Consider the following 72,089-nt stretch of genomic DNA (forward strand, 5'->3'; position numbering starts at 1 on the left):
TTATTTTCTTGTGTAACTCAAACTTCTGTCTTTCTTTTGGCTACTTGAACAGAGATTTACATAGGGCAATCTGTAATTTTACCACATTGATAGAATTTTGGTGCATTTAGTTCAGTTTACAAGGCTCAGATGTCAACAGGTGAGATAGTTGTCGTGAAAGTGCTTGCAACTGATTCTAAATAAGGGGATAAATAGTTCCTAACCGAGGTTAGTGACTCAATTACAGTTAAATTAAAAAGCTTTCCACTTGTATAGTAAGCTCACTACTTACAGGTGAGTTGGGAATTGAGAGTTCAAATAGCTCTAGATGTTGCAAGGAGCTTGGAGTATCTTCATGATGGAGTAAGTTTCTATTATTTTGGAAATTAAGAAGGGCATTTTAGCATTTGGGCCTTGTCTGATCTAGTTTATTGATAATTAGTTTATTTTGGGTTATTTGAGTAAAAGGACATGTGTGGTAAAAAAATATATAATGAAAGATGATTTGTTGTAAAAAATAATTGAATGTATTTTAGTTGATGGTTTAAATGATGTAATTATGAGTGATTTTTAATTGGATAATGGGTTATTTGAATTTCCTTTAGATAATTATGAGTTATAAGTTTTTGTTATTTATAAATGAGTGTATATGAAAGAACTCACGTGGATAATTTTTGTTCCCGTTGAGACATAAAATCTTCTAATATCTTGGACGAATCAATGAGAGCGAGGGTATGCCTATTTCCATTATAATATTACTTATGACAATGTTTCTAATGTTAATATTTTCGGTTGAATTTTTAATGGAAATAATGTCAACTTTATGTATATAGTTGAATGAAGGTGTCAAATTTATTATTAAAGTTGTAAAATTTTATTCATGTATACAAACTTGAAAAAAATTATCAAATTTGTTAACTTAATGGAACAAAACTAAACGAGTTAACTTTTTGCCATGTCAAATTGATGACTAGGATTTTATATTAGAAAAATGATAGAGAGCGCGACTTGAGACAGCGACTGGGAGAGCGATGCCTACGTGGGTTGACAGGTAGAATATTCTCTCTCCTATTATTAATTATTTTTTCTTTCTTCTATTATTAATTATTTTCACTCACTTCTTATTAAATAATTTCTATCATATAAAATAATAATAAAAAGAAAAAAGATCTCTCTCTTCTTATTAAATAATTTATATCATATAAAATAATAATAAAAAGAAAAAAGAGGCCATAAAAAATATTTGATAAATAAATGAATTAAAAAGTCATAAAAATAAAATAAAAATAAAAGATAAATTAATAATTCAACTAAGGCTTAGGGTTTAGGATTTAGGGTTTAGTATTTAGAGTTTAGGGTTTAGGATTTAGAGTATAGGGTTTAGAATTTATTTAAACATATTATTAAAATATTTAATGTGAGAATTTGTAGAGATAGAGAGAAATTATTTAATAAGAGGAGAGAGAAATTAATTAATAAGAGGAGAAAGAATATTTTACAATCGTGTTTTAATTATTATTATATTTTTATTTATTTATTAATTTCACCTGTCGGCCACGTAGATCATCGCGCTCCCAGTCGCTGTCTCAGAGTCGCGCTCTCTATCATTCCTCTTTATATTATTATTTTTTTTTATAAATTAAAGAAAAAATTATGACTTGTGTTAGTCTTTCTCTCTCTCATGAGAGCCACACACAGAGAAGAACTATGGATTCATATATTAGTGATTTCATCTATGGATTCCAATCAACTCAGTTCATCCCTTTTAAAAATAACTTTTCAATTTCAAAACCGTCAGCAAGATCAAACAAAACCTTAAAACAAAACCTTAAATCCCATAATTCTTACGATTTCCATGGATCCACAACTTCGAGGAAGCTTTTGCAACGAAACTCCTCGCTACCATTTCGTCGGTTAAATCCGCTTCCGCTAAACTTCAGGCGGCTAAATTTCCTTACAACTTCGAGGCGATTCGGTCCACCCATGAAGCTTTAGTAAAAGAACTCAATCAAATTTCTCAACTTAAACAGAGTTATCTCAATGAACATCTTGATTTTAATTCTACCCCACCTCAAATTACTATTTTGTTTTTGGGATTCAAGAGAAGCCTTGTGATTTTGGGGCCTATGCAAATTTAAATTTTTGGGCCCCTAAAATAGTAAAAATAATAATAATAATTTTAATTAATAAAATAAAATATAAATAATTAATATATTATAGTATGAGACTAAAAAGGAGATAAAAAAAGTTATTTTTATAATATATATTTAATATTAAAGGAGAAAAAAAAGGAAAAAATAATATTAATAATATAATATTATTAAATATAAAAAAATGGGGGCCCTATGCAAGTGCATTGGTTGCCTTACCAGGGCCGGCCCTGTTCAAGAGCAGAAGAACGTGATGGAGATATATGAACTCACTATGAAGAAATTACCGTCGGAGTTAACCTTAAAAATGATCAAATTTTATCTCTAAAGAAAGAAATTGCTAAAATTGTCTCTAGTATATGTTAAAATAATAACTAATGGTTTATTAAACCGTTAATTAGTTAGTAACTGATTAGTTAGTTTCGTTAATTAGTTAGTATTGAACTCTTATATAAGGGAGATATGTAATGATTTGAAAACAACTTTCATTAATACAATTTCAGTTTACACTTTTTTTCTTCAAGATTTTAGCATGGTATCAGAGCTCCAAGGTTAAGGATCTTGGTGGGTTTCCGCTGCCTCTACTAGTGGCCGGAGTAGCCATTAGTGGAGGGCTTTATTCTATATTTTATTATTCTAACTAATAGAAGAAGAAGATGTATAGAGAGATTGTTTGGGGTTCTCTTGATTATAGTGTTTGGATGGGCATATCAAATAGCAAGTCCTACTCCTCCCAAAATCTGTGGTTCCAATGGAGGTCCACCCATCACAACAATCAGACTCAAGCTTAGAGATGGAAGACATCTTGCTTATCAAGAACATTACCTCTCAAAATTAAGCAATCAATTTCTTCTTCTTCTGAAAATAAATGGAGGATGGTAGCAAGTCTAAGAGAAGTTTAAGAAAGGACGGTGAAAAGAAGAAATCAATTTCAAGGTCGATGAAGGCCGGTCTTCAGTTTCCGGTGGGTAGGATCGGGCGGTTCTTGAAGCAAGGTCGTTATGGTAAGCGTGTTGGAAGAGGAGCTCCTGTTTACCTAGAAGTTGTTCTCGAGTATCTTGCAGCTGAGGTTCTTGAGTTGGCTGGGAATGCGACAACAGATAACAAGAAGAGTAGGATAACGCCAAGATATCTTCAATTGGCAGTGAGAAATGATGAAGAGCTTGGGAAGCTTTTTGCAGGGGTAACATCTTTTCTTATGGTGGTATCAATAACAAGCATTTCTCTGATTTCAAGTGCCATGAACCTATCTTTATCACCATCTTCATCTTGAAGATTCAAATCACCAGGCATTTCTTCTATTTCTAAAGGAGGAGCTTCAACTGTTACAATACTTCACAGAAAGCTTTTTAGCAAAGAAGGAATCTGAATTATTATCAGTAAACAATGAATTGGGTAATGCGGAGAAAACTGTAAAAGGTCTTGAGATGATGAAGGAAGAGCTTAAAACATAAATATCGGCATCAAAGCTAATAGAATCGGAGGCAAAGCAGAAGTTATTGGAAGTTTCAAAGAAGGGTCGGAAGAAGAAGAACTCGGAGAAACAGAAAGAGAACAACCGAATTGGAGTAGCAGTGGGCAGTGACGGTTGCTTCTGCTGCTTTAGACCATTGGTCATCATTAAACCATCATACGATTTTCTGCTTTTCAGTGGAGATATCAATCTGTTTGCCAATCTTGAAGGTGAAATTGATCTCCTTATCTTTGCCATTGTGGTAGTAACAGCAGCAGATGAAAATTTAGATGATGATGATGATGGCTTGAGAGAATTCTTGCCCATGTTTATGGAAGGTCTCGTGGGGAGATAGAGAGTGGTGGGCTTCTTATCTTAGCCGTCTTCTTGATCAGATGAAAATGAATCAAACTTGTAATGTTTATCAACAGGAACTGAAACATCCCAAGTACAACTCAATCCCTTTGGTAGGATTACCAGATCGCCAGCGCCGAATTCCACCGCCTCTGTTTCCGGCGACCCTTTTGGACTGCGACCATATCCAGGGTATTCAATTTATTGTTGATCATGAAAATCAAGTTGAAACTATTGAGGATGATTCTCTTATAATCGTCGAAATAAAGGAGATTTGTCGATACGATTCGTCAATACCAAAAGAAATGCTAAATTGGCTTTCTTTAAAAAAAACGAAAGTTGCAAAGGTTGAAAGCTGGTGGCTAATAAAGAAAAGACAATTCATACTGATTGTTGTGGACTGGACTAACGAAAATTGAGCTATCTATATTGGGTAGCTGGAAAAAAATGGAGCTTGCTGAATTGGGCTTGCTCGGCTTTCTATGTTGGATAGCTGGAAAAAAAATGGAGCTTCCTGAATTGGGTTTGCTCGGCTGTCTAAATTTGATAGCTAAAAAAATTGAAGTTTGCTGAATTGGGCTTACTCAAGACGATGGTTGCATGATCGTAGATTAATGTTTCATCGACTTGTTTTGTCAAGGTGAAACTTTGTTTCTACTACGTTTCTCCTTGAGGGGAGGATGTTAAAATAATAACTAACGGTTTATTAAACCGTTAATTAGTTAGTAACTGATTAGTTAATTTCGTTAATTAGTTAGTACTGAACTCCTATATAAGGGAGATATGTAATGGTTTGAAAACAACTTTCATTAATACAATTTCAGTTTACACTTTTCCTTCTTCAAGATTTTAACAGTATAAAATTATCCAATTCAAATCCAAGCAATTTTGTTATAGTTTTGCAGTATACAGTGAGATATGTTAGGAGTTTTTCAAACAGATGGTGCGTGAAATAGAGTCTGCAAATTTGTGACGGATCTATAGATTCGACGATGATGATTGGTTTACTGTTGTAGATCGTCGGTTGACAATGATTCTCCTTGTTAGAATAAGGAAGGAGATGAACTCGTTCCATTCTGGTTTAGGCTTGTGATTGCTGTTAATCGGAGGGCGCGTTAAGATGTTTCTTGGCAGATTTACGGATCCATGACCAGAGATGAGAGATTTCGCTGCAGTCATTTTTAGATTTAGGGTTTTGAAATTTAGAAGAGAAAAGACTAATTTAAAAAAATTAACTCATAATTTTTACTTTAATTTATATACACATGTGTAGGCTGATTTGGATTTTAAAAAATAATAGAACATCTGAGTCATCAATTACACATGTAAAAACTAGCTCGTTAATATTTTTTTTAAGTTAACAAATTTGACAAATTTTATCAAGTTTGTATACATAAATAAAATTTTACAATTCTAATAACAAATTTAATACTTTCATTCAATTTGGTATATAAAATTAACATTCTTCCCAATTTTTAATAATAATAAAAATACCAACTCCAATAACATGTGGCTGATTTTGGGCTTTATAAAGAGGAAATGATTAATAAGAACGTAACCTATCACAGAACTTTTGGTTATCTTGATCGGAATATAATTGGTATATTTTATTGATGGATTGTTGTGTATTTTGTATATTATTTATGAATATTGTTGGTAATAGTCTATTTATGTATGAATTTTGTTTTTACAAAACATTTATTAATTATTGTTTACAAGGATAAATAATATTACGAAACAAAAAAAAACAAAAAAAATTATCATCAATAACGACTATGCCTTTGAAGAGTCGTTACTGATATTAATATTTGTAATAGCTATAGAATCGTTACTAATACTAGCATTTAGCCCGTGCATTTGCACGAGTAATAATATAAAACCGTGAAAAAAAATTACGGATAACATTTTTTATTTTAGTTAGTTAAAAAGTTGAACTTATATTAATATTAAAACGTTCCGCGTTTATCAAATTTGGTGTTGAATTTAAAATATAAAGTCTTTGTAGCCTAGTTGGTTAAAGAGTTGTACTTGTTTTGTTAGATTGCAAGTTCGAAACATACATCTAGCATTTTTAATTTTATTTTTAACCGTTTTAAATTTAAAAACGGGTCAACCCACAATCCGACTCAAGTATCCAAATTAACCACAGCTCTCGACCCGGCAATCCGGACACTTTAAAAATTAAGCATCATTATATATATAGATTAGTTAGTTAAAAAGTTAAACTTATATTAATATTAAAACGTACTGCGTTTATCAAATTTGGTGTTGAATTTAAAATATAAAGTCTTTGTAGCCTAGTTGGTTAAATAGTTGTACTTGTTTTGTTAGGTTGAAAGTTCGAAACATACTTCTAGCATTTTTTATTTTATTTTTAACCGTTTTAAATTTAAAAACGGGTCAACCCACAATCCGACCCAAGTATCCAAAATAACCACAGCTCTCGACTCGGCAATCCGGACACTTTAAAAATTAAGCATCATTATATATATATAGATTAGTACATGTAACGACTCTTTAATGTCGTTGCAGATACTATATTATATCGGTGACGAATGGTAACGTCGTCTAGGTTATTACTGAAATTCATCAATAACAACATTTTCTATTTTTAGTAATGTTTTGACATTTAATAATATCCATTTTTCAAGTAGTTATAGTCGGAAAAAATAAGTTGTTATCATTAAGGTGTCAATAGTTGACAAAGTTATTAATATATATTAACATTTAGGAGTTATGGAGACAATGTTTGATGACATAACAAATCATGAAAGACAAAAGGATATAACTTGTAAATTAAGGTGAAGTGTTAAGAATATAATATTTTAATTATGATATATTAATGATACACAGTCTTTGTACAAGGAAATACTATATTAATAAATAAATAAACACTATATCTTTTTGAAAAGATGTATAATATTAATATTAAAAAATTAAATATTTTGTTTTAGAAATACAATTAGGAAAATAATAATAAAAATATTTTAAAATCTCTATTAGAATTTTGGACAAGATATTTGTATTGACACAACAACGGATTAAGAAAAAACCACTAAATTAATTGTATTTTTTATTATTATTATTATTTATTTTAAATATAATAAGTTAGTATTATTCAACATTTTCACTATGTTTTTAAGGGAAATCAATCTCATTATTTAATTATATTTTATTTATTATAATCCATCTAGAAAAAAACATTTATATTATAATAAATTGATATTTAATATAATATTTGTCATAATATTAATTATTTATTTGTTTTCAATAAATAATATTTTTTTTTAAATGATTGTTTTTATTATATAATTTCTTTTTTATTTATTCTCTTATTTCATATAAAATTTAAAATTAATAAGATATAATTTATTGTTAATATTAAAATTTGATTATTGAATTATTGTTTTAATAATATTATTTTTTTATTTAAAAAATAAATTAAAATAATAATATTTATTTATGTTTCATAAATTTTACAATTATTATTAAGATTCAAAATATTTACTATTTTATAAAATAAATTAATAAATTAAAAGTATTTTAATGAGTAATTAAAAATTTTAAATTATTTTTGTATATTAAATTCAAATTAAAATAATTATTTTAATTTAATAATTATAAATATAAAATTTTATATAATGATACTCTAACAATTAAAAATATCACTAAAAAAATAACACTCTAACAATTAAAAATATAACCAAAAGTTAGATTAGTTAAATTATAAAATTTTTAAAAACACATATTTTATATTGTATACAAAATATATATAATTTATAAAAAAAAAAAATGAACATATAACATAATATATTTAAATTATGTTTTCTTATAATAATTCTTTTTAAATAATATGTTGTAAAATAATATCAAATTTCACTTATAATTTCTTATATTATTTTTTTTGTTTTTAAATAATATATAATTAATTATATTTTAAATAAAATAAAAAAAATATGAATAATAACACATATCAATTTTAATTTTTTATATTAAATATATTTATTTATGTAAATAATATATAATCTATATGATTATTTAAAAAATAATATATATAACTTATAATTTTTTATATTAATTTTAAATAATATATAATTTATTATATGCTAAATTAAATCAATATAATATATAAATAGTTTTATAATTTACTTATTTAAAAATATTATAATAATATATATATAATCAAATTTCTCATTATTATTAAATAATAAAAACTTATAATTTAATTTTATATTACTTAACTATTAAAAATATTAACAAATATTTATATTACTAAATTACATTTAATTATTTAATTGTAAATTTTGTTCACAATATTTTTAATGTATTTATAACTGAATTATAATCTTGAATATTATTTTATATTTAAGTAAGATTTATTATTTTTATATATATTCTAAATATTATTAATATAATTTTTTATATTATATCACATTTTTATATATTCAATAATATTATAATATAAACTTTTTAATCCTAAATTATTTTATATACTTATAAATTTATTTTATTAATTAATATTTTAAAAAATAAAATAAAATAAATTCATATTTTAAATAATAATATTTTTATTATTATGGAAATTATAAAATATTATTCTTATATGAAATTATAATATATTTTTTCTAATAATAATAATATTTTTTAAGTATTATTCAATGAAATTTTATAAATGTTTTATAGTTTAGTTGGTTGTTACATTCAGTTTTTTAATTTACCATAAAAAATTAATTAAACTTATATTTTATAAAAGTTTTTATTTATTTTTAATTTTTGTATTATAATTTATAAAAGAATAATATAATTAATATATTATATGTATAATATATTTTAATTTTATATTAATAAATGTAAAATATAATTAAATTTTCTTTTAATTTAAATTTTGTAAATTAAAATTTAAAATATAATCATATTTAATTATAAATAATAATTAAATTAAAAACTATTTTATAAAATATTATATATTATTTTAAAAAATTTAAAATTTTCTAGCAATAATATAATTTTTATATAATTAATTCTTTTTTATTATTATTTCATAAATAATAATAATATAATTTAGTAATTAAATATATTAATTTATATTAATAAAACTTACAATTAATTTTTGTTTAAATAAAATTTTCATTAATTTAAATATTTAAATATAAATATTAATTAGTCTAAAAATAAATATTTTATTAATTACATATATTTTTAATTATATTTATATTAATAAATTATTATTTTTAATAAAATTTGAATTAATTATATATAAAACTTTATATAATAATAATATTAAATAACATTAAAATAAATAATTATTTTATATAAAATAACATTTAAAAAATATTAATTGAACATTTTTAATAAAAATAATAGTTTATTCTTATATAATATATATTTATATATTTTTAAGATATATTTATTTATCCTTATTTTATTTTATTTTTATTTTAAGGATTACAACTTACATTATTTTTTCTTTATTATTGATATTTTATACTTATAATCATATTTAATATATATATACATATTTATACAATAGTTTTAATGTTATTTTATATATTTTTTTAATTTGTATTTATATAGTTAGATAATAATTTTATAAATATTATGATACTTATTTAAATATTTTAATATAATTAAAAATATTAATTTATTTTCAACTTTTTTTTTAAGTTTTCTTTTATTTATTAAAGTTTATATTTTTATATTTTACAATATAATTTATCTTTTTTTTTAATTATTAAAAATGTCAATTAATACTTATTATTTTATCCATCTTATATTTAATATATTTTATTTAAAATTTATAGTTATATATTTGTTTTTATATTGTTATATAAATTTTTATAATTAATATTATGAATTGTATTTTTAAATTAGTATTTTCTCGTTTTTATGGCTAGTTTTTTATTATTATATATTAAATATATTAAGGTGAGATATGTTTATTAATATTATTTTTTTTTATTTTGTAGATAAAAATGTTTATTAGCTATCATTCCATTTTTCTTCCTTGATTGTTTTTTTATAAATTTTAATTTGTTTGATTTCATATTTTATAGACATTTGTCTCAGTTTTATATTTTGACGGAGAATGCAAAAATTATGATCAAATTCTGTTAAAAATTAATTCAATACATATTATAATACAGAGAGTGAATGTTACAAGAAATTTAGAAAAAATAAGTAAAACTCAAAGTTAGAAAATCAACCTGAATTCATTTCATGGCAAAGTCAACCCAACAAATATGTTTATGGGATCATAATTTACGTAAATTAAATTTATGTGATCTTTTCAAACAATTACATCCCCTGACTAACAATTAATAAAACTAATTAACAACTATTGATATTAATTAATTAATTAATAGTTCTAATTACTAACTAATTAACACTTTACTAAATCGTTAATTATTATTTTTAGTTCATCCCTTTAGATAAAAACAATATTTCAACTTATATAACAAAATAAGTCGATAAAACATTAAACTACGATCATGCATTCATTATCTTCAACAAACCCAATTCAACAAACTTCATATTTTTAGCAATCCAATTTAGACAGTCGAACAAACTCAATTCAACAAGCTTTATTTTTTTCGAACTACCCGATATAAATAGTTTAATCTTCGTTAGTCAATCAACAACAATCATCATGAATTATCTTTTCTTCATTAGCTGTCAGCTTTCAATCTTTACAGCTTTAGTATTTTTTCTTTTAAAGAAAACCAATTTAGCATTCTTCTAGTCTCGACGAATCGTATCGACAAACCTTCATTTTTTTTGCAATTACAAAGGAATCTTACTTTATGGTTCGAAGACTATCAAGAATTCATTTTGATTCGATAAAACCGTTTTACATCGAGAAATAATTTTCAAAGAAGCCAATTTAACATTCTTTCATTGTAAACTAACTCCATTTAAACTACCCAAAAGTAGACAGCACAATCTTCGAACAATCTTCAACAATCGAATCCATCTTGAACATGCTAGCTCGTTTAAAATATTAAGAGAATTGTCCCTTTCGTCAAACAAGTTAAAAAGACGAGATTGGAGTTTCGTTCTCCATAAACATCTCCAGCATGCATATCATTTGCTTCCTTGGCGTACATCAACATTTTATTAAGTTCATCAAACCTAGTTGGCTATTCCTCATGACAATTTTCTATTGAAGTGTCTGGTGTGAATTCCTGAGCAGGCATTTGTGGCTCACCGATAGGAATTTTCAACTGATTGGAATCTGAATGTGAATTATCTAAATTATGTTCTTGGACATCCATCACCGACGGTTCAACAAAAATATTGCCTATAAATGCATTGATTACCGTTCTCATTTCCATCGTCACGAGAAGTCTTGCAGCCTTCGACATTGTTTTCATGAAACAAACTACAATTGACTACTGATGATTTAATGAAACAAACTACAATTGACTACTGATGATATATGTGTGTCAAAGCTTTCTTCTTGTGTTCCCGCTGAAACTGATTCTACATCTACATTTCTCACGGCCAATTGAAGATGTCTAGGAGTTTTCCGACTCTTCTTGTTATCTGTAGCCGCATTCCCAGTCAACAAAGCTTGACTGAAACTTCAAATATGTTCTTGAATTTTTTTTCAACAACAAAAGTAATAGAATATAGAATAAAGAATAAATAACAAAGTCATCTATCAATGGCGGCTCTGGACACCGATAGAGAAAACGAAATATAGAATTTGTCACCAAGATCAAAATTGTTTCTGATACCATGTTAAATTCTTGAAGAGAAAGATGTAAACCGTAAATTATATTATTCAAGTCGTTCTTCAAACAATTACATCCCTCTTTATATATGAGTTTCACAACTAACTAAGAATTAATAAAACTAACTATCAACTATATATTAGTTTTAAGTACTAGCTAATTAACAGTTTATTAAACAGTTAATTATTATTTTTACCACCTTGTTATACATTTTGTAAGCCTTTTTTTGTCCATTGACATTTACCTCTTGTTTAAACTATTTTGTCAAGTCTCTTAACTTTTCTTAAAAGTTTTAGATCCTCCCAACATTGTTCTCGATGTCTCATGGGCCGAAGGGGCCTTCTCTTTCTTTCTTGAATTGTGGAGATCATGATAAGTAGGTTGGATGATGGAGTTGTTTGATGTTGGTCTATTCTACGCATAATCAATTGAGAGACCAAAGATCTTGAGCAACTTTTTTTACGTAAAATCAATTGAGAGACCAAAGATCTTGAGCGGCCGATCTGGACGAACAACTCAAAAGATTAAGAAGTATCGCTCGTTCCAAGTTCATATTTTTGTACATCAAAAGAATACTTTTAGGTGTTTCACAATTCTTTGTTAAACATATAATTCAATCAATAGTGTATCATATTTGTCAAGGCAATAGGAGGTACCTATTAATTTTGAAGGTGCATCGACCTCACTATAAGCTCAGCGCTAGCATGATGAGTGTCAACCTCAACAATCGGGCATCAACCCTAATTCAATCGTGGATATTAGGACAAGTGGGTTGGGACCTACGACATATGAGACGTGGATGATGGAGTTGTTTGAAGTTGATTATTTCTACGTAGAATCAATTGAGAGACCAAAGATTTTGAGCGACTGATCTGGAAGAATAACTCAAAAGATAAAGAAGTATCGTTAATTTTTTCATGCTCATTCCAAGTTCGTATTTTGTACATCAAAAGAAGACTTTTTAGGTGTTTCACAATTCTTTATTAAACATATGATGTATGATTCAACCGTATCATGCTTGTCAAGGCAAGAGGAGGTTCCTATTAGTTTTGAAGGTGCATCAACCTCATTACAAGCTCAGTGTTAGCATGATGGGTGTCAACCTCAACAATCGGGCATCAACCTTAATTTCGTAATGAATGGGACATAGAATTTTAAGTATTATTAACCCATAAATTTTTAAACATCTTAATTTTTAGTACACTTAGAATTTCATCTCTATGTAAGATTTGGGGCAATAAGATGTGGATATCACTAGCCTTTTTGGGAGGTTTTGGGTTCGAGTCTGTCAAGCGACAAGTTCTGCGTTTAGTTAAATAGTTAAGTGTGTTTACAGACTATGTTCTTAACCCCCCCTTATGGACACATTTTTAACCCTCTTCTATCCTAGAAGCAACATGAGGTGGTTATTCTGAGCCTCCCTGAGGTCTTGGGTTTGAGCCCGTCAATAAGCAATATTTATGCCTGATTAAATGGTTATATAAGTGTGTTTGTGGGCTATGTGCTTAATCCATTGTCTTATTTTATCCCCTCTTCTAGCCTAGCGGCAAAAAGAGATGGATATTCTTAGTCTCTCTAATGTCTTGGGTTCAAACCCGTCAGACGACAAGTTCTGTGTCTAGTTAAATGGTTAAGTGTGTTTGCGGGCTATATGTTTAATCTGTTGTCTCATTTTATCGTCATCATTAAGACCAAGGGAAACAACTTTATATTTAATATCTTCACTAGTAAAAATGGGGGTTTTACCTACAGTTTATTATGTCGGTAAAGCGCCTATATTTGTCGGCAATACACCTTACTAAAAAGTGATAAACCTATTAGCATATATCAGTATAGCTCTTGTCGGTAAAGTTATTCGAGTCTTGGTCGACAGATGTATAAACCTTATTTGTCGAATATAACCTTTTCTGACATATATGATTAGATCTATCGACATAAACTATTTAATGACATTTTAGCATAGATCGTATTTCTTCTAATTTGGATGATAACAGTTTGGATATGTAAAAGTCGAATAGGCTATTTAATCTTTATTTATGATAAATACCGAAAGATTTTTTGAAATCTTTAGGCAAAGCCTGTACCGACAAATGTCAATAAATCTTTCGGCAAAGCCTATGTCGACAGATTTCATCAAATCATTCAGTAAAGCCTGTACCGACATATTTCAACAAATCTTTTAGCAAAGTGTAACTAGGGGAATGCCGATAGATTTCATCAAATCTTTCGGTATTTCCTCTAAATAGAAATTTAATAGTTATTCGTTTTTTACATAACCTAACATGTTATCAGACAAACCAAAAGAAATACAATACGATCTATAAGAAAAAATTTCATTACATTTCTAAAATTTTCAAACAATACGTATTACAATTGTCTCCAAGCAAGATAAAATAATCCAAAATGTACATAATGCATGAAAAAACATATACTAAAATGTACTAACTCGGGGGTGGTGATTAATTCTATAACTGTGCTAATATAAATTCAATATATTGTTGCATTCTCTCGTTGTTAATTTCAATCACCTCTTGGAGTTCATTGACATATGCTCGGTGTATGCCCGGTGTTGTTGGTTCTCCTCTATTAGTGACTTTCGTTGTGAATTGTTGTCCCTCTATCGATCCCCGTGAAAGCGCATTGGCTGCACGCTTGATCCCATACCCATCACCGTCCCGTATCATTGGGTCCCGAATACTCTCTCAGTCACATCGAAGTCAGAAATATTGGGTGTGTCATTAATCACTTACTCCATATCCACATGCATATTTTAAAGTTTCATTGTATAAGTTATATATATAGTTCTATTAAATTTTTAATTAAACTTATTTATTAACTTACGATCTTCTCTTGTGACATTTGGTTTGGTGTTGAGGTCGTATTGTCTTTGGTGGCTCTCAGGATTTGAGTCCTTCTGGACTTCTCTAAAATAGTCGATCGACGTCCAAGTTCAACCTCATATTCAAATAAATTGTTCATTAGTAAATTAGTTACATTATTTATAGTAGGTTTAATTGAATAATGTAGATACTAATTCTTCTTCTACTCGTGAAAATAGTTTACTACCCGTATTGTGCAGAAATTTCACTTGCTTTATGTTGCCAATATTGATAGTGCTCTTTTTCTGTATTTAAAATAAAATTAAGTTAGAACTAGTGTCGTCGATACATATTTCAATTCTGAAATTGTACGTACCTTGAAGTTCTTGGTGAAGTAGTAGTTTCTATAGAGGAATTCCCAATCTGCTAGATCATAGCATAGTATGGGACGCACAAATACAGCCTCATAATCTCCGTTATGAATCTGAACGTAATCTCGACTCAAATCAGAGTGCCACATATCCCATATTTGTCTGGCGTGTGCCATCCCGGTCTCTCTGAATGTATCTACAGGGATATCTATACTCTCGAATGAATCCTGAAAAATAAAAACTAGTAAATGTTATAAAATTCCATTTGAATGTTAATTAAGGTTTAATTTCTCACCGTTATAGCACGCCACAGTGAATCTAATTGTTCGGTACTCAAAGCTCTCCACTCTATCTGGCGATGCGAGATGAGTGTGGGGTCTCGTACCATCGACCTTACATGCCTAGACCACATACGTCTAGCATCACCATCTGGCCTCTCATCCACATCTCCGAAACTTAGTGGCACCCTCGATCCCTAGGGCCAGCTTGTAAGCTCGATATTCTTGTTGCGACCTCATCTCCGCTCGATATTAAGTAATTCTTTCAGTATTTCCTTTATATATTGTTTTTAAGTATATGATTGTACTTAGAAACTAAAACACCACTTAGGAAAGGGAAATGAATTAGTGAAGAAGGTAAAACCCAACACTTATAATTTTTTTTATGTTTTTCAAAAGGGGCCAAAACCGACAGATTTAGTATAAATCTTTTGGCATATCCCCTCTAAAAAAAGCCCATTACTTAGAAATTTTTTCTGTTTTTTGGAAGGGGCTAAAACCGACAGATTTAGTATAAATCTTTCGGTATATCCCCTCAAGAAAAAGCCCAACACTTAGAAAATTTTCAATTTTTGAAATGGGCCAAAACCAAAAGATTTAGTATAAATTATTTGGCATATCCCCTCCAAAAAAAGCCCAACACTTAGATTTTTTTTGTTTTTTTAGAAGGGCCAAAATCGATAGAATTAGTCCAAATTTTTCAGCATTTCCCCTCCAATTTTTATGCGGTTTTTGGAAGGAGCCAAAGCCGACAGTTTTAGTCTATATCTGTCGGCATTGCATGATAATACCGACATATTTTGTACACCTGTTGGTATATGTTCTTATTTACAACAAACATTTTCCTTTCGATATTTATACCGACAGATTTATATATCTGTCGGTAAAAAACTAATTTTTACTAGTGTCAATTGTTTCTTTGCCGACATTGTTTATCACATATGGATGAAGAGGAATGCTATAGCCTTTATAAGAGTCCGCAACGATGCGGATATGGTCTGAAACGATATTATCACCGACGACAACTCACTCATCCGAACGTGAAAGGGTATTCCCACATGCGAGAAAAATTGGTTAATCTACCAAAATTGGAACATCACCTTAAGAAAGTCACCCTCACCACTGATTTCATGGGGCTTTAATTGTCATTTGTTATTTTTCATTTGTTTTTGTTTGTTTCTCATTATTATCCTTCATTCAGTTTGTTTTATTTTCGCTTTCCCTTAAACTCATTTTACTCGTTTGTCCTTTTGTGACTTTTTATTTAATGACGCTACGTCGTTTTTCTAAAAAAAACATTTAGGGTAATAAATTTATCTTGCATAATAATGCACCCAAGGCACATGTTTAAAATTTATCTTAACCCGCGGGATTAACATCATTTCTAAAAATAATTGGAACTCATTATTCTAAACAAAATTAAATTCATATGATTTGGCTCATTGTTTTGAAGGGTCTCAGTGTCTATTCTTTTCACCCAAGGCACATGTTTAAAATTTATCTGAACCCGCGGGGATTAACAGATTTCAAAAAATAATCGAAACTCATTATTCTAAACAAAATTAAATTCACATGATTTGACTCATTGTTCTAAAGGGTCTAAAACCATCTCCAACCAAAAAACTCATTTTGGCGTAAATGTCGCATCAAACAGTAATTCATCTTCTGAAAAGCACATTCTCAAACCCAAAAGAATATTCTTATAATATTCTTCCTTACCTGAACTTTTATAACTTTTTAATATCACCCCATATATTTTACAATGTTATAAATTAAATAAAAATATTTTAATATTACTCTAATATTTTAAATTTGATTATAAATTATTTATAAAAAATTATTAAAAAATCAAAAATTAAAATACACAAACAACAAAATATTTTTTTTATCATTATTATAATTTTTTCTGAACATTATTATAATATTTTTTAACATTATTATCAATTTTGAATAATATTATAAATTTATGTTATATAAAAAATATTATATAAATAAATTATATTCTATAAATAAATTAAAATAATAAATTATATAAGTTTAATGTATAAAATATACCTAAATTAAGTTTAGGGGTTGAATTATAAAGAAAAAAAATTAGTTTATGAACCGTACAAACACATATATCGTTTGGAAGAGAGAAAATGATGAAAAATCTATTTTGAATTTGCGTTTGGATATCGGTTTGAGGAAAAAAGTGGTTTGGATTTGATTTCGAGTATATTTGGAGATGTTCTAAGTGTCTATTCTTTTAATAAAGAGTGCACTTCTACAAAAAGAGATTTTAGATGAAAACATTATTTTGAGAAATATTCAAATATTATGTTATGAATTGGATGTTCTAGTCAAGTGTAAACCTGAAAATTTCATGGATATTTTTATTATCATTTTAAAAGAATGTTTATACTGTTTTGAGCCCAATATATTTTATTTAGGCTCTATTATAGAACCTACATATGGGATTGTTAAAAAAGTTTTTTTAACGGTAAATTTCAATCAAACACATTAGCCATGTGTTTAATCAATAAGAAACCAATAAAAAGAGCTTATATATGCACCTTTCCTTCAATCCAAATTAACCATATAGGGTTTAAGGTTGGATTCAATCACTTTGGAATGAATTATGAGTTAGTACTCTCTACCCTCAACACCAAATCCGGCGTTGAACTTAATATTTTGGGTGTTTTGTTTCATGTAATAAACATATTGATATCGATTTATGATACTTTAAGAATTGCTAAAAAGTTAATCTCCATCAAATACATTCTCATTAAAGATCATAATTAATTCACAAAAAAGTCTATTTTCTATCATATTTTCCCTTCTCATATAAAATTATCTACCATTTTGGTTAGAGAACAAAATTAAGTTAATAATAAAAATATTTTTAGAGATTATTATGGAATTAGTTATTAATTATTAAGATTGGAATGATTAGAGATAACTTTGGGAATTTTATATTTATCTTTTTCTAATTTGTTTTTTATTCTTTCTTGCTCAAGACCATTTGTGGTGAACGAACATGATCATCAAACATCATGATCCAATCACTTAATGATTTTATTGCAAAAGATTTTAAGAAAAAAAATAAAAAGAGCAAAGATCGAAAATGGTCCCGACCATCGAGTTTGTTTCTCGCCCCCTTTGATGATGGAACTAGAACATAGAATGAAGAAGTTCATCCGTAGAATGCTGGGATCGAGAAACTTGTTGTTTATGGGGGGTTTTTCTCATTATACTACTCGGACACTTCAAAATGTATTTTGAGATAAAAAAAAAATGTAGTATAAAAGAAAAGCTTACAAAATTTGAGCCATGAACCTGGAGAGTGCTAGAAAGTGTATTTGGAAGCGATTGTTTATTTTTTTTTTTTGTACTTGTGTTCTTTTGATAACTTATTACATACTTGTATTATATATTATAATATATATATTTTTTTATCAGTTTCACTGTTTAGTTGCAATATTTACTTAGATGAATCAATAAAAAAATCTTTTAATTGTCCTCAATAAAAACAGCATTATAGTCCAGAATTATATATCAATAAAAAAATATGTGGAAGGAGTGAGATAACTAGAAATAATCAAAGATAAATAAATAATTTAGGTAAACAAAGTTTCAATAAATAATTAAATAAACATAATATAAGTAATAAAATATAAATTAAACACGAAGCACCCGTGGCCTAATGGATAAGGCGCTTGACTTCTAATCAAGCGATTGTGGGTTCGAGTCCCACCGGGTGTGCTTTAAAATTTTTTTTTTTTTTTCTTTAGTTCATTAAACTAAATTTACCCTAATAATGCATTATAAACCACATTCTCTTAATATTTAAATCACATTTTCTTGTTTTATTTGGATAGTTCAAATAAACCATAAATATCTAACTCCATCCAAAAACACAACCAAAGTAAAAAATGTCTTACCCATCTGATCAATTCAACTTGGGTTAAATTCATATTTTGCTCAATTTTATTTGATAATTCAGAATTTTTCTAAAAAAAAAATAAAACAACCTCCAATAGTTGTCTTTTTCATATCACAACTTATTTGACATTTTATATATTTGTCTCAATCTCAATTAAGTATTTATTAAAGGAATCAAAAAGTGAAATAAACAGAACCTGTCATTAGAAGAAAAAATACCTAAAGTCTCATTATTCATATCATTCTCAATGGACATTCAAAGGGACAAAGAAACCCATGGCAGGTTTGCTGAATGAAAAGCAAAATTTGAAACTAAACAACGTAATTTGGTGACAATATATGTACAAGGCACAAAATTAACGCAAAAACACTCGTCATTCATTAACGACTGTGAGCATGCGTTGAGATTGGCGATGATGACCGTCGCTGTAACTATATATAAATGTATCATGTTTTAACGAACATCATCTGCAACTTGGGAAGATCGAATTCCCCAAAATGACATGGGTTTCAAGTTCTTCTTCGTGGCTGTGAACAGCCACCCCATTTGGCTCTCACAAAAAGAACATTCCGCTATTGTCCATGAATAACTGCAAGAACACGTAGACAAATGGAAATAAGCAAAGCAATTGATCTTAAAAATGTACAAATGTAAAGAGAAGTTTGAAAAACATCATGCATGATCTCTTCTTCATCATATCATTGCCTGCTGTTATTGATGAAAAATCGATGTCTCTTGTAAAAGGATCAATTGGGCAATGGAAAATTTATAACTTTCAATTTTTGTTCTTATATCAGTTTTGTATCTGAATCTATATCCAAATCTAGATATCGCTAAGAAATAGTGATTTCTAGATATAGATCCAGCTACGTTTGATATGAAAGATGAGTAGTGTGATTCACCTAAAAATTTACACTTTTTCTAAAAATTTGTAAAATCACTTAAATGATTAGAACACACTTTCCATAACAATGCAAACAAAACTCATGGTAATTTTCAAAAGTGAATAACTGTGACAAATATTACTTTCCCCAAAGGACTCGGTATAGGAACCCAAATGTTACCATTTGTTTCATCTTCATCATGAACTGAAAATTCTATATGTACTATGTTTGTCAAAAATCAGACTAATGATGATCCAAAAATAAATGACCAATTTTCATCTTAGGCAATTTTCCAATGAGATGATGACTGTGACACATATTGTGAGAAATACTAGTAACCAAATAGCCAATATATGTAACAATAATAAAAATAACATAAATAAACACACAAAATATCATACCCAGGAAACCAGCTATCTTCTTCAACAGGACGACCAAAGAGAGCTAAGCCCCTAGCATGGTAGAAAGTCATTATTTCATGTACACAACCATGTGGATTTGCATAAGCCCCAACAAAACCTTCATTTGACATAGCTAGCATATCACTCCTCTTCCCTATCAAACTCTGTATCAGATCAGAGAAATTCCATTAAGCCACCAATGTATGGAGTAAGTCAATGCGTTAAAATTTATTATCATGTTACATTACCTGACACGTCTTGCAATGAATTTGATCAAAATTGTCCAGTAACTGGATTTCTCGACGTAATCTGTACGAAACCCCATCAATTTCTAAAAGCTCCTGTCGTGTGGATTCCGAGACAGGAAATTTACTAGCTATGTGAAACGAAAGGAGGTCTGGTTTGTTAACAAATGCCTCCATGTTTGGCAAACCAACAATCTGCTTCCATTTATCTGGAATTAAACAAGAACAAAATATAAGTCTAGAAAAAAAAATAACAAAGAAACTGCAAGCAAAAACTATTTAAATCGAGAAGACCCATAACATCAAGGTAATAGATAGTGGGACAACTATCCTGGCAAACTTAAAACCCAAAATTACACAGGGCCCTCAAAGCTGTGTTTGCAGCTATATTTGGGACTTGTTTGATGTGGGTTATTTGAGATTATTTCCAAATAACCCACAAATCACAATCTAATCTACCGTCACATCATTCAAATCATCAACTAAAATACATCTTTTCACTCAAATGACCCTAAATAACTTGATTTTTTATAACCTACATCAAACAAGGTTATTTGAAAAAACAATTAGGTCAACCAAGGCCGTAATGTTAATAAATGATAAGGTTATGCAAAATCAATTAAGAATGTTACCCTAAATAAAGGAAAGTACCTGCTGCTTTTTGAGCGAGACAATATGAGTCGTACATGCGGTAAGTCCAGTAAGGCCAAAATCCTCTTGGCACTTCGCGCAGCCTTCTTAAAGAATTGTTCCTCCCAAGATCACCTTTAAATAATCTCCTTGGCGAAATCAACTTTTTACATGTTCCAAACCCATCCTTGTCTTTTTTAATGGCATCAGAACCATAGAACATAGAACGACTTAAAGGAGATTCTAACTTTTCATCATCACTACTAGATTCACCAAATTTATAGCGAAAAGAGCCAATGGCAGATAGGTGCAATCTTCTCTCTTGTGCTGAAAGACCGCACTCATAACTCTCCTCAGATATTGCATCGGAGTCATCATTCTCATCTAGATAGCGTTTATTTGTTGGAGAAACGTCAGGAGGTGGTGCACGCAAGTTCTTTAGAGGTTCCAATTTACCAACTACTTCTCTTGGAGTCCTCAATGGTAAATCTTCTTGGATGATTTGCACCTCGCAAAATGGCTACAGAAAAAAGACACCAAATCTCACTGTGGGTACCAAAGATATAAACAAACAATTAGGTCATAGTTAAGTTAACCATACTTACTACTCCTTCCTCATCCATCCAGCGACGCCTTAGGTGAAACCTCTGTTTTCCACGGGTTATCACATTTACTGAACCATCTTCCAAACGTCTGTACTGCCTAATCTGATATGAAACATTTAGTAACCAAACCAATCAGGAAGGTTGAAATTAAAGGCAATAAACAGAATAGTGATATATTAAAGCAACATGCATCAGATTTAGTAGTGCTTTACATGCCTATATAACAGGACCTATATAACAGGACATAGAAAAATGTGTGTCATAGAAACAAGTGTAGTTAAGCCAATGGCCAGCATTTAATATAAGAAAGATATTTTGGCCGATCAGATTCATATCCATCTATTTACAATGGTCCAATGACTACAGGTATTCTAAAGTAACTCAGGGAATCTATTATACTGTCACCTGTAGGATGAGTTAATACCCATATATATATATACATTATATATATATGGTAAATAAGTCCCTCTCAAGAAACTATCAAAGCAAAGAAGCTCTTATGAACAAAAATGAGCAAATGAAAAACTTACTCCCTGAGAAACATCATGGTGTAGGGAATAATAATGATAGATGACGATGGATTACTTTATACTTCAGACAAGAGTAAACATAGTAACATTGACATGTCTCCTTAAAGAAACGTGACAAAGAAAATGCTGTATTTTTTTTTAAGACAAGGTTCTTTTCCTAGAAAGCTAGCATTCTACTGCCATGACTCTCCACTTCAACCAAGGTGCCCTTAGTGGGAATCGAAGATAAGACCTCAACCTCTTAGTTCAAAGCTCTTACAATTTTGAACTACCTGATACCTCAACAAATGCATGTTATCTAATACTTCCTATTGAGAGGATGATCACAGTCTTTGTTTTCTAGGAGCTGTATGAGGCCATTACAAAGCTTTCATGACAAGTGGGTCTCCATTCAGTATTCATGTTTGATGTTCATGGTTAAATGTAATTTCTTTCTTGATTTGGAAAATGTGAAGACGAAGACCTCTCAAGAATGATATTCTAAAAATGGATCAAAAGAAAGATTCTATGTAATTCAAGCAAGAACCTAGAATATTGCGTGATATAAATGCAATCTCATGAAACTGCATACACTACAAAAAAAAGTTCACCACCCAAGCATCCACAGTACAAGGTTCCAGAAGAGACAATAGTTATTTCCCATCAAGATTGTGTATTAAGGTTCAACTTAGCAACTACATAAAGAAGACCCTATACCGCAATAGTGTTATACATATAAAAAAATTAATTCCCATAAAGATTCATCAGGAATAGATGAGTTGCTCGGTCCATTGTCCACAATTTACAGTATATTAAGCTGATTATGTCGACTATCCACATTATATTTAGTAGATATTAAAACCAGCAACACTCACTCATACCTCTGCTGTAGTGCCAACAGTTGCATATTCAGTTGTTGAATTGGAGTTCCAATAAACACGTACCTGTAATGCAATAAATTAAATATATATATATATATATTAATATCATGTGAGCTTCAAAAATGGAGAAACTATGTGCAAACGAAAAGCAAGAAATAGTTGATTGCTTACAACTCCTACTGTACAAGGAACTTCAACTTGGTTCAATGCTTTTTCAATGGCACCTATGAAAGCTGGCTGTATCACTCGTAGAGGAAGAGTAGCTTCTGGAAAAAGAACTGCCCCTGGGATAGAGCAAAAGGAAGCCAATGAACTTTAAGCAAAAATCAAAGGGATGAAATTTATATAACAGCAATGATGTTGTAGAAAGCATGTTATTCTTCAGCTGTTTAGCTACATGAATATTAAAGTAGGCTGCTTTAAACAACATATACACACATGTTGGTACACATATGGTGTCATACACTCCAGCTCTACAGATAGGTGTTTGGTGTTTTTTTTTTGCTTTGTGAAAACAAGTTGCAATCATAAGATTAACAGCTGCTAGCAGAAAGAATAGAGAAACAAACAACAATCTCTATATGCATAAAAGTGCAACAATTTCCAAACTAAATACCAAGCAAATTGAGACTATAAAACTAACTTACTTGGTTTCTGGTAAAACTAACCAATAAAGGTTTTCTTCAATTGAGACTAAAGCATACTGCCTAAAATCAACTTGTACAAATATATGAATATGAAACAAAATGAAATCAGTTTACAGCAGAGTAATCAATATCCCAATAGCTTATCCTCTATCACAATAATCATACAAATTTTCACTTCATGTGATATGAAATGAAATAGTAATAAATCTGTCAATATCAGCAGAAGTTAAAATACCTTGAAGATAGAACAAAGGTAGGTTTATGATTTGACCACCCTCTAAAAACACCATTTTACGCTGAGTGTCTTCAACATCTAATCAATTAAAATTGACTTACACATTTAATATCATAAACTAAATCTTCAATAAACAAATACATTAGTAATCAATCATAATATGCCTACCACCAAGATATGTATGTTTGGATGCCAAATCCGGATCAAAGGTGATCTCACCACAATTCAAATCCCCGCCAAAGTGATGAGGAGGACTAACCACACGTAACATTGAAACACAGTTAGATCAATCTCCAGTCAATGTATATTAGTCCTAATAGATAAAATCATTTTGATTAAAACCCTAAAACTAAGTATTGTATAGGTGTGCGATCATATTCGCGCGAAGGAGATTAGGAATTGATGAAAGTAGAAGGAATTCGTATTACATGAGATCTTCGGCGTCAGATGAATCGTCATGGCTATCAACTTCTTCAATCTCAAGCTCCTCTGAATCAAGCTCCCGTATTTGCTCGATCTGATACCTTTCTCTTTCTAGAGCGTCATCCATGATCTCTTTCCTGAGAAATTACAGAATGATCGAGATCTAGAACACCTTGAGGAGAGAAGGATTGAGAGAGTGGAGAAGAAGACTCTCTATGGCAAACAATTGAAGGGTAAAAACTTGTATCATACTAAACTCTTATAAATAAATAAATTTATCCTTAAATTATTTACAACTAACATTATCCCTAAATTATTTATAAAGTAATTGAGTTGTCTTACGGCAATTTCTGCTCGGTTATATCGATTGGAACCATTTCCTGTCCTACCCACCTTTCAAACAATTTTTCCCAAACTACCCACCTTTTCATTCACATTCCCAAACTACCCACCTTTCTCTCTCTAAATCATTAATCAACCCATTAATTAACTCACTCTCTATCTTAACCCACTAATTAACTTCCCCTCTCTCTCTAAACTCATTAATTAACTCCTCTCTCTTTCAACTATTAATTAATATCCTCACTTTTAAACTATTAATTAATTCAATTGAAATATATTATATAAATATTAAAATAAAATAACACATATATTTTATTTTTATTTAAATCTATAAATATAATATATATAGTTCAAATTAAATACACTAAATTAAATAATTTAAATAGCTGTTATAAAATAAAATAAAATAGAATACATTACATAAACGGGAACTTGAAATAAAATATATTACATAAACATTAAAATAAAATACATTACATCACAATAAAATACATAACATAAACATTACAATAAAATAAAATACATAATAAATATTAATCACGTTCAATATACAATAAACTGCATATTTTATCTTTATAATTCAATTTTATGATATCTACTTCATTTTCCACTAGAGCAAAAACCTCTATATAAATCCACATTATGTTTGTTACCACCCTTCTAATATCCATTTATGGTTCTGTATTGTGCAGTAACGATTTCGAAGACTCCTCTTTGTTCATTGTATGAAATAACCTTGTGTGATGATGTTTTTTTCTCAACAATTTCAAATAATTCTCTTGACCTTTGACAATAAATTTGACCATTTTGAAGGTCATTAAACGTCACAGTTTCGAATATATAAAAAAATTGAATTATAAAGATAAAATATGCATTTTATTATTTTATTGTATATTGAACGTGATTAATATTTATTATGTATTTTATTTTATTGTAATGTTTATGTTATGTATTTTATTGTGATGTAATGTATTTTATTTTAATGTTTATGTAATATATTTTATTTCAAATTACCGTTTATGTAATGTATTCTATTTTATTTTAATTTATAATAGCTATTTAAATTATTTAATTTAGTGTATTTAATTTGAACTATATATATTATATTTATAGATTTAAATAAAAATAAAACATATGTGTTATTTTATTTTAATATTTATATGATATATTTCAATTGAATTAATTAATAGTTTAAAAGCGAGGATATTAATTAATAGTTGAAAAAGAGAGAGTAGCTAATTAATGGGTTTAGAGAGATTGTGAGTTAATTAGTGGGTTAAGATAGAGAGTGAGTTAATTAATAGGTTGATTAATGATTTAGAGAGAGAAAGGTGGGTAGTTTGGGAATGTGAATGAAAAGGTGGGTAGTTTGGGAAAAATTGTTTGAAAGGTGGGTAGGACAGGAAATGGTTCATATCGATTGAGTTTCGATTGAGTAGATTTGTAGGGTAACATGTTTAATCTGCAATAATTGTTACTAAAGAGATGATAAACACACCTCAAAAAAGTTCATAAACACACCTAAAAAAAAGTTCATAAACACAATCCAAAGATATTATTTGAATTAACACGAAAAAGATTTGTCGGTTAATATGTTTAACCCGCAAAAATTGTTACTAAAGAGATGATAAACACATCTTAAAAAAGTTTGTAAGTACAAATTAAATTGAAAGATATTATTTGAACTAGCATGTATCATGTGCATTTGTAAGAGTAATAATATAAAAAATCGTAAAAAAAATATTATGTAAAATTTTTATGGACGGTCAACCCACAATTCGACTCAAGTATCCATTTACTCTCACATATATTTAAATTAACCACAGATCTCGACCCGACAATCCGGACACTTTAAAAATTAGTTAGTTAAAAAGTTTATCAAATTAGTTAATTAGTTAGTTAAAAAGTTGAACTTATATGGTGAGATGACAATCCGGACACAATATATATAGATTAGTTAGTTAAAAAGTTGAACTGATATTGTTAAAATGTCACGCGTTTATCAAATTTTGGGTTGAATTTAAAATATAAAGTGTTATTAGTCTAGTTGGTTAAAATGTTGTACTTGTTTTGTTAGGTTGCAAGTTCGAATCATATTTATAATATTTTTAATTTTATTTTTAACCGTTTTAAGTTTATGGACAGGTCAACCCATAATCCGACCCAAGTATCCATTTACTCTCACATATATCCAAATTAACTACAGCTTTCGATCCGGCAATCCAAACACTTTAAAAATTAAGCATATATATATATATATTAAGACGAAAATTTTAATCTGACTAAATAATATGTCAAATTAAACAAAAATGCAATATCACTCAAATTTTAGTGATAAAAACAAAATAGGTGAAAAAACATTAAAACAGTCAATCAAATAATGACTTTTCAACCATTAATATACTTTTTTAAAAAGAGAAAACAAATAATAAAATTTAAATTTTGGACAATTATATATATATATATATATATATATATATATATATATATTTACCCTAAACAAAACAAAAAAAAATAAATATAAAAAATTAATAATTTATCTTAAATATTTTTACAAAACCTTAATTTTTCAAATAATCCTAACATAAAACCTCAGATCACCTTTCTCCTTCTCCACGACCGCCCTCCCCTTTCTCTCTCCTGTTTATCCCCATCACCAACAATATAACTCATCAACGTTCCGATTTCAGCGATTTTAACGATTTTCCCGAGTTAAATCGCGAGTCAACGCTGATTTAACTCCTCTCGTGAACTTGAATCGCTAGTTTTGACAGTACTGCGTGAAACCATATCCTAAGGATTTCTCTTCTTCTCGAAGTAAAAAAAGCGCGCAGATGGGTCGCCCAGTTCTCTCCCAGTTCCTCGCTCTCTCTACCCTCTCTCCACCCTTCTCCTCTTCCATGTAATCACTGCAAATTTCTAAAAGAATCATTGATTCATTCATGTGCAAGTAATGACATAATTTTTAATCCGTTTGACAGCTTTAGACCCAGAAGAGTTCGCAGTAGTTTACTTCCTGTTTGCCGCAATGTTTCCTACTTCCAATGCTATTGCAGCGCCTCAGTCACTCAATCAGCCGGCACTGATACAGAGAGTTCTTCCAGCTCAGTAAAGTATTCTTCTTCTTAATTGCTAAGAACAATCTTTCATCTTATTTCCTTGAAGTTCTTAATCTAGTTTTGATGGAGAAAGTTAATTTCTTATTGGGTTGTGTTTATTCGGATCTTCATTTTACATTCGGAATTGGGATTTCAGAGAATTGTGCTGATCAGCCTTCTACTCATTCATTGCTTTGCCTTGCAACCTTCAGAAGCTGAAATTCAGTTTACTAATAAATTAGAGATGAATAGAAGCAGTAGACTTTACTGTTATTGAACATTTGTAAATTTGTGTTTGTTTGACATGTATATGAATTCAAGGCTACACACAGTGACAACATCATATAGTAGAATATAACTTTGACATTTGGGAATTCTGGAGTTTTTATTCATACTCTATGTTTGTCATTGTCTTTCTTCTTTCTTTTATTTTCAGGAAACGGGTGGTATCTGGTGTTCAGCCTACAGGATCAATACACCTTGGTAATTATCTTGGTGCCATTAAAAATTGGATTTTACTGCAGGTTAGTAGTATTCTTTAGAAAATCTTTTGTATTTTCATGTTATTGTGACTGTTTAAATTTTTCTTTGACACTATGTCCAGATGTATTTTCAACTATTACTTGTTAATAGAACTATTATTATTACTTGTCAATAAAATTTTCCTTTCGGGGACATTCGATAGAATTGGAACGAAACAGAGAAGATTATGTTGACACGCAGAAATCAAGAAATTGTCCATTTTTTCATCTTCGGAATCGCGTGAGAACTGAAATGGTTTTACCTTAAGTTAGTCACAGATGTTACTAACTGTTGACTTTCTTCTCATGGAATTATTTGTTCTTACTAAGATTTTCAGAGGAGGCTGATGCCTAAAGGCAATTGTCAATTACACTGAATAAATGGGATGTTAGATAAAAGCTTATCTTTTTGAGAAACCAATTTGGTGAATTACCCTTCACAGTGTTTTGGCGCTAAATCAATCTAGCAGTTTCATATCACAGAGTTACTGTTGTTGGGTTCTTCATCATATCTCTTGCACACAAGTTTGTTATTGAAAATTCTAATTTTGTGGTAATTTTGTTTTATTTAACTAGATTTATTTTTTTCTTGCAGGATACATATGAAACCCTCTTTTTCATTGTTGATCTTCATGCGGTAATTGTTTCAAATTGTTGTTTGTTTTTCTGTTTCAAATTGTGTCGTGATTCTTGATTTAGCTTGTGCAAACATGTTTGTGCTGAAAAAGGATTGTCTAGCATGATCAGCCTCATATTTTTTTTATTTATATTTTATTCTGATTAGAATGGGATGAATGTGAGTATAGATTTTCTCTTAAACTGTTCTTTTTTCTTTTCTGAATATGATTAGAAAAATTAAATCCATTAAATTTGGAATATCTTTTTACAAATTGGTTGGGTGATCTGGAGGCAGATTCAAGGAAAGACAATAGAAATTAAGATTTTTAAGAAACGATTTATCTTTGCTGGATTTTCTATGTTTCCTGAGGCTAAGCAAACCATACTTTCAACAACAGATAACTCTACCATATGATACCCAACAGCTATCAAGATCAACCAAAGAAACTGCTGCCATTTATCTGGCATGTGGTGTTGACACTTCCAAGGTTTGTTTCTCCTATTCGTAGGCTACTTTTGTTTAGTGATTGTGTGACTTTGACTTTTGTTACTTTCTACAGTCTTCAGTTTTTGTGCAATCTCATGTCCGAGCTCATGTAGAATTGATGTGGCTGTTAAGTTCTGCCACACCAATTGGATGGCTGAATAAGATGATCCAGTTCAAGGAGAAATCACGTAAGGCGGTGGGTTGCTGTTCTGTGCAGATTTCTCTCCTAATTTTTTATTTCTTCGTTCCCCCCTTTTCAATTTCCTTTGAAGCACTTGGAACTATCTCTCTACAACACGACTCTTTGATTCCTGACCTTCTATGCAAGCAAATGCTAAATAATGACCAAATTAACTTTCCTGGTATTTACCACAAAAAAATAACTTAGCTTATTTTTTTAATCAACTGTATGGCACTAAAAGAAGATCCATGGTATAACCTGATTTATGTAGCCAATTCAAAGGCCCTAAAATAAGCCAATTTAGTTAATATGCATGGTAATTTTATCTTAACCAGATATACTCTCTTTTCTTTGAGAATATATATGTGTTCTTGTTATGTGATCATCTTCATTTACTTGCAGGGGGATGAGAATGTTGGGGTTGGCCTTCTAACATACCCTGTTTTGATGGCTTCTGATATTCTCTTATATCAGGTGGTTTTCTATCCACATTATTATTGCTCAGTAAAATGCATAAGATTTGAAATGACCAACAATATGTTTCTTGACATTCGCTAATTTGTGCCAGATATCGAAATGAATTTTCCGCTTTTTGTTTGAAAATTATTATCTATCTTGTATTATACCCTATAGATTTATCTTAGTTTAACAACTTTATTAAGATAAGATAGATAAGAATCCATTAGAGGAGATGAGACCTAGAAGAGGGGGTGAAACTAGAGAAGATGGGGATGGGAATACATACTCTTTCACTATTCATTTCATATAATCCATACCGCTATGCTAGGATTCCATTACTTTATATAGGGTTTATTAACCTAAAGAATAAAATCCTCTACCGTGACATAATCCTACATCAATTATCATCATCAACATACATTATTATTATTAGTTTTTTCTTTGATGAGAAAAGTCTGGGACCTTTTCTTTTTAATAAATGGAAAACATAGTTACACAAGCAAACACCAAACATGTTGAGTATCACCAAAAAAACAATAAACTTAACATTTGTGATTGAAAAATAGGCAAATAAGCAAGGAAACATAGATAGTAAAAGGCAACTCAAAGCCATTCTCTCATATTTTCCAAACAAAATTGTGATAAGGGATTATTTAGGGTTAACGAGTCTTGTATTGGTGTTCTTAAAGCCATTATCTCATTCTTTGCACAAAAGACAATTAAAATGATTATTCGTTATTTTTTTGCTTCTATTTTGAATGTCGCAACATGTCACAATCAATTTCTATATTTGATGTTTTGTTTTCTTAGCCTTTCAATACTCTTGCATTTCTTTCCGAACAAATTCCATAGATGATTAAGTCAAAAAAACATTTGAGAATACATGAGAATCAACTCATACCTTTATTATCATCACCCTGAATCATGCATGGTTGATGGTTCTTATACATTGCAGCATTACTCTGCAGTCTGACTTCGTCCCAGTTGGTGAAGACCAGAAGCAACATCTAGAATTGACCAGAGAGATGGCTGAGCGTGTTAATTATTTATATGGGGGAAGAAAATGGAAGAAGTTGGGAGGGTGAGATATAAATTTTAACATCCTTTTGATTGCTCTAAAATCTTTTATTTTGGTGAATATTTCTTTGAAGTTGACGAGCTTAATTTGTTTTGATGATAGGAGAGGTGGATCACTTTTCAAGGTTAAGTCTTTTACTCTGCTACCTATTTAGTATAAAATGTTCTTTCTCTTTTGTTTGTAGATTGGCTTCATTAGAAAACATTTTTTGTTTATGTTTCTAACCTTGATTCCGATGAGAAACCATTAAGTCCCACAAATTCAGTTTTCAAATTCTGACTGCAAAAGGTGTTTCAAAATGAAGCCAATATGCGGTAGTTCCTAAGTTTTATTAGTCTAAATTTATTTGTGTAGGTGCCTGAACCCCTCATTCCACCAGCTGGAGCCCGAGTTATGTCTCTGACAGATGGTCTGTCAAAGGTATTCAGTTATTTCTCCTTTCTTTCTGTATACTTTAATTTATTTTAAGTTTTAAGTTCTGGCATTTTCTCCCTTAACCTATTACAGTATTTCTAGCCTAGTGGCAACAAGAGGTGGATATCCCCAAGGCCTCCATGAGGTCTTGGGTTCGAGCCCGTCAGGCGGCAAGTTCTGCGCCTGGTTAATTGGTTAAGTATGTTTGCGGGCTATGTACTTAACCCGCGGGGATTAGTCGCACTCCATAGGAGTAGCGGAACCCAGCGTTCTCAAAAAAAAAAAAAAAAGTATTAAAATTTTGTATCAATAAATGAGTTGTTATGAATGTCATAATATCTCATTAACAAGTACAATAAAACCACAAAAGTTAACCAGTAAAAAATCAGAAGAAGAAAAAGAAAGAAGTCCTCTCTTCCCCATAATTACACAAATTGAAAGGAAGATAGAATTATCAACTGAACCACACATGAGACGATATCAAGAGAACATCACCCGACAATGATATCCACCAACAAAATTTACAAATAAATCTCTTTAGAGGTTTGATCTTGGATAATTTGGAAACAAAATTGTTTAATGTAGGTTTATTTGGATTATTTGATTAAAATATCCTTAGCATTTAATATTTTAAAATGTTATAAAAGATAAAAATAAGTGAATTTTAGTTGATGATTTGAATGATGGGATTGCAGTGATGTTTGATGTGGTAGTGGATTGTTTGGAAATAATCCACATCAAACAAGCTCTGAGTTTATTCCATGACATTCTCACCAGTGATCAATTCATATATTCTTATCATAGTTGATGTTGCTTTCAAGTTTTGTTCCAATTTGTTTTTAGCCTACAATAATAGCAACATAAATGGCCAATTCTCTCTAAGAACGCTCTGATATAAATTGGGTCGAGCAGTCGAGCTAGCCTCCCCGGGGAACAAAACCCTGGTCACAAAAACAAAATAGTAACAGAAAAGCAAGAATAATCAACCCCATGCAAGCATTGAATTGATACCATCCAGCCTAGAGGTCTTTGTCAAGATCACACACACTATACACATCAAGTTCTTGTTCAAATTTTACTAAACAAACTGTTGACATTATGTGTGATTATCTTCATATAGCTTCATCTTTTCTTTTGTTTCTACAGATGTCCAAATCTGCTCCTTCTGATCAATCTCGAATTAACCTACTTGACTCAAAGGATGTGAGTTGTACTATTTAATAACGTAATGCTTCACAAACATGGATAATTGAGCTAAATTTGCTGTTGCTTCCTTTTCCTTATAATCCGTTCTTATAATCTATTGTATGCGTTTGTAACCTTTGGTTATTTGACTTCTTTAGATGATAGCAAACAAGATTAAACGGTGCAAGACTGACGCATTTCCAGGGTTTGTATTTACAGCTTCAACTGTATCTCTTTTATTGCTATATCTGCCATCATATCTCATTTCCTTAGAGGGGGAAAACTTCAACATGTCAGATCCTTAGAGTTTATATCACATCTGAATTATGATCTTGAAAATCTCATTTGTTATGTTTTTTAAAAATCTCAATGATCCAAAAGATTATTTGATCTAGAAATTAATCTAAATGAATGATCTACAAAACAATCTTATACTAAACAAAAAAATGATCACTTTCAAATTTAAACTTTAGTGATTTTCCGATTGGATTATGATTGTGACAAAAATACTAGTTTCCAAATAGGCTCTATAGAAATGGAACCAAAATCTTGACATTTCAAGCTTCATTTATAGAAATGGAACCTTCTTCCGGTCAATTCCTCTGATTCAGCTTCAAGTCTCTTGATCCTGATCCGATTTCTCTTTGCTCTGATGATAGATGTCTTGGCCTGGAATCATGTTTAGCAGTTCACTTACCTTAATTGAATCCAAGCTCTTTTCCATTAATCTTATTTTCTGAATTTTATGCAGAATGGAATTTGACAATCCTGAAAGACCCGAGTGCAACAACCTTTTATCAATATATCAACTCGTTACTGGAAAGACAAAGCAGGTGATCTTATAAGCTTATAATGTTTGATAACTCCATAGTCCATTCAAATAGGTCGTTGTTTGATGTGTGTTATTTGAGATGAATTTCAAATAACCAACCACTAAACTACTCTCTATTGAAAAAGAAAATTATTTTTCATTACTCTAATGTCTTTTTACTCAAATAACCTGATTTCAATAACCTACATCAAACAAGATTATTTTGAAGTAATCAATTGGTTATTCAAACAAGTCTAGATCAAACAAGGCCTTAGTAAATATTATGTCTGGTTTTTGTCAACTTGAGCAAAATGCGATAAAATCTACATTTGGCATAAACTTCTTGGTACGATCCAGATATTTGCCTCAATCACACTTCTAAGACCAAACAAAAAGGTTCACATTTAAATTATTATTTTTTGGCGATTTTCCAATGTTATCGTGCCAAAATATTAGTTTCTAAGTATAATCCCTTACTTATTAAAGGAAGTTTGAGTGGTGGCAATAAAATCTATATTTGGCATAAACTTCTCATCACAATCCAGAAATTTGCCTCAATCACATTTATAAGACCAAACAAAAAGAGATTCACTTATAAGTTATGAATTTTTTACATTTTATAATGTAATCGTGACAAAATATTAGTTTCCAAATATGATCTTTTGTTACAGGAAGTTTTACTGGAATGCCAAGATTTGAACTGGGGTTTGTTCAAGAACCTTCTTACCGATGCTTTGGTAGATCATCTCCATCCTATTCAGGTTTAATCATCATCCATCCCTCCATCAGGAATAATACTACAATAATCCAATTTCATATTTTTTTATTTTGAATTGGAAATCTTGTTGTAATTTCTCAGAAACGCTATGGGGAAATCATGTCAGATGAAGCTTATCTCGATGGAATCTTGTCAGAAGGTGCTCGAAACGCCTCAGACATTGCGGACGCAACTGTCAATAATGTTTACCAGGCCATGGGATTCTTACGCAGATAAATCACTATGAAGAGGAAGGAAAAATGTGAAACCATATGTTTGTTTTAATGAGCTCACAACAATTTGGGATAATTTTTTGAAATCTTAGACTTCATTTTCATGTAATGTTCATGAGAGGGATATAATTTATTTATTTTATTTTTTCAATTTTTATATATGATTGTAATTCAAATCAATTTGAAATCATTTATTGATTGGATTATAATTTTTTAAGATTTTGATAGACAAATAAATTTTTGTTTGGTAGAAGGATGCAATTTAATTTACCCTAGTAGATGAGATAACAAGATGTTTGGATGAGGTGGGTCTCTCTTAAACTTTTATATATTGACTAATAATCAAATTTATAGAATTGAAACTTGGTTTATATATATATATATATATATATATATATATATATATATATATATATATATATATATATATATATATATATATATATATATATATATATATATATATATATATATATATATATATATATATATATATATATATATATATATATATATAGATAGATATATAGATAGATAGATGAATGGCTAACATTAAAATTGATGTGAAAACAAATAATAATAATTAGAGGATATAATTGAAAAATGGGATTTGTAATAGACTTGAGTTCTTTTATCTCGGGTTATTTGAGTTTTTTTTTTTTTTTTAATTCTATATCAAATCACTCCCATTGTAACCGTCAAATTATTTAATTTTTCAACAAAAATATCATAATATTTTTTTATTAAATTTGAATAATTTATTTTAAACAAATCTAAAATAATTCATTCTTTTATCAACAATTTTTTTTAGATAAAACTAAAAAAATCTAACATCAAACAATCTTTAGAGTTTTGATTTTGGGTTCTATTAATTTTTGTAAGCTATTTATTACATTACTATCATCCTAAATAGACTTGGATAATTACTAGTCTTCATATAAGTTTAAAAATAAATTATATGAATAAGAATGAGTGAGTCCCCTAATTATTCTCTACTTTATTTGACATTATTTTTTATTAATTAACTTATTTATTTTTAATTATTTAATTTGAATATATAAATTAAAATGAATACGCAATAATTTTATTCATAATATTAAATTTTAAAATTTTAAATTATTTTATAATTTCAATTATTATTAATATATTAAATAATAAATATATGATAATAATTTAACTTTGATAATATAATATTAATATATTTATAATTATTATAATATTAAATTTATTTAAATCTGAATTAATAATAAATAAATCTATTTTAAAAGTATTAAATTAATAAATATCATTAAAAAAAGTATATCAATAAAATTATATTAATTTAAAAAAAAAAATAAGATTTTACATTTAACATATTTAATTAATTGAAATATTAAAAACCCTAAAGTAATACATTTAATATATTAAATTAACTTAAAATATTTAATATTTTATTAAAATTTTAAAAAAAAAGTTAATTAATAACTATTAATGCTTAAACAATTTAATTTAGACTATATATATAACTAAATAATCTCAACAATTATTAAATAATATAAAAGTTTAAATATAAAATGCTATTTAACAACTAAAAATTAATTTAATTTAACTAAAATTATTTTAATATATATATATATATATATATAAATATATTACAAACATTATTAAATTTAAATATATTTTTAAAAGGTTAACAAAATATGATATAAAAGATATTTAAAATAACTATATTTTCTAACACTTTCAACCAATCTAATCTAATTTAAATATCTCAGTCTTTAACTAATATCTAGTATCACGATATAATCATTCTAAAATCTAATTAATATTTAATTAATAGACTTTTTCTATTTATTAACTAACTTTCTATTAATTTTCCTCTAATTTCTCCTCTCAATTTGTTTATAAAATTGAAATTATATTGCAAACATCACATTCCATCCCTCCTTCAAGAAAAGAAAAGAGTTAAGATCAAATCTTTCATATTTTTCTAATAGTTTGATATTCTTTTAATAATATATTTATTAGTTTTAGTAATCATATCTAATAAAAAAATTTGAATTTTCTATATGTTCAGATTACGTCCCTATTTCAAATCGGAAGATCAACCCCGTAGCGGCTACATAAAATTTATTTGCATAATTAGTTCTAAAAACTAAGGTATGAAATTATTTTAATTTTATTTAACTTGATTCAAAAGAAAAAATAAAGTGTTTAATATGCATATTCTAATTAAACATATTAAATTTTATGGCATTGATATGAATAAAACTGAATTATTAAATAAAATACAATTCTTAAAATATGATAGTAAATTAATATCTTTTATATATTAGAATATTCAAAATTTTACTGAATTATGAAATGTCGTGATATGATAAAATATACATACAATTAAAATTAAAAAATTTCTGAAAAATCAAATTAATAAATTTTATTTTAAATAATAAATATATTAATTAATGATATTTGAGAGTCCTGGAATTTTGTGATATTTTTGTTGTGTGTAACTCTATTTTTTATATTTATAGATGAAGATTGTAAAATTTGTAAATGGATTATTTATTTTTAATTATTTAATATAAAACATACATAAGCAAATCTTAAAAGAAAATTAAATTATGTTTTAAATATGGAATTATTTCATATTAATTGTATGTGTCATATAATTATAAAGACAATTCAATATTGTTTAAGATATTGTTCAGAAAATTTTATTCTACACTTAAGTTTAAGTTTATATGCAAATTTGAAATCAATTAAAATTTCAAATGATGTTAAAATAAAATGGAACTAAGTTATCTAATGTTATTAAAATCACTAATTTATGAATTATTATACAAAAGAAGATTATGTAATAGAAAGATTAAGAATTTGATAGAGCTGAAAAATTATGTAAAATTTTAAAATATTTATATGATATAGCCAACAATTTATCTGCTACTTATCAACCAAGTTGGATTTCTAATTATATTTAAAATGGAAATGCATTTTAAACATTGTAAAAATATCCTAATTTTTTTACATTTTTTTTATTTGAGAATGGAAATAAAATTTATAAAATATTGGGAATACCATTATTATTTTGTATATCCACTTTTTTAATTATGTCAAAGTTATGACTTAGTATAAAATTTTAACTAATGATCATTTACAAAAATATTTAAACCCAATAACTTGTTCACAAAATAAAATAAATGATTTGAATGAAAGTATAAATAAATTATATATAAAATATGAAAAATAAAATTTATCTAAAATTAATCAATCAACACAAAATAGTCAAAATCAAATTTTAGATTTAATTTCATCCAAAAAAATCATCTTATCATATATTAGTAGTCCAATTGATTAGTCTAAAATTTGATAATTTTTTATATTTTATATATAATTTATTTAAATTTCATTAAATCAATTTTTTTTTTAAAAAAATATTTGTTATAATGATCCAAATTTTACTATTAAAAACTATTTATATATACATAATTATAAAGTAATGGAACGCGATTAGGGACCGCGAAAGTCGCGAAAATAGAATATTTTATTTAAACACGGAATATTCTTTCTCCTTTTATTAATTACTCTTCTACGAATTAATTAATTTATCTCTCTTTCTCTCCCACTAATCAATTAATTTATCTCACTAATTAATTTATTTAAACCCTAAATCCTAAATCTTAAACCCTAAACAAGATATTAATTAGGATTTAGGGTTTAGAGTTTAAGAAACCCTAAACTCTAAACCCGAGTTTAAAATTTAGGGTTTATAGTTTAAGATTTAGGGTTTAGAGTTTAAGATTTAGAGATTAGGGTTTAAGGTTTAGTGAAAAAAGAAATTAATTAATAAATTCAACCCATTATGTTTTATTTAAATATTGTAAAGTATTGAATTATTTTACCAAGTTAAATGCGAGATAATAAATATCAAAAAAATTAATGAAATAATTAATCGTGATAATAGAGATAAATTAATCGGTAGAAATAGAAAAAAATAATTAGTAAGAGGAGAGAGAATATTCGGTGTTTAAAAGGGAATATTCTATTTTCGTAAACTTTCGCGGCCCCAGATTCGCCTTCCCTATCATTGTTCATAATTATAATTTGTATCTAAACGTTATAATATAACAACGTTGGACATTTTTAATTTAGGATAAAAAAGAGTGGCTATACAAAATAATAGTGGTATATCGGTCCAATATTTTATAAATTTTATTTCCATGTTCGAAACAAAAGTAGAAAAAAAATATGATCATTTAAAAAAAATTGAAATGCATTTTCATTCCAAATATATAGTTAAAAATGCAGTTTGAATTGTAGCTATGTTCATAAATAACAGATAAATTTTTAGTTATATCATAAAAATTCTTTAAAAATTCACAGAATTTTTCAGCTATATGAAATTCTTCATCTTCTATTACATAATCTTCGTTTATGTAATGATTAATAAATTCAATAGCTTTTGATAGCATTAGATATATTGAGTTTCAACTTATTTTAATACCATTTGAAATTTTAATTGGTTTCAAATTTGAATGTAAACATAATTTTTAAATTTAACTGATTATATCATAAATATCGATTTTTAACAATACGATTAATTATATGGCACATTCATTTAATATGAAATAATTCCACATTTAAAACACAATCTAATTTTCGTTTTAGCCTAATAATAGCATTAATATTATTACTTACATTATTATTAAAACTAGCATTTAACCCGTGCATTTGCACGATTAATAATATAAAAAATTGTAAAAAAAAATTACGGATAACATTTTTAATTTTATTTTTAACCATTTTAAGTTTATGAGTGGGTCAACCCACAATCCGACCCAAATATCCATTTACTCAACATCATTATATATATATATATATATATATATATATATATATATATATATATATATATATATATATATATATATATATATATATTAGTTAGTTAAAAAATTGAATTTATATTAATGTTAAAACGTCCCGCGTTTATCAAATTTGGTGTTGAATTTAAAATATAAAGTCTTTGTAGCCTAGTTGGTTAAAGAGTTGTACTTGTTTTGTTAGGTTGCAAGTTCGAAACATACCTCTAGTATTTTTAATTTTATTTTTAACCGTTTTAAATTTAAAAACGGGTCAACCCACAATCCGACCCAAGTATCCAATTTAACCACATCTCTCGACCCGGCAATCCGGACACTTTAAAAATTAAGCATCATTATATATATATAGATTAGTTAGTTAAAAAGTTGAACTTATATTAATATTAAAACGTCCCGCGTTTATCAAATTTGGTATTGAATTTAAAATATAAAGTCTTTGTAGCCTAGTTGGTTAAAGAGTTGTACTTATTTTGTTAGGTTGCAAGTTCGAAACATACCTCTAGCATTTTTAATTTTATTTTTAACCGTTTTAAATTTAAAGTCGGGTCAACCCACAATCCGACCCAAGTATCCAAATTAACCACAGCTCTCGACCCGGCAATCCGGACACTTTAAAAATTAAGCATCATTATATATATATATATATATATATATATATATATATATATATATATTAGTTAATTAAAAAGTTGAGCTTATATTAATATTAAAACGTCCCGCGTTTATCAAATTTGGTGTTGAATTTAAAATATAAAGTCTTTGTAACCTAGTTGGTTAAAGAGTTGTACTTGTTTTTGTTAGGTTGCAAGTTCGAAACATACCTCTAGCATTTTTAATTTTATTTTTAACCATTTTAAATTTAAATGCGAGTTAACCCACAATCCGACCCAAATATCCAAATTAACCACAGCTCTCGACCCGGCAATCCGGAAACTTTAAAAATTAAACATTATTATATATATATATAGATTAGTCATTTTCAAATATTATATCAACATAAAAATTCTTCAATTAATACTTATATATGTTTTATATTGAATAATTGAAAGCAAAAAATGATTTGTTTACAAATTTTCCAATCTTCATCTATAAAATAATATCTTTATTTTAAAATATTTTTATTAATTTTAAATTTTGCTTATCATAAATTTTTAATTATACTTGTATTTTATCGTATGACAATTATTTTATAATTTTATTAAATTTTGAAGATTCTAATATAGAAAAATGATATTCATATACTACTATTATAAGTTTTGTCATTCTAGTTTAACAGAATTAATATCATATGTAAATAATTTTATTGTATTTAATAATTCAGTTTCATTCATATCTATACCATTAATTTTTTTTTAATATTAGTAAATAATTGTTGTTTATCCATCTTTAGCTCTTCTCTCAAAAGATGTGATAGAAAGGGTGCGATATTACGATGTAATTTCAATCTTACTTGTAAACAAATTGAAGAGAGATTAGAGGGAAATTAGTCTTAACTAAACAAGAGTTTATTAATTAAATTTGTTGAGAGATATTTTTGAATGATTTTATCTATTATTATTAGTGGATTAGATTAGTTTATTAATTAAATTTGCAGCCCTTATAAATGAACATGACAACGACAAAAGCGGTTTGACATTCCCTAAACAGTTGGGAACGATGAAACAGGCAGACCCCATTTTCTTCTTTTTTTTCTTATTCTTATTTTCTTCTAATAATAATAATAATAATAATTATTATTATCTTGGAAAATTAAGAACAATGGGAATACAATCACAAGACAGGTCGGTGAATGCTGAAAATTGCGTCCGAGGTATCTCTCTCTTCTACTCATTAAATCAATTGTTAATTTTCTAGGGTTTCACTTTTCAAATAAATTATCATCTTTTACTCATCAATCAATTGTTATTAATTTCTAGGGTTTCACTTTTCAAATAAATTACAATTGTTTGTTTGTTTGGTTGTTGAAATTTGCAGAAGGTGTTAGGGAAGGGGTGAAGGCCGCCGCGATCACTTGCGTTCTCACTGCGATCCCAACGGTAATAACTAAATATCATACATAGAATTGTCATTAATCATTCATTCAATAAGAAGGATTGTGGTTTTCTGAAAAACAAGCCTCCATTATTGAACATTTTTTTAAAATAATATCGAGATATATAATATTTTGACGTTTAAAATTAAAAATAACTTAGAATAGTTGATTGGTCGACTTTATTTGAAAAGCATATAATATAAATGACCAAAACCATATAAATGACTTATCTTATTATATTAAATACGAAATCAGTGTTTACAAAAACACGATTAATCATGAACTAAGAAAGAATCTTGTAGATTTGATCATGTTCCTGGTTTGTACCAGCTGGTTGCGGTTAGGAAGTGTCGATGGGCAAAGGCTAACATCAATTACACAGGACAGGCACTCATAATATCCTCTAGTAAGTCAAGTCTACCATGAAAAATGTGTTATTATTCGGTTGAATTTTTTAAAATAATTTCAAATGAATCGTTATTTCATACATTTTCTCATCAAATATCGGTATATCTTTATATATACCCTTTCTAAAAAAAATAGTTATTTTTTCAAATAAATCTATATATACCGAGCAAGTTCTAAATGTTTATCGTTAACTTATGTTAATATTTGTTGTGTGGTGGTTTATATGATCAGCATCTATTGCTGCATACTTCATACAAGCGGATAAACATCTGATGAAAGCTGCAAAGAGAAATGCAAAGTATCAACAACGTCCTAATTAATTAAAAGAAAATGTACGTATTTGTTATATTTGAAAATTATGTTTCTCAATCCACAATGAGCTAGGTTAGATTTTTTGTACTTAGGGCTTGATCGGTATAAATTTATTTAATAAACTTTGAATTATTCAAAAATTCTTGATTTGTGTTAATTTTAAGAGATTGAGTTTTTGTTTAATTTGATAAAAAAAAAAAAAATCTTAAGCTTAATTGATCTTGGGTTTTATTTAGAATTTTTATAAGTTGTAAAGAATTGCCTAGTACAATAAATGAAGATTTTTGAATAAAAAATGAAATAAAAAAAATGATACAATAATGATCTACTCCTAAGAATTCCAAAAAAAATGCACTAACACAACATAATGAATAACACATTAAGAATTCTAAATTCAATTTTAATTATCATATGTTTAACAAATCTATATATATATATATATTATGATACTAATTAAAGTCTCTGAATTGTCGGGTCGAGAGCTGCTGTGATTAATTTGGATTTATATGTGAGAGTAAATGGATACTTAGGTCGAATTTTGGGTTGACCTACCCATAAACTTAAAATGGTTAAAAATAAAATTAAAAATGCTATATGTATGTTTCGAACTTTCAACATAACAAAAAAAGTACAATCCTTTAACCAATATATAATGATCCTTAATTTTTAAAGTGCCCGGATTGCCGGGTCGAGAGCTGTGGTTAATTCGGATATATATGTGAGAGTAAATGGATACTTGGGTTGGATTGTGGGTTGACCCGTCGATAAACTTAAAACGGTTAAAAATAAAAAAAAAATTTATATGTATGTTTCGAACTTGCAACCTAACAAAACAAGTACAACTTTTTAACTAAGTGTGATTCGAATGTGGTTTACCGAGGGGATAATAAGTCGTTATCAATTTAAAGTAGTCAAAAAAATATGAATTAAATATTTGATTGACCAAAGTGTAAGGTCACGATGTTAAATATTAAAAAATATGAATCAAATATTTGATTAACCAAAGTGAAAGTATAAAGTTACAAGATGAGAGGTCCATTCGAAAAAAATATGTGATGGAATATGTAGTTTTATGAAAGTGAATAAAATTAAAATACATTTTGTAAGACAGTAATTAGTATATACATATTAAAAAATATTATTCAAATATTATCAATTAATTTAAAAAAATATGAAAGGGTCTTAGTTTAATATTATTGTAATTTTCAAGATAAAAATAATATAATATTTTTAGGCAATTAAATTTTTAGATAAGTGGATTTAATTAAAATTAATTAGTTGTTTAAATAATTAATTTTTTTATTAAAATCATATAATATTAATTAATTATTTAATATTTAAAAAAATTTAATGAATAAAAATAAGATTCATATTTTTCTTTTTCCTTTTTGATTTTTGAGCATAAACTATATTTATATATATATATATATATATATATATATATATATATATATATATATATATATATAAAAGAGTAGGAAAAAATACCGATATTAAAGGTATATTGAAAATATCGATTTTTAAATTATACCAAAAAACAAGTAAGGTATGATATCGATACCAAAATTATTGATAGATTTTTAAAATTTTGGTATATATACCCGAAATAGTAGTATAAGTTAATATATATAATTAAATAAGTTTGATATTAATTTAATTATAGAAATATAATATTTTTGAATAATATCACAATACTGAAATATTATTCTATATATGTCTCTCTACCTTACCGATGAGATTGATTTTTTTGAAGTTAATATGTTTTTAATGTATCAAAGGTATAGTACCGATATCGTACCAAAATTAAGGTATGCCAAAATCAAGGTAAAGTAAATGTATGAATTTTTTGTATACCAAAATTAAGGTATATCGAAATCAAGGTATACGGTATACCGAAATTAAGGTAAGGTAAATGTATGCATTTTTTGCATACAAAATTTTTAGGTAAGGTATAATGTATGAATAAAACATTAAAGTATACCGTACCGACCCACCCATATATAACATATCTCATCACATATTTTTTTCGAATGAACATCTCATCTCGTGACCTTATACTTTCACTTTGGTTAATCAAATATTTGATTCATATTTTTTAATATTTAACATCGTGACCTCACACTTTGGTCAATTAAATATTTGATTCATATTTTTTTGACCACTTTCAATTGATAACGACTTATTATCCCTCGATAAACCACATCCAAATCACACTTAGTTAAAAAGTTGTACTTGTTTTATTAGGTTGCAAGTTCGAAACATACATATAAAATTTTTATTTTTTATTTAACCGTTTTAAGTTTATGGGAGGGTCAATCCACAATCCGACCCAAGTATTCATTTATTCTCACATATATATCCAAATTAGCCATAACTCTCGACCCGACAATCCATACACTTTAAAAATTAAACATCATTATATATATTTAATTAATCCGTTGTGCAGTTGTGTAGAAAGTTCGATTGCGAGAATTGACTAGAAGCTCGAGAGATTTTGAACTGGCTGAAAAAGAAAAGAATAGGTTAAGATATACAAACTGTATTTCCAAGTTGGCATTAACCCCTAATCCATTTTCTTAAATCTTATCAATTTAATTTAGTATAGAACTAATTAGGAATATTATTTATTTAATTAAATAAAATATCAATAATAATAATAAATAATTAACCGCCTTTTAATTTAAAATCATTATTGAATAGACTTGAATAGTTGGGCCTTCTTAATGGGCCGACCCAATTCTCTTTGTTAGAGTTTCTGTATTAGGGTTTCAGGGGACCGAGTGTTATATAAACTCGTGTTATAACCCTAGTTTGTTATATCATCTCTGTAAGCAATCTTCTCAATAATAATCTCTCTATTCTAAGTGGATGTATCAAGTTCTATCTTGGTGAAGCACGTTAAATTTTTGTCTGTTTATTGTTTACGTCATTCTCACGCGTTTCTTTATAACAAACTGGTATCAGAGCTTCACGTTATTCGATTGTGTGTTCTTCAGCTGAAATGACAGTAGTGAACATTAAAATCGACAAGTTCACAGGGAGAAATAGTTTTAGCATATGGCAGATCAAGATGCGGGCTTTGCTGAAACAACAGGGCCTATGGGGGCACTGAAAGTGTTATAAGGAGCAAATATAACCGCTGAGATGGCCATTCTGGTGGAGAAGGCACATTCAACAATAATGATGTGTCTTGCAGATGATGTTATCATTGAGGTCTCAAAGGAGGAGAAGACCACTGGGTTATGGTTGAAGTTAGAGAGTCTTTATATGACGAAGTCACTCACCAACAAGTTGCTTCTGAAGTAACGTTTGTTCACTCTACGAATGCAGGAAGGTATGTAAATCAGAGAACACCTAGATCAATTAAATTCTATTATGTTAGAATTAAGAAATATTGATGTTAAGGTTGATGATGAAGATGCTACATTAATCTTGTTAGTATCTTTGCCTCCATCATATGAAAATTTTGTCCAGTCTTTCATTGTTGGGAAATATATAGTGAGTCTGGAAGATGTCAGGTCTGCCCTTCATTCAAGGGATCTACGTCATATGGCGGCTGGTACAATTACAGATAGTCAAGCTTCAATGTTGTTTACTAGCGGAAGTAATGGGCGAGGGAAAAAGAAGAAACGCGACAAGTCGTTTACTTCAAAGGGTCCTAAGCCGATTGATATCTGCAATTACTGTAAAGAAAGGACATTGGAATAATGAATGCCCTTTGAAGAAAAATTCACAGAAATTTGATTCTGGTTCTACAACTGTTGCAGAAGATAATATATTATCTGATGATGACATTGCTCTAGTGGTAGATGGTCATACCTATCAAACTAATGCATGTGTTCTTGATTCTAGAACTTCGTATCATATTTGTTCTCGAAGAGAGTGGTTTGAATCTTACAAACAGGTAGATGGTGGCAGTATTTCTATGACCAATAGTTCTGTTTGTAAGACAGTTGGGATTAACTCAATCAAGATCAGAACACATGATGGTAGACTTTGTACACTAAATGAGGTTTGACATGTTCCACTTATTACTAAGAACTTGATATCTCTAAGTAGGTTAGATAGTAAAGGATTTTGGTTCAACGATGAAAGTGGAGTTCTGAATGTAAGGGTTCTGATGTTATTCTGAAAGGTGTCAAGAATGGCACTCTATATTTCTTGTAAGGTTCTACTGTCTCATGTTCTGTTTCTGTTGTATCCTTAGAGATTCACAAGGATGATATGACTAAACTTTGGCATATGAGGCTTGGTCATATGAGTGAAAGGGGGATGCAGATTCTAGCAAAGGAGGATCTTCTTGGAGGTCACAAGATCACGAGTCTTGACTTTTGTGAGCATTGTGTTTTTGAGAAACTACATTGCAACAAGTTTCCAAAGGCTATTCACACGATAAAAGACACACTTGATTATATCCATTCAAATTGTTGGGGTCCAACTAGCGTTGAATCTATTGGAGGTCAGAGATACTTCTTGACAATTATTGATAATTTCTCAAGGATGAATTTATTGTTTGTCATGAGAAATAAAGGAGAAGCCTTTAGATACTTTAAATAATGGAAAATGTTGGTGGAAAATCAATCTGGAAAAAAATCAAAAGGTTACAAACTGACAATGGTCTGGAGTTTTGTTCATTTGATTTCAATCAGTTCTGCAAAGATGCAGGGATTGCTCGACATCACACGGTAAGGCATACACCACAATAGAACAGTATAACTGAAAGAATGAATCAGACATTATTGGAAAAAGTAAGGTGCATGCTTTCTAATGCAAAGCTTGATAAAAGTTTTTAGGCAGCAGCGATGACTACATCATGTTATTTAATCAATCGTGGGCCTCACACCGAGATTAACTACAAAACACCTTACGAGGTATGGTCTAGAAAATCTGATGATTACTCAGGTCTAAATGTCTTTGTTTGCATAGTTTATTATCATGTCAGTGACGGTAAACTAGAGCCAAGAGCGGAGAAAGGAGTATTTGTGGGCTATAGAGATGAGGTAAAGGGATACAAAATATGGTCTCCATCTGAAAAAAGAGTTATTCTGAGTAGAAACATCATCTTTGATGAGAACTCTATACTTAACTTTATTGAGAAATCTGCAGCAGAAAGCAGTAGTGCTAACAAATAGGTGGAGTTAGTCAACTACTTTACAAAAAGAAAAAGAACCCCATGTTAAGGGTCAGCTGCTAGAGTCTGAACAATTAAATTCTCAACCGTCTGAAGTTATTCATGAGAGAGTAGTTGAAGGTCAGTTAAGGAGGATTGAAGTTAGACCACCTCAGAGATACAATTATGAAGATATGGTTGGTTATGCACTACAGGTTGCTAAGGAGGAAGTGAATACGTCTGTACCATCCACTTATAAAGAAGTTGTATCCGGGTTTAAAGTTGCGCAGTGGTTCACAACAATGAGAGATGAGATGGAATCACTTCACAAAAATCATACTTGGGAGTTAGTCTCTTTGCCTACAGGAAGAAAGGTTATTACCTGCAAATGAGTTTTCAAGAAAAAGGAAGGTATAACAGATGTTGAAGGAGTCAAGTTTAAAGCTCGAGTTGTTGCAAAGGGTCTCAATCAGAAGGAGGGAGTAGACTATAACGAAATTTTCTCACTAGTAGTCAAACATACTTCTATCAAGGTGTTACTAGCAATAGTGACACATCAGGATTTAGAGCTCGAACAACTTGATGTGAAAACAACCTTTCTACATGAAGAGCTAGAGGAAGAAATATACATGACTCAACCAGAAGGTTTCCAAGTTCTAGGAAAGGAAAAATATGTTTGCAAGTTGAAGAAGTCTTTATACGGACATAAACAGTATCCAAGGCAGTGGTATAAGAGGTTTGACAACTTTATGATGTCTCTTAACTACAAGAGGAGTGCATCTGACTATTGTATGTACTACAACAAGTTGAAAGATGACTCATTCATCTACCTAGTCCTATATGTAGATGACATGTTGGTAGCAGCAAAGAGCAAAATAAATGTTCAGAATCTAAAAGATCTTCTAAATGCTGAGTTTGAGATGAAAGATTTAGGAGCAGCTCGGAAAATTCTAGGAATGGAGATTCTTAGAGATAGAGGGCAAAATAAACTTTTCTTATCACAAAAAGGTTACATTGAGAAGGTGTTGTCAAGGTTTGGGATGTCATCAGTTAAACCTATAGATACACCTTGTGTTGCTAATATTCATCTTACTACTTTGTTTGCTCCTCAGACACATGAAGAGAAAAAGTATATGACTCGAGTTCCTTATTCTAGTGCAGTAGGGAGTTTGATGTATGCTGTAGTTTGTACAAGACCAGATCTGGCACAGGAAGTTAGTGTTGTGAGCAGATTTATGGTACAACTAGGGAAGGAGCATTGGCAAGCTGTGAAGAGGATATTCAAGTATCTACGGGGAACTTTTGATGTTGGTCTCATATATGGAGGTGATACACAATGTCTGATTACTGGATATTCAGAATATAATTATGCTGGAGACGTTGATAGTAGGAGATCTATGTCTGGTTATGTATTTATACTTGGGGGCTTAGTTGTTAGTTGGAAAGCGACTCTACAACCTATTGTGACTTTGTTTACAACAGAAGAAGAGTACATGGCATTAACATAAGCTGCTAAAGAGGAAATATGGCTGAAAGGACTAATTAGTGATCTGGGCCTACATTAGGATCAAGCAACTGTCTTCTATGACAGTTTAAGTGCTATATGCTTAGTCAAAGATCAAGTTCATCATGAACGAACTAAGCATATTGACGTGCGATATCATTTCCTAAGGACTAAGAAGAGGATAAAGGTAAAAAAGGTAGGAACTGTTGACAATCCTGCTAACATGTTAACCAAACCAGTTCCTCATAGCAAGTTCTAACATTGTCTGGACTTGCTTAACGTTAGAAACTGTTAGTTGTCCTAGGGGCAACTTTAGAAGATAGAGAAGATTGAACATCTAAGCATTGACTAATGTATCTGGACCATCTGGGCATTGACTAATGCATCTGGGTCATTTGGGCATTAATTAATGTATCCGGGCCATCTGGTATTGACAAATGCATATAGGTCATCTAGTATTGATTAATACATCTGGGCCATCTGGCACTGGCGAGTGCATCTGGGCCATCCGGCACCGACGAGTGCATTTGGGTCATCTGACATTGACGAATGTATTTGGGAGATCCGAGCATTGACTAATGCACCTGGGACATCTGAGAGAATTCAAGTCAAGGTGGAGATTTGTTGAATAGACTTGAATAGTTGAGTCTTCTTAATGGGCCAGTCCAATTCTCTATTTGTTAGGGTTTATGTATTAGGGTTTCAGGGGACCGAGTGTTATATAAACTCGTGTTATAACCCTAGTTTGTTATATCATCTCTGTAAACAATCTTCTCTATAATAATCTCTCTTCTGGGTGGACGTAGCCAAATTCTATCTTGATGAACCACGTTAAATCTCTGTCTGTTTATTGTTTACGTCATTCTCACGCGTTTCGTTATAACAATCATTATATAATATACAAATTACAATCAATTATAATATATGATTGATAAGTTTTATTTAATTAATTAATTGTGATAATTATACACTAAATCAATTAGTACATTATTAACAATTCAAAAATTAAGCTATTATGCACTCACCAGTCCAAAGACTCCAAACAAACAAACAAACAAAAAAAAAGGTGAGATTTGTTATTTAAGATTAAATATATTTTATTATCGTTTTCTTTAGATTCAGTTTAAAATTAGTCGTAATCTTTAATCTTTATATTATCAATTTTAAAATTAAATTGCGTACCAGGTTTGAATTGAGTTCACTTCCTTAAGAGACATGTTTAATAACATATAATTTACTAATCATGATTCAATGGCTGATTCAAGCAATTTGAAGAATGTCTGAGTATCAAAAGTCCTTAAAATGGGGAAATTTGAGGAAATGACCATAATTTCACTTATTTGACTTTTTGACCAACGTTGGTGATCCCTTTTTTTTGGGACGATTTTGTCCCTGTCGCGAGAGGTCCTCAATCACGCGAGACGCAACCGGCATTCGCGAGATGATTTTTTTTTTCCAAAAAAAAAAATTCACACGGCATCCGGTTGCGTCTCGCAAAGGGGACATTTTCGTCCAAAAAAAATGTGTCACCAGTGCATTTATTTTATGCGCTGGCCAAAAAGTCAAATAAGTTGATATTTAGGGTCATTTCATCAAATTTCTCCTTAAAACCGTCCCTCATTAAGTTGCTTTTATCCATATGAAAAGTTAATTGTGTAAAATGGAATCTCTTTTTGTTCTTTGAGATCTTAGTTTAGTGAGGCCAGGAGTGACTCTTAGGAGCTCGGGTGGGCCGAAGCTTACATATACCTCAATATTTTTTTTATGGTACAAATGGGAAATTACCCATAATTTCTTAATTTTTTTTTTTAATTTAATACACTATTTTTTATCTAATATAAAAAAAACTTATTTTTATCCAATATCGTTTTATCCATAATTTTATCGTTAATTTTATAAGTCCACAAGCCCACACTAACTTTAGTTGTGCCAATAATCAATCGTTCAAAATCCCGTTATCGTGTCTCGGGATGATCATGTCGAGTGCACAATGACCGAGACTCCTATAGTACTATTCGTGACATAAAAAAGAGTTTGACTTCAAGGAGGATATCTTCTCACTTGATTATGAGTATTGTGCCTCGTGTCCTTGGAAATTAGAGTTTGATGCCCCAGTTAGAATAAAGAGAAATTGTATTATATAGGTTATGTTTATTATATAGACATTAAATTAAGCTTATAAGGAAACTAATATAATATAGTATAATAATGATATAATATACTAATGATATTATCACAATTTATATAATATTGTGATAATATTTTACATATATATTATCTTATATTCTAATAGTCCCGGTTGTTAAAAGGTTGACACCCATCATATCATGCCAGTGCTGACTGAGCTTGTCGCGAGGTCGATGCACCTTCGAACTAGTATGGACCTCCTATTGCCTTGACAAGCATGAGAGACGATTGGCTGAATCATATGTTTAGAAAAGGATTGTGAAACATCTAGTCTCGTTTTGATGTAAAAAAAATGAGAACCCAAAGAATTAATGAAAAGTTAAGATCCTTTACAAAATAGCTGAAAAAATGGACAAGTAAAACATTTGATCCATGTTTGCCATGAGATTAAATTGTGTTGTTTTTCATAATTTGATGCAATTGTTGAGTTTTGTTTTTAATTTTGTTGTAAATTTTAACTCTTTCTATTATAATTTTTGTACTAAATTAATTTTTTGACAAAATTTAACCATAATTTTTATATTTTAGGCAACAATATGAATTAATGAAATAGTGAATAAAGTTAATGTATCATTAATTAATTATATGAGGTCATTCCAATGGGATGAATAAGAAAGTTTGTGATGTATTGATGGAAGACTTTTTCTCTTAAAAATAAAATCATTTTTCATTAATCCAAGTAAAATCGAAATTGCACATATCTTAGAAAAACATAGATATTATTAAATAAATAATAATATATTTTGTTATAAGTTAATAAAATAAATTAAATGGACAAATCAAAATTGAATAAAGATACACAAACTTTATAAGGTCATAAACTACTAAAGATAAGAAATAATCAATCCAGATCATTCTAGTTAATTCTATCGTGTTGGCGTGTTCTACATCGATTTAAAGTTTTGAATTTTTATTTAAAAAAAGTTAAAAACGAAAAAGACAAAAAAAAAGTTCAAAGCTTTAAATCAAAATAGAATAGATCAACTAGATACTTAACTAGCATGCCCGGGCTTGATTGTCTCTTGTCTTTCGTAGTTTACGACGTTATAGAGTTTGTGTATCTCTTTATTCAATTTTGATTTACCTGTTTAATTTTTTTTCTCTATTCTTAAACAATATTGTTAATTACTCTTTTTTTTTTGTGATTGTCCTTATTTAGTTAAAAAAAAAACTTATTACATCTCTTAAACCACTTGACAAACCTTGAGAAGGAAGGATGATAAAAGGACAAAAGTAGTTTTTATGAACTATTGTCATGGACCTAAGGAACCATTTTTATTGAGATTTGTTCATTTGTTTCCTATGATTCCTCCAAAGTCCAATGTTTTATGTTTATTTTAGTTTAGTTGAAACTATAATAGTCAATCAATAAATATTAACAAAGACTAGCATCCTTTCTTTCTTAATAATTAAACAACTCACTTCTATCTTATCCCATCATATGACTTACTTTCTCATTCAAATTAATTACCTTATTTTATCAAACTTAAATATTAGATAAAAGACTATTTTCACAGTTAACCTAAATAATCCACTTTTTCATACATGAAACAAGGTTTTAATTTTATAATTGTTATTTTTTCCCCATATAATATAACCCCATATGATCAAACAAACTCTTATTAATTTTTTAATAAAGAAAAAGAGATAAGAGTTGAATACTATAGCAATAGCATGCAAATTGTCAAGGCAGTTTTAATCCAAAAGATGTGTGGGGCCTAGATATGGTTGCTCCCATGCAAGTTTCATGACATTAATATATTCCTTCTTCAAGGACAAATATAAGCTTGTTTGATGTTGGTTATATAGAGTTTTTATTAAAAAAAAAAGTAAATTATTTTAAATTTTAATTAGTTGAATTACTTTAATATCATTTTGTATTTAAAATATAAACTTTTTAAAATAAAATATAAATATTTTAATTGATAAATTGAATAATTTGAAAATCAAAACAAAATATGATGGAGGATTGAATGTTGAGTAAAAATCTCAAATCAAACAAACTCCAAGAACTGATCCACTTTGCTGATCATGTGGACACAAGTACATGTCAGAAACATGGTAAAAATGAAACCGTGTTAATTTGGGGCCACCATCATCTTCAGTTTCAATTAAACCAATTTTTTATTATTTAAAATAATAATTATTATTATTATGAACTTGTATTAATAAATTTAATGTAGCAAGAAAACATATTTGAAAACTTTTATATATTATATGGTCATTCTCATTTTAACAAGTTTATTGTACTTATTTTATATTGATTAATTTCAATTATCATAGATTTAAAAAAAAAAAGACTAAATAAAATTCGATTCCATGAACATGATTTTGTAGTGCTAATCACACTTAAATAAATGCGGTTCACAATGTCTTGCTACGATTTGATAAATACTTAGTTCGGTCGTATTCTTCAATTTACCCCCACTTGTTATTTTGTTACTATTTTCAACCGTTAAAAAATCGTCAAATTTAACATAATTTAAGATTTAACTTTTTAAATTATCCATTTAATTTATTTGAGAAGAACAAGTCCAAGATGAACTTAACAAGCAATCCAAAATTATTTAATTTTATTGGGACACAGTTCTTTATTTGGTGCCATGAAATATGACCAATTCCCCAAACTCCAATTTAGTTATTATTTATTAGAACATATTTGAAAACTATTATATTATCATAATTTTAATAAAAAGTCGGTTAAACTAAAATTGAAAATACTGTAATATTTTTTTTGTTTGGTACAAAATTAATTATCTTATGAATAAAATTATAAATTATTTTTTTATACCCAAATTAAGTAGGTAAGCCGATTGAATGAGTCATTTTTCACCCAATAAATCATCTCATTATGTTAGAATCAATCTTCATTAATCGGTAGAACAAAGAACAAATAATTAAAAAGTATAAAAAATAAAGTTATTGCGAAATTAGATTTTTTTTCCATTAGTTCACCATAAACACAAAATAGCATTTACCTTAGAAAGGAAACAATTACAAAAAAAGAGAGTTAATCCAATAATATATTGATAAAAAAATTCCTAAATTAAAGAAACCGAATCAAAGTAACTTATGTAACCTTAGGTTGTGGTAGTCTAGTTGTTTGTTGGAGGGAGGATAACCATACTAACGTTTGGGGGCATCACATATGTTATTAGAGCCGACCGTCGATAAAAATAAACTGTCACGACATTTTAAATCATGTGAAAATAAAGTGTCGCCTGAATTTTTTCTAGCATCCTAGCTAGAGTTGAGATCAAAATTATGATTGAAATATGGCGAAAATATCGCGGTACTAAATTGGGGAGATTATAATGTTTAACGTCGAAAAATTATATAAAATATAAATTATTTATAAGGGTGGGCTAATTGACAAAATACTTCATTAAAATCTTGTAGGCTTTTATTGTGTGGGCGATACTATTTATAAAATTATTTTCTTTTTAAAGATAATTGTAATCAAGTTTCACGCTACAAACTATTTTCATTTATTTTCACTTTGCATAACAAACGATTATTTAAGTAATTGTCAAATGTTTCCCTTCATGAAGGTTGAGATTCACCAACTTATGCCGAGTCTTCCTTTAGAGGTTCGGGCTCGGTTGGGTCTAGTAACTCAATGCACATATACCTTCACCCTTGTTCCATGAATGTCCACGCCAATATCAAGGATGTGTTTTGGTTTAGTCGTTTATTACTGAAAATTAAATTCAACCCATCTATTGACATATTTTTTTTTTCAAATCCTGGTTGAACAACATTTCGATTTTGTCATTAATTTAGTTTAAATGGTTTAAAGTTTAAACTCACCTAAAATTATATTATCTTTGATATTTGACTATATATATTTGTATAAAGATCATTTAAATAAAAATTGAATAATAAAACGTGATAAAAATATATAGAATATATTTTTATTTTTTTGCATAAACAAACATATCATTATATATTCTCGATATATAACTAATTAATTGCTAATGTTAATAATTAAATGCCCAATATTTTACAATAACATAAATTAATTAATCCCATAGTCAACAATGTTTTTTTTTCATACATACATACACTAGCCAGCTAAATTAAGCTTCTACCAAACCCTTTCCAAGTTGTTATTTTTAGCTAAGCTTATAATTTGCACTAATAATTCTTATTTTGAATGAGTCCTCCTGGAAATGTACCAAAATCAGCTGATATAGAGTTAAAATAATAAGATGACGACATCAACGAAGACGAAACTATTGATTCGTAGCCCATCAAAATCTCGTCCGACCAAACATCCGTACTTTCATTGACAATATTATCAATAATAGGAACTTCCATGGCACCAAATCCCCCAATAAACGATGTATTCCCTTCCATTCCCAAATTTTCAGTCCAAGGAAAGTACTCCAATGTGTTTGGAGAATGCTCAATTGGTGCGCTTGTATAGGTGTATTGTTCATAACGATCATTTGGAGCCACTAAGAGTTCATTGATATCATTCATGATTAGGTTTAAGGCATTTTTCTTATCATCATCTTCCGAGAAGTTAAGGGCACTCATTGATATCGATGAGCCATCGAGTACATTCGGGGAGTTAATGATACTTGGGGTGTTATTGTTGGTGGTGGCGTTGTCTTCGATGTTGATGATGAAATTAGGGTTTTGCTCGGAGGTGTAAGAACTCGGTTTGACTTCGTTGTTTTGCATTGAAATGTACTTCTTTTTCAGTTTGGTATTCCAATAGTTTTTTACGTCGTTATCTGTTCTTCCGGATAATTGAGAAGCTATGATAGACCACCTAAATGTAAATAAATTAAATTTAACATTAATTAGATAGACACTAATTAAATATATATATATGAGGAGAGTATCTTAAAAAAGTCAATATGTTAGTTTTAATTGAAATTATTTTATACTAGTAGTTGTAGAAAAAATATTAATTTATTTGAAAGGATCAATTGAGGATTTTTGTTTTATTCTTGTTGTGTCTTGTTTGGTTTAACCATTAACTTGCCTGCTACCAAGTTTAGTGTAGAGGCTGCATATTATGTTGTCTTCTTCTTCATTGAAGCCGCCATGTTTGATATCGGGCCTTAGATAGTTCAGCCATCTCAGTCTGCAACTCTTACCGCAACGCTTAAGTCCTTTATAGAAATGAAGAGAATTGTTTAGTAACATATAATTTCGATGGATTAACATAATAATAAAAGGAAAAGTACCCGATTTGTGAGGTAATGTAATCCAATTTCCACCAGTGCCATAATTGTGAATATAGTTCTTAAGAGTTGCATCTTCTTCAGGAGACCATGGACCTTTCTTCACTTTAGTTTTGTCACAACAAGGAGCTCTTCCCATGGTGGATTTTTGTTGTGTTATTAGGTTGCCATAAAATGATCATTTATATAGCCTTTTGAACTCCACTTTCCTTCCTTCTTCTTCTTCTGCCTGTCATTTTCTTATTATTATTTTACTTTCTTTACTTTCTATTTTCACCCATTTATCATTTCTTTACAAGAGACTTAGTCTTCTCTTACGTTACTCCTATAGAAAGGGGAAAAGGAAAATTGGGTAATGTGGAACCAAGTCAAATGTAGTAGAATGTATTTTATTTAAATTTTTGGAAAGAAAATAACAAAAAAAATATTTAATAAAATTTTGAAAGTTGAGGCCAATTTTGTTTTTTACTTTTAGAAAACTAGCCTAATTTTTACTTAGATATCTCTATTTTAACTTTTATTTTATTTTATTGGTTTAACATAATATTAAAAAGTTATTCGACAAGTTTAAAAGAAATCGATCCTCTTGAAATTGTAATGACATTTTCATTCGAAGATGAAGTATGCGATTTTTATAAATCTTATGCGCAGAATATTGATTTCGGTATTTATAAATTAAATGGTAAAAATGAAGATGATGAAAACAAAAATACTTTTCTATTAGATACGTTAAAAGTCGTAACAAAGTATATATGTCAAGAAATATACTACACCGTATACCTCCAACTAAAACAAATTGTAAAGATAAGATTAATTAATATCGTTTTTCAGGATGATAAGAGTTTTGTAATAAGTTGTGTAATTCTTGAACATAATCATGTATTGAGCCAAAAAAATCATAATATTTTAGATATAATATAGTATTGGATTTAGCTAAAAATACAAGATTAAAACTAAATGATGAAACTAGAATCACATTAAAATAAAAGTTTTCAATCATTTGTAACTGAGGCTGAAGAATGAGATAATTTTTCATTCGATAAGAAAAGTTGTAGAAATTATATTTCAGAGTCTAGAAGGTTGAGATTAGAGGATGGAGATGTTGAAATCTTAAGTGTTTATTTTTGTTGCATGCAAAGTAGGAACTCAAACTTTTACTACGCGCTTAATTTAAATGGTGAATCTCGGATTAGAAATATGTTTTTTTGGCAAATGTAAGATCAAGAGGGGCATATGATTATTTTTCTGATGTCGTTACTTTTGATACAACTTACTTGACTAATAGTTATGACACGCCTTTCGCTCCATTTGTTGGAATGAATTATCATGGTCAATCTATTTTACTTGGATACATGCTATTATCTAGTGTAGATATAAAAGTATTTATATGGTTGTTCAAAACTTTATTGATATGTATGTTTGGACGTGCTCCAAAGAGAATAGTCATAGACCATACCAAAGCTTGACTAACATGATAGTATCTCGGTGTGGAAGAGCTGGTCCTCGATATGGAAAGGTGGGCCGATTCTTTAATATCGCTCAATGACAAATGTAATTGTAGAGGTATTTCTAAATTCTAATAACCGCTTGTCTTTGACATATCATCAAAAACATTCCAATTAAATTATGTGGTTTTGCACAATATAAAATGAAAAGAAAAAAAATGAAAAACAATGTAAATAACTCACTTACGGTTACGGTTGATGAGTGTGATGAGAATTGACAGAGTGTGATTGAAGGGTTTAACTTGGAGAACAATGTCTAGTTGAAGTCTTTGAATGAAGAACGTAATAAATGGATGCCTCTATATGTTAAAGATAAATTTTTGGCATGTATGTCTACATCTCAGAGAAGTGAAAGTATGAATGTTTTTTTATGGCTACGTGCATTCTAAAACATCATTGTAAAATTTTTTCGAGCAGTATGATCATGCTTTAAAAAGGAAGATTTAAAATGATTTTTTTAAAACTTTGCTTCTTTCAATTTTGTCATCCCCGTAATAGCTGGTTATCCTATTGAGAAACAATTTGAAGATATTTACACTAAAAAAATATTTAAGTTGTTCTAAGATTAATTATAATGTTTGATTTTTTGTAATGCCTCATCAGTAAAGGAAGAAGAGACAACTATGAAATTTGAAGTAGTGAAAACTATTTGGCAACAAATAAAGAGTCGTTACAAAAGGTTTGCTTTGCGATGTTCTATACTATGTTAAATTGTCAAGCTAGTTGTGTTTGTCGATTGTTTGAGTTTTGGGATATTTTATGTAGGCATGTGATATATGTGTTGATAATAAATGGGGTGATTGAAGTTCCGAAAAACTATATTATTGACTGATGGTGGAAAAATGTGAAATGTGGGTATCAAAATATCACTAACAGTTATGATGATCATACTTCTGCCGAGGGAAGTCATCGACACAAAACCATCACTCCGTTGATAAATGAGGTTCAAGAACTTGGAAAAAATCTGACGAAAGTTGTTCTCTATTGGTTGACGTTTTGAAAGACGAACTAATTGTTATTAATCTTGAGAATTTAATGACTAAAAATAATTACAATTTGCCACTAATACCTCAGAATGAAGAGAAGTTAAAAAAATATGTCTATGTCGGGTACAAAAACGACACACTTTCTATTAAAGGTACAAGCGTGAAGACGTCACCCATAAAGAGGAATCAATCTATGGTTTAAAATATTTTGAGAAAAATTGTTGAGAGTTGAAAAAGAGTGATTTATCCTATTTTACTCTTCTAAAACAATAATATTACTTTTACATAATATACTAAATTTGCTTTCAAATATATTTATCTCAAATTTAACTTATTTATATATATGTTTTACTTGATCATTGTAGGTATTAGCACTCTTTGGTGGTCAATGTTATGAAACACATTTTCTTTGAAGAAATAGACGACGATTCATCATACTTTGCCTACTTTATTATTGTTACACATTTGTGTAGATTTTGTTATGCTTCTATTAGACTGTGAGAATATTTTATTATTGCAAAACATTGTTTTTTATTCAAAATTTTAATTTATGAAACTAAATATTGTTATGATATTTTATGAGACTTTGTTCACAATTTTTGAGCTATTTTTATTTATTTTAATGAGATGAGAGAAGAGAATGTCCACTTTTTTCTAACTTAGATTTAGGATTTTAGAAAATAAAAATATTAATAAGTAAAAATATATAGTTTTGAAACTCGGCCCAGTCATCAACTCGGTGAAGGGACTGGGTCATTGGGTTACTGGTTCAACCAGTGGATCAACTAGTGGGTTCATATAATAATAAGTATCAACTATATAAAGTATTAAACTACTGTCATCAACTATATAAAGTATGAACCTAAAAATAAATCAAAATTTGACAAGAAAATAATGACAATAACTTAAAAGAAGTTGAAATAAAAGATACTTAACTAGATTATGCGAGGGACAAAGATTCAAATCAAACTACAACCTCCGGTTTTTGGATAACTATGCTTTTATCTAGAGAAAAAATTAAGTTTAAGTTATGACTTACAATTCCATCTTAAATCGTTTTTTAGTCTAGTAAAAGCGGAATCAGCTTGTTCAGATAGAAGGCAAAGCTTGAGGTGAATAAAGAGTTTGTCATTCTCAGTGTTTAGAAATATAAATCGGTAATCCACCTACATGGAACTAGAATAGATAAATCCAATGGGAACCAAAAAACGAGAGAAAGGAACTGAGAGAGTGATAGATAAGAAATAAAAGAAGTGATTTTTTTTAAAAAAATAGAATAAACTCACTAGGTTAACATTGGTTGTCGGATTTCCGGTCCAACCGGCGAGTTGGTCGAATTTAACTGGGTTGATTGTATTTTCGTTTTTTTCATAAACCTAACTAGCCTGATTTGACAACCGTTTCACCGGGTTTTCTGGTTTGACAGGCGGACCAAGTCGAGTTTTAAAACTATATAAAAAGGGAGAAAGAGGGAGGAGTGAGAACATGAGAGAAAAGAGAAAGGAAAAGAGAAATTAAATTTGCGGGGGACATTCGTGGCCCTAAATTTGCGTTACATATCATTACTCCTATAAGCAAAATGATTATCATACACCATCTATCACACTCTTTTGATATTTCCTTTAAGAAAATTAACCATGTGCGTTCAATCTCCCACAAATCTCTTTATTTCTCTTCTCTCTTGTCATTGAACTCGTTTTTTCACTTGTAACCACTCACCTTCTTAGTTTGTTTGCTAGTCTTTGATATATTGTTATTATCTCCCCCATTTTATTAGATTTAGTTATCTACAAAATAGTATATATATAATGAATGATTTAAAAGAAAACTCGCTACGATTGGCATCTTTCAATCACTTATCTTTGGTTTGTAAATCAGTATTATTTAATCAAGTTTTACACTAACATTCTTGGATTTTTTCCCTTTAGGAGACTTGATTCCTTCAATTTTATGGAGCTTTGTAGATTTAATTTTTCTTTCTTTTTTTATATCTCTAATCATTCATGTTGCTAGTGGAGATTTAACTTTCTTCTTTAATTTATTGGTTATACTTTTGTAGATTGTTCAGCTATGGCATCGTGATACATTTAATGCAGTCCAAAGACATATAAATATGTCCAAGAAAACAGAGAGGGGAAGTGAGAGTGATTATTGAGAAAGAAAAGAAGTGATGTTTAAAAAAAAAGAAGATAAACCCACTAGGTTAACACCGGTTGTCGGATTTCCGGTCCAACTTGCGAGTTGGCCGGATTTAACTAGGTTAATTGCATTTCATTTTTTATTCACCCAACCTGATTTGACGACCGGTTCACTGGGTTTTCCGGTCCGACAGGCGGACTGAGCCGAGTTTCAAAACTATGTAAAAAAAGAGAAAATAGGGAGGAGTGAGAAGAGAGGAGAGAAAAGAGAAGGAAAAAAAGATAAATTAAATTTATAGGGACATTTACGGCCCTAAATTCGCATTACATGTCATTACTCCTATAAGTAACATGATATCTCCTTTAAGAAAGTTAACCATGTTCGTCGATCTCCCACAATTATCTATATTTCTCTTCTCTCATGTCATTGAACTCGTCTTTTCACATGTAATCGCTCATCTTCCTACTTTGCCGTCTAATTTTTGTATATTGTTATTATCTCCCCCATTAAATCAGATTTAGTTATCTACAAAATATCATACATAAGTAGAGTATCTGGACACGAAGCATCAATAAAAGAATGACATGGTCATGTTGAGTTATGGAGCTTACACTTATAATAAACTCTACATTGTTAATTAGAGTTTATTGAGTTTGTATTTGGTTTTGGGCTTGAGCCTGACCAAAAGTTATTTAGTTTATTACCTGAATGTTTACCCTATAAATATGTGATTATTAAGGGTTTACATTGTGAAGACTGAATTCTAGAGAGATAAAGTGTGAGGCAAAAATCTATATTCCTTCTTCTTCTTCATAGTGAAATATGGTAGTGGCTGAAGTGGATGTAGCTCAATTTGAGTGAACCGCTATAAATCTGTGTCTTCTTGTGTTCTTCTTTCTTTCATTTCTACAGATTGTTTCAAGTTGGTCGGATTTGGGAGATACAAATCCTAACAACTGGTATCAGAGCAGCTAGGATAGATCTGAGCATTGGAAACAATGGCAAGTGAGAATGGTATAGGACATGGGATTGGAAGATTTGATGGGACACATTATGCCTTCTGGAGAATACAGATCGAAGATTATCTCTATGGAAAGAAGCTTCATGTTCCTTTGAGTGAAACCAGAGAAGATGGATGAAGCTGAATGGAAACTCTTTGATAGACAGGTTTTGGGAGTTGTCTGATTGACGCTAGCCAAGACGGTTGCTCACAATGTAGCAAAGGAGAAAATCACCATGGGTCTGATGAAAGCTCTTTCTGATATGTATGAGAAACCATCTGCTAACAACAAGGTACATTTAATGAAAAGACTCTTTTACTTAAGAATAGTTAATGGTACTTCTGTCACTACTCATTTGAATGAATTCAATACAATTGTGAATCAATTGCTATCTGTTGAGATTGATTTTGGGGATGAAGTTAGTGCCCTGATTTTGTTAGCATCTCTACCAAACAATTGGGAACCTATGAGGGCAGCAATTAGTAATTCAGTTGGAAATGCTAAACTGAAATTTGCTAAAGTTAGAGATCATATTTTTGCTGAAGAGGTTCGTAATATTTGATTCTGGTGAAACATTCAAAGGTTCTGCTCTGAATGTGGAAAACAGGGGTAGAGGTAATGATAGGAATTTCAACTGAGGTAAGAGCAGATCTATGTCAAGGAGCAGGAGGAGTTAGTCCAAGTCTGGGCAAACATTTGAGTGTTGGAATTGTGGTAAACAAGGTCATTTAAAGAGGAACTGCAAAGCACCGAAGAAAAACGGTGATGATAAAAATGATGCAGCCAACGTTGTTAAAGAATCTGTTACTGATGTGTTACTTTTGTCAGTTGATAGCCCGACAGATTCATGGGTTTTGGACTCAGGAGCGTCTTTCCACACCACTGCTCACAAAGAATTAATGGAGAATTATGTGGTTGGAAACTGTGAGAAAGTATATCTTGCAGATGGTGAGCCACTGGATATTGTTGACATGGGGGACATCAAATTGAAGATGACAAATGGTTATGTTTGGAAGATTAATAAGGTGAGACACATTACAAGTTTAATGCGCAATCTGATTTCTGTTACACAGCTTGATGAAGAAGGTCACAATTTCATTTGTGAAAATGTGCATGGAAGGTGACTAAAGGAGCAATTGTTGTTGCTCGAGGTCACAAAACTGGAACGTTATACATGACTTCAACTTGCAGAAAAACAATTGATGATGTAGTTGATGACTTAAAGAACAGTGAGCTGTGTCATTACAGGTTGAGCCATATGAGCGAAAAAGGGATGAAAATTCTTTTGAAGAATGGACAGATTCCAGAATTGAAGTCTGTTGAACATCAGTTATGTGAAAACAACATTCTTGAAAAATAGAAACGGGTGAGTTTCTTAAAAATTGGGAAGGAGCTCAAGAAAAAAGGCTATAGTTGGTACACACTGATGTGTGGGGACCTGCACCTGTTTCTTCTATTGGCGGATCATACTACTATGTGACTTTTATAGATGATTCAACAAGAAAAAAGTATGAGTTTACTTTATGAAGCACAAGTCTGAAGTATTTGCTATTTTCAAGAAGTGGAAGGATTTTGTTAAAAATGAAACAAATCACAAAGTTAAGTGTTTAAGATCCGACAATGGAGGTGAATATATCAATTCAGATTTCAAAGAGTATTGTGCTGTGAATGAGATCAGTATGGTGAAGACTATTCCACGAACGCCTCAAGAGAATGGAGTAGCTGAACGAATGAATCGAACATTGAACGAGCGTGCTAGGAGCATGAGATTGCATGCAGGACTGCCTAAAACCTTCTAGGCAGAAGCTATTAATATTGCTGCCTATTTGATAAACAGGGGATCATCTGTTCCTCTTGAATTCAGAATTCCTGAAGAAGCCTAGAGCAATAAAAAGGTAAACCTTTCTTATTTGAAAGTGTTTGGTTGTTTATCATATGTTCATATTAATGAATGTGATAGGAGCAATCTTGATCCAAAGTCTAATAAATATTTTTCATTGGTTATGGTGATATCGAGTTTGGTTATCGTTTCTAGGATAATCAAAATCGAAAGATCATTCGTAGCAGAAATATTATCTTCAATGAACAGGTTCTCTACAAGATTGTGTTGGGAAGACATCAGATGGTGATTCCAAGTTGGAAGAGACTTGTACCATCGATTTGAGAGAATTTTTAGCTGAATATATACCGACTGTCGAAGAAGAACAATGAGTTGTTGAAGATGAAATCGTTGAGAACGTGGCTCCAATGGTAAATCAGCAAACACTAGTTATATAGCTGAGAAGATCGTCAAGGAATCGAAAACTAGTTGAGAGGTGGTCTCCATCTCTAAACTATATATTGTTGACAGATAGAGGTGAACCTGAATGCTATGAGGAAGCAATACAATCTAATGAATCGGTTAAGTGGGAGTCTGCGATGAAAGATGAGATGGACTCTTTGATGTTGAATCAGACTTGGGAGCTCACTGAGCCGCCAAAGGGAAAGAAAGCACTTCACAACAAATGAATCTTTAGGATTAAAGAAGAACATGATAAAACCATAAGGTACAAGGCAATGTTGGTTGTGAAAGGATTTCAACAGAAAGAAGGTATTGACTACAATGAGATCTTCTCTCTAGTAGTTAAATTGATGACAATCAGAACTATTTTGGGTTTGGTTGTGAAAGAAGACCTTCATTTTCAACAAATGGATGTCAAAACTTCTTTTCTTCATGGTGATTTAGATGAAGAGATTTATATGCGACAACCAGAAGGATTTGAAATCAAAGGAAAAGATGAGTTTGTGTGTAAGTTTCAGAAGAGTCTGTATGGTTTAAAACAGGCTACAAGGCAATGGTACAAGAAATTCGATAGCTTCATGAAAAGTAACAATTTTCTGAGGTGTGAAGCTGATCATTGCTGCTATATCAAGAGGTTTGATAAATCATACATTATTCTGCTCCTCTAAGTTGATGACATGTTGATTGCTGGAGCAAGCTTGTATGAGATTAATAAGCTCAAGAAATAGTTGTCTGAAAAGTTTGCAATGAAGGATTTAGGTGCTACAAAACAAATCATTGGGATGAGAATTTTCAGGGATGAAGAAGTTCTCAAGTTTTCACAAGAAGAATATGTTAAGAAAGTTCTTAGCAAGTTTAACTTGTATGATGCAAACCAGTTACTACCCCCTTAGCTAGTCACTTCATACTATCTAAAGATCAGTCACCTTCAACAGAGGAGGAGAAAAATTACATTGTCACTGTTCTGTATACCTCTACCATTGGTTGTATTATGTATGCGATGGTTTGCACAAGACCAGACATAGCACATGCAGTGACAGTTGTTAGCAGGTTCATGAGCAACCCGGGTAGAAAACATTGGGAAGCAGTAAAGTAGATACTACGATACTTAAGAGGAAGTACGAGTCTCGCTTTGTGTTTTCGAAAGTCTAATATGGGTTTGGAAGGATATGTTGATGCTGACAATGATGGTGATGTTGATAGTAGGAAGAGCACAACAGGGTACATTTATACTATAGGAGGTAATACAATCAGTTGGGTTTCAAAATTACAGAAGATTGTTGCTCTTTCTAGTTGTAAAGCAGAGTATGTAGTTGTCACAGAGGCAGCTAAGGAGATGATGTGGTTACAACCCTTTTTGCTAGAATTGGGTCAAGACTACGAGGGAAGTGTGTTGCGATGCGACAGTCAGAGTGCCATTCATTTGACAAAGAATCCTGTTTATCATGGCAGGACGAAGCATATACATGTTCGTTATCATTTTATCCGGTCAGCTTTAGAAGATGGAGTATTAGCTCTTGAGAAGATTCCCGGGAGTGAGAATCCAGCTGATATGTTAACGAAAGCTGTGACAAATGAGAAAGTGAAGTTGTGTGCAACTTCAGTTGGTCTTCTTCGTTAAGACACCGGATGGAAAACCGCTACCGATCGAGAGATGATGAAGTTAGACTCCAAGTGGGAGATTATTGAGTTATGGAGACTACACTTATAATAAACTCTACATTGTTAATTAGAGTTTATTGGGTTTCTTTTTGGTTTTGGACTTGACCAAAGTTATTTAGGTTTATTACCTGAATGTTTACCCTATAAATATGTGATTATTAAGGGTTTACATTGTTAAGACAGAATTTAGAGAGATAAAGTGTGAGGCAAAAAACTCTGTATTTCTTCTTCTTCATAATGAAATCTGGTGGTGGCTGAAGTGGATGTAGCTTAATTTGAGTGAACCACTATAAATCTGTGTGTTCTTGTGTTCTTCTTTCTTGTGTTTTTTATAGATTGTTTTCAAGCAGGTCGGATTTGAGAGATACAAATCCTAACAGTTTCGGCTTCCTAGAGCCTATTAATAAACAAATTTGACAATTTCATTTAACTTTATAAATAAAATTTACCTTTTTTCCAATACTATCCATATCAAACTTAGGTTATTACACTTCGTTCTTCAAACATGAACTGGAAGCGTTTGGGACAAACATTTTAAATTTTGTTTGAATAGGATTGTAGGTAATAGTGTATAGATCATTTTGGTAGGTAGTAGAGAAATTTTGTAGAAGGAACAAGATCTAGGACTGTTTAAAGTTAAGGTATCCCTAATGTTTTCTTGGATTTTATCCTTACTTAACTTGCTGGAAAATTTGACCTACTGAAGGTGCTCACTGCCCGTATTTTGGAGAAGATAGGAATGACATGGCGCCATTATGCATATTTAATTCCCATGCATTAAATGCATGGGATTCTCCCTCTCATCAAAACTATGTACATGCTTTTTTGCTTGTGTAAAGCTTTCTTATGAATAATCTAATGAGTCAACACTCGCACGAGTCAACTCAGCCCATTAGATTAGATTTTTGCTTATCTCTAATCATGTAATTAATTACATGTTGTAACAATAAATTGATAAAACAATAATAAAACAAATTGATATTTTGCTCCTCCAATTATCGCCTGATTTGATTTTAGCCACACATTGAAACCAATTAATTAGCTTTCAAAATTATTCTTATAGTCTATTAATAAATCTTATGTACTATAAACAACATCAAAATTAATCAACCTATTATTTTTCTTATAATTAATGTCACTAATATATATGGTCAAAGTAGGTAGAATCATTTTTTTATAAACTAAAATCTTGTTAAAAATTCACACCCACAAATAGGTAAAGAATGAAATAGTTATTTACATTAAAAAAAATATACAAATCAGTTTGAGTAAATATTATTATAAAATTAAATAAATAAAAATATTTACAGACCTTTTCCATGAAATCTATGAATCCTATTATATTCCATCTCATTAAACTTATTTAATTGAAATATTAAAATTTGAAAATGAATGAGATTTCTTAATAATTACAAAGAATAACGCCAATAGAAACAATCCATAGATAGCCACTCTAGTAATGTATTAACATTACTAATCATTAATTATAAGCGTCAAACCGACGACATCCATCGTAAATCAAATAATATTGGTTGATTAGCTTAATTATGTAGCTAGTAATTAAGATGAACCGATCATAAAACTTGAGAAATATGGTCACGTTTTGTCGGAATATTAGCCGTGGCACATGGTCGGACCATGGCTAACGGGACTACGGGTAGGTTATCGCAATTACAGATTTCGATCATGAATCCATCAGGGTCATGAAAGAAAAGTTGGTCCACGAATATTCCTCCTTCTTCCACCTCCCGCCTCACGTACTTCATTTCCATTTCCTTTAACTTCTTCTCCACGGTTCCTATGCTTTCACACTGCATTAATCAATATTATCATCATGGATTCATTGTTCATTTTATCTTATTGTTCATTATCACAATCTCAAATTTATAGATCATACCTGAAAAGAGATGTGATTATCCTTTGGATTGATCTCTGTTTTTTTGGGCATATTTTCTGGGTTTTCGGACTGCAATAAATGTATCCCGATGCCATAGCTGAATAACCTAAAAAAAACTAGAAGGTTAAATCTTTATTTGTAGCATGAATGGTTAGAGGGAAAAAAATCTACCAAGCTCCACTGAAATCGAAAGAACCAGGTCTCCTGACAGGGACGAATCCAAGAATGTTGGTGTAAAATTCGATTGAATCCTCGACTGATCTACAAACCAAAGATACGTGATTGAGAGATGTCAATCGTAGAGGGTTTCCTTTTAGGTCCTTCATTCTTTATGATCTTTTTTTTTGTAGATAACTGAATATGATATAATGAAGAGATAATAACAATATATCAAAGATTAGCCGACAAAGTAGGAAGATGAATGGTAACAGGTGAAAAGACAAGTTCAATGACCATTAGAGAAGAGAAAGAGAGATATTTGTGGGAGAATAGTTTCTTGAAATAATTTGGACCATGAATGTCCAAATTTAATCCTCCCTCCTCTCCTTCCTTTCACTTTTTTTACTTGTTAATATTTTTTATTTTCTTTATATTTTAAATCTGATTAATATTTTTTATTTTCCTAAACTCTAAACCTAAGTTAGAAAAAAAATAATGTAGACATTCTCCTCTCCTCTCCTCTCCTCTCCTCTCTCTTTCCATCATCTCCAATTTTTATCACTTAATTTAAAATTACCAAAACCAACCTTCTGGGTTTAAAATTTATAAAAATTATCTATTTTATTTTCGGATAAAAATGCCATTCCAATTTTAGAAGAATTGACATCTTTTAAACTTGACAAAACCTTTTAAACTCTTCGCTCTTAAGTTTATTAAAAAGTTTAATTTAATTATTGTTTAAAGATTGATCATATTATTATCCAAAATAAAGTTGAACCTTTCACTGGGGAAATTTGATAAAATGACACTAAAGATGCATCTAATTCCTAAAAGTGTCAGCGCATAAGAAAAAACGATGGTGACACTTTTTTTTGACGAAAATACCCCTGTTGCGAGACGCAACCGGCATTCGCGAGACGAATTTTTTTTTAAAAATAAAATAAAATAAACTGTCTTGCGAATTCCGGTTGCGTCTCGCGAATGCTGGTAGCGTCTCGCGCGATTGTGAACCTCTCGCGAAATGGGTAAAATCGTCCGAAAAAAATTAAAAGTGTCATCATTGCTTTTTTTTTTTTTTTTTATGCGGCGTACTTTTAGCAATTAGGGCATTTTAGTGTCATTTCATCAAATTTCCCTCACTAACATTCAGTTGATAATCCTTAAAAAAAATTAAAGTTAGTTTTAGAAAAAAATTAGAGTTGATTTTTTTAAAAGAAATAAAGATATTAATAAATAAAAAATAGTCTAAATAAAGAAGAAGTAATGGAAAGAGTGAAATTAAAACCCGTATTTAGGTTACGTGTCATTATTCAAATATTATATAATATTTTTGTATTATAATTAACTAAAATAATTTAGTTGGTTCAAATCTTACACGTGTATCCTTTTAATTGGGAAATTTGATGAAATGGCCCCATAACAGGGGAAATTCCAAAAAGGGCCCCTGCCTACTAAAGTTGGCAAAAAGGGCCCTTTTGCCCTGCGAAATGTCGGAAATACCCCTTCGGCGCCATTTCTTACGCTCAAAGACGCGAATTACCAATCACGCGATTTAATCTAAATCGCGTGAGTTCATCACCGCGATTTAGATGAAACGCGTGATTGGTAATTCGCGTTTTTAAATGTACGCGATTTACCATGCACGCGATTTAATCTAAATCGCGGTGATGAACTCACGCGATTCAGATTAAATCGCGTCCATGGTAAATCGCGTCTTTAATCGTATATATAATTTTTCGGCCCTAATTTTAAACAAAACCACCCCGATTCTCCCTCCCACTCCGACTTCCAAAACCACGTCTTCTCAACTGCCGACTTCCTTCAACATCGATCAAGATCATCGTTCACTCAACATCGTTCCTCGTTCAACGTCATCGACTTTCCACCCTATTCGACATCATCGTCTTTTTCCGCCGTCTATTCGACATATTCCGGTAAGTTTAGGGCTTTCAGTGTTAGGGTTTAGGGTTTAGAAGTGTATTATGCCGTCTATATTGATTTATATTGATGTATTTAGGGTTTAGGGTTTGGTTCTCGTTTCGTTGATGTGTGTAAATGCTTTTAGTGTGTATATGACGAGTATTGTATGAATGTTCTTATTCTGCATGCATGCATTTCACGCTTATTCATTCATTTCTCGTTTAAGAAATGACATTTCCGTGTTTGTTATGTTCTTGTGAAGAAATGGTATTTCTGTGTTTTCTTTGACTGTGTAGGCTTAGGGTTTATCTGTTTTGTTGCTTTACTGCTTCATTTTCGTCTGTTCTTATTCTGCTTTACTGCTTTACGTTTAATAGAATGCCAATGAGACAGGATGAGTTGTTGATCTAAGAAATGACACATCATATGCTTAATGTCTTTAGAACTGTCCATTACTGCACCTTAATGTATTACTGCACCTTTACTGCACCTTAATCTATTAAGAAATTTGCAAGCATTTCTCAATGGTTAATTCGATTTGCTTATTCCCATCTTCTTCCTTGTTTTGTAGATGGAGTCCACTACAATACCCGAGTTTGCTGGGAGGGTATCCTGGAAAACCAATATGGGAAATATTGCTGCCAAGTTTGCCAAGATGAATCTAACTGAAAGGGTAGAGGAAACCCAATTCAGATTCTTATTCAAAGGGCACCCGTTACTGCGTTTCTCAGGAATGATTATACACCACATGCTCCTCAGGAAGTCCAGCTCAAATTCTATGGAGATGAAGTTCCTTGTGAATGGAGAAGAGCTGTGCTTCGGGATGAGGGAGTTTGCATTGGTTACAGGTCTCAATTTTGGGAGATTCCCTACTGAGCAAACAATTTTCAACCAGGTTGAAGAATCTCCAACTTTGGTTCTTAAATATTTTAAACGTATTCCACTTATTAGAATAGGAGACTTTCATTCAAAATTCCTGTCCTGCTCTGATAGGGAAGATGCATGGAAATTGTGGCTGGTATACCTTGTTTCCCATTATCTCTTTGCCCTTGACCCGAGGAGGATAATAAATATGAAACTCTTCAGCATGGTCGATGACATCGACACCTTCCTCAATTTTCCATGGGGAAAGGTGGCCTTTAGAGCAACCATGAAGGGTTTGACCAGAGACCTTGATCGCTACAGGAAGCTGTATCTGCAGAAGAAGGATGCCGCCTCGGGGAAGAAGAACAAAGACAAAGACAAAGATGTCGATGTTTCTTATACCGTATATGGGTTCGCACTAGCCTTACAAGTGTAGACTTATGAGGTGATCCAAACATTTGTCCCCAATCTTGCAATTAAAACGACGCTTCAAACTGAAGAGCCTGTCTGCCCAAGAATAATACAGTACAAATCAAAGAGGAAGAGCACTGCCTCTGATCTTCACACTGCCCTGCAAGGCACGATTGTTAAGAAAATGGAATTGTCTGAAGAAGAGAAGATCTTATATGCTGGGGATGACTTTGAAGATATGGGAGGTAATGTTTATGATGTCTTTTTTGATCTTGACTGCAGAAAGAGGAAATTTGGAGATATTGACGATGGAGTTCCTCATAAAAAAACTGTCATGAGGAAGAAAAGACAAATTACTCCAGCCAAAGCCAAACCTTCCACAAGAAGAAGAACCCGCAACCCTACCCCCAGCACCAGCACCAGCACCAGCAGCTCTTATTCTGTCGAGAGCGCCACGAGTAGAAAAGACGAAAAAGAAGAAGAAGACGAAGACGAAGAATCCTTTCCCCCAACTCCAACAGCAACAACTCCCCACGATAGATGTAGATTGGATCAACTTTCGAAGGAGCTAAATGAATTCAAAACTGTAATGAGAAACGAAATGACTCTCTTCAAAACTGAAATGAGAAATGAAATAAGTCTCATCAAAACCGAAATGAGAGATGACATAATTCTCATTAAACGGATGTTAAAGCAACTACAGCAAGGGGAGAATGATGTGGTGAACACTGAGGACAATGATGTGGTGATTTTGGAGAAAGACAATGCTGTGCTTGTGGAGGAGAATGAAGTTGAGGTATGTATTTCTTGTATTTCCTTGAATTTGGATAATTGGTGCATTTCTTGCATTTCGACTAATTGAAGGCTTTTCTGTTTATTGTAGGATGGACAAGAGGAAGACAATGATGTGCTGATTTTGGAGAAAGACAATGTTGGGCTTGTGGAGGA

The 72,089-nt window shown here is 29.9% G+C and overlaps 5 protein-coding genes, 1 non-coding gene and 1 pseudogene across 6 annotated transcripts; 4 read left to right on the forward strand and 3 right to left on the reverse strand.

Annotated features, from left to right (window-relative positions):
* Positions 1-2,997: 2,997 nt before the first annotated feature.
* On the forward strand, positions 2,998-3,402 carry LOC124924304 (histone H2A-beta, sperm-like). The gene has a single exon (XM_047464362.1). The coding sequence runs from the start codon at positions 2,998-3,000 to the stop codon at positions 3,400-3,402; it is 405 nt and encodes a 134-aa protein (XP_047320318.1).
* A 15,406-nt stretch (positions 3,403-18,808) lies between these two features.
* Positions 18,809-18,881, forward strand: TRNAR-UCU. Its single transcript has one exon. It is a non-coding gene; the product is annotated as a tRNA-Arg (tRNA).
* Positions 18,882-19,274: 393 nt separating this feature from the next.
* LOC124926977 lies at positions 19,275-24,744 on the reverse strand. Its single transcript, XM_047467312.1, has 10 exons — positions 24,528-24,744; positions 24,268-24,353; positions 24,100-24,177; positions 23,389-23,501; positions 23,218-23,280; positions 21,828-21,929; positions 21,244-21,742; positions 20,596-20,801; positions 20,348-20,511; positions 19,275-19,651 (listed from the first exon to the last, which is right to left on the reverse strand). The coding sequence occupies exons 1-10, from the start codon at positions 24,647-24,649 to the stop codon at positions 19,516-19,518; spliced, it is 1,569 nt and encodes a 522-aa protein (XP_047323268.1). The 5' UTR covers positions 24,650-24,744; the 3' UTR covers positions 19,275-19,515.
* A 2,864-nt stretch (positions 24,745-27,608) lies between these two features.
* LOC124926701 (tryptophan--tRNA ligase, chloroplastic/mitochondrial) lies at positions 27,609-34,925 on the forward strand. Its single transcript, XM_047466981.1, has 15 exons — positions 27,609-27,766; positions 27,846-27,977; positions 28,399-28,486; positions 29,079-29,120; positions 29,500-29,589; positions 29,662-29,784; positions 30,172-30,243; positions 31,197-31,309; positions 31,409-31,430; positions 31,661-31,726; positions 32,867-32,923; positions 33,064-33,110; positions 33,657-33,738; positions 34,388-34,477; positions 34,576-34,925. Exons 1-15 carry the CDS (start codon positions 27,699-27,701, stop codon positions 34,708-34,710), a joined length of 1,227 nt encoding a protein of 408 aa, XP_047322937.1. The 5' UTR covers positions 27,609-27,698; the 3' UTR covers positions 34,711-34,925.
* On the forward strand, positions 28,624-28,710 carry LOC124928325 (annotated as a pseudogene).
* Positions 34,926-55,255: 20,330 nt separating the features above from the next.
* On the reverse strand, positions 55,256-56,455 carry LOC124924305 (transcription factor RAX3-like). The gene is made up of 3 exons (XM_047464363.1): positions 56,320-56,455; positions 56,115-56,244; positions 55,256-55,898 (listed from the first exon to the last, which is right to left on the reverse strand). Exons 1-3 carry the CDS (start codon positions 56,453-56,455, stop codon positions 55,256-55,258), a joined length of 909 nt encoding a protein of 302 aa, XP_047320319.1.
* Positions 56,456-67,445: 10,990 nt separating this feature from the next.
* Positions 67,446-68,113, reverse strand: LOC124928128 (glyoxylase I 4-like). Its single transcript, XM_047468657.1, has 3 exons — positions 67,959-68,113; positions 67,788-67,893; positions 67,446-67,701 (listed from the first exon to the last, which is right to left on the reverse strand). Exons 1-3 carry the CDS (start codon positions 68,111-68,113, stop codon positions 67,465-67,467), a joined length of 498 nt encoding a protein of 165 aa, XP_047324613.1. The 3' UTR covers positions 67,446-67,464.
* Positions 68,114-72,089: the final 3,976 nt, after the last annotated feature.

The sequence above is a fragment of the Impatiens glandulifera genome, chromosome 2, assembly GCF_907164915.1.
Source record: "Impatiens glandulifera chromosome 2, dImpGla2.1, whole genome shotgun sequence".
In the NCBI taxonomy this organism is placed as follows: domain Eukaryota; kingdom Viridiplantae; phylum Streptophyta; class Magnoliopsida; order Ericales; family Balsaminaceae; genus Impatiens; species Impatiens glandulifera.

What these genes read in the sequence shown, in the direction of transcription:
- LOC124926977 (XM_047467312.1), bottom strand. Translation starts at nt 24,649, where the DNA reads ATGGATGACGCTCTAGAAAGAGAAAGGTATCAGATCGAGCAAATACGG. An exon ending in TCTGACGCCGAAGATCTCAT is followed by an intron (nt 24,354 to 24,527) that starts GTAATACGAATT and finishes ACGTGTGGTTAG; the next exon opens with TCCTCCTCATCACTTTGGCG. An exon ending in GAAGATAGCTGGTTTCCTGG is followed by an intron (nt 19,652 to 20,347) that starts GTATGATATTTT and finishes GTGTTCTTGCAG; the next exon opens with TTATTCATGGACAATAGCGG.
- LOC124926701 (XM_047466981.1), top strand. Translation starts at nt 27,699, where the DNA reads ATGGGTCGCCCAGTTCTCTCCCAGTTCCTCGCTCTCTCTACCCTCTCT. An exon ending in AAAATTGGATTTTACTGCAG is followed by an intron (nt 28,487 to 29,078) that starts GTTAGTAGTATT and finishes TTTTTCTTGCAG; the next exon opens with GATACATATGAAACCCTCTT. An exon ending in GTGGTGTTGACACTTCCAAG is followed by an intron (nt 29,590 to 29,661) that starts GTTTGTTTCTCC and finishes TACTTTCTACAG; the next exon opens with TCTTCAGTTTTTGTGCAATC.
- LOC124928128 (XM_047468657.1), bottom strand. Translation starts at nt 68,113, where the DNA reads ATGAAGGACCTAAAAGGAAACCCTCTACGATTGACATCTCTCAATCAC. An exon ending in TTCGATTTCAGTGGAGCTTG is followed by an intron (nt 67,894 to 67,958) that starts GTAGATTTTTTT and finishes AGTTTTTTTTAG; the next exon opens with GTTATTCAGCTATGGCATCG. An exon ending in ATAATCACATCTCTTTTCAG is followed by an intron (nt 67,702 to 67,787) that starts GTATGATCTATA and finishes TGATTAATGCAG; the next exon opens with TGTGAAAGCATAGGAACCGT.
- LOC124924304 (XM_047464362.1), top strand. Translation starts at nt 2,998, where the DNA reads ATGGAGGATGGTAGCAAGTCTAAGAGAAGTTTAAGAAAGGACGGTGAA.
- LOC124924305 (XM_047464363.1), bottom strand. Translation starts at nt 56,455, where the DNA reads ATGGGAAGAGCTCCTTGTTGTGACAAAACTAAAGTGAAGAAAGGTCCA. An exon ending in TACATTACCTCACAAATCGG is followed by an intron (nt 56,245 to 56,319) that starts GTACTTTTCCTT and finishes ATTTCTATAAAG; the next exon opens with GACTTAAGCGTTGCGGTAAG. An exon ending in TACACTAAACTTGGTAGCAG is followed by an intron (nt 55,899 to 56,114) that starts GCAAGTTAATGG and finishes ATTTACATTTAG; the next exon opens with GTGGTCTATCATAGCTTCTC.